Source organism: Solanum dulcamara, chromosome 3, assembly GCF_947179165.1.
Source record: "Solanum dulcamara chromosome 3, daSolDulc1.2, whole genome shotgun sequence".
NCBI lineage: Eukaryota > Viridiplantae > Streptophyta > Magnoliopsida > Solanales > Solanaceae > Solanum > Solanum dulcamara.
In genome coordinates, this window is record NC_077239.1 from 10,823,069 (window position 1) to 10,895,157 (window position 72,089).

Below are 72,089 nucleotides of genomic sequence, written 5' to 3' on the forward strand. Positions count from 1 at the left end.
TCGTCTTAGTGGTGTTGGTTGGTGGAGAAGTGGTGTTTGTGGGTGGAGGAGGAGGAGGAGAGGTAGTGTTAAAGGGGATAATTTGGGCGTTGGCTAATGTCAAGATTAGCCCAAATGAAATTAAAAAGGAGAGTTGGAAAGAAAGCAAAGCAACTTGGCTAAGCTGCATGTTTTGTTTTTTTTGAAAGAAAACAAAGGAAATTAAAAATCACATAATGAGCAAAGGGTTTATATTTCATATATAGAACTAAGATGAAAATGACGTTAGATAGTAAGATAGTAGTACAAAATTTCTAGTGGTCACTAATTAACTTGTATAATAGGGGAATTACATGTTTATGAAATACAACTATATCAAAATAGTCACGATCTATAAATCACATACTTGTTACAAAAGTTTGTTCTTGATTCCAGGAAAGAATTTTCAATAAAATTCACATGAACTTGAGAGATTGATAGAAGAATTAGCTAGAGTTCTAGTAGAAGTTTACTTGATCTGTAGACCTAGGAAGAAACCGAGCTCCCCCATCATGCTCATCTCAAATTCACCATTCATGAGTTTGGCAAACTCCCGAATCATCATTTCATTTGTAGATCCAAAGATGATGTCATCCACATATACTTGCACAATTAACAAATCCTTACCAAATTTGTTTTCAGAAAAAGAGTATTGTCGACTTTACCTCTTGTGTACCCCTGTTCTAACAGGAACTTTGATAGTCTTTCATACCAAGATCGTAGAGCTTGTTTCAAGCCGTACAAAGTTTTGTCTAACTTATAGACATGATCAGAAAACTCAGTGCTTTCAAAATCAGGTGATTGTTTCACATATATTTTCTTCTTCAAATATCCATTTAAGAATGCACTCCTTACATCCATTAGAAAGAGAGTGAATTCCTTAAATAATGCAATAAAAGCTATAAGCAATCAAATTTCTTCAAGTCTTGCCACATAAGCAAAAGTCTCATCAAAGTCAACTCCTCTTCTTGCTTGTATTCTTGGACCACCAATCCGCCTTGTTTTTTGTGACTGTTCCATTTTCATCCAACTTGTTTCTAAACACCTACTTTTTGATGATCGGTGCTTTTCCTTCTGGTGTAGGGACAAGATGACACTCCTTACTTCTTTCAAATTGATTAAGTTCCTCTTGCAATGCCAATATCCAATCTTCATCAAGAAGTATCTCCTTCACCTTTTTGGGTTCAACCATTGACAAGAATTCTTTAAATACACACAAGTTATTCAACTCTGATCTGGTCGTAATTCCAGATGTTAAATCACTGAGAACATTGTCAATTGGGTTTGATACTTGATACTTATAACTTTTTACTACCAGGCTTTGAGAGGTTCCAGCAGCACTTGCTTCAGATTGTACAGGGGCAAGATCATCTTCTTGATATGTTGTTCCCCCTGGTGTGCTTTTTGTTTGTTCGGCAATTGGACCAGTTGGTTGAACCTTTTCCTGAGTGTGTTCCTTAGTCTCACTTTCATCGTGTATGTTAGTCTCAAACATAGTACTATTTTCATCAAAAACCCCGTGTACGCGTTCTCAACACAATTTGTTCGTCTGTTCAGTACCATATATGCTTTACTATGTGGAGAATACCCTAAGAAGATTCTCTCATCACTCCTTGCATCAATTTTTCTCAAGTTATCTTTCCTATTATTATGAACAAATCATTTGCATCCAAAAATCCTAAAATGAGAGATATTAGGCTTTCTTCCTTTGAGTAATTCATAGTAGTCTTTTCTAAGATGTCTAGACATACATCTATTCCCAATATAACAAGCAGTACTTATGGCCTCAGCTCAAAGATTTTTTGCAAGATTATCTGCAATCATCACTGTTTTAGTCATATCTACTAAGGTCCTATTTTTCTTTTTTACTACTCTATTTTGTTGAGGAGTTCTTGGAGCAGAAAAATTGTGGTCTATTCCATTTAACGGACACAATTCTAAGAATTTAGAATTTTCAAATTCTGTTCCATGGTCATACTTGATGGAAATTAAGAAAGATCATAGTTTCTTTTATGGTCTCTTGATAAAAATAGAAAAAACATCAAAGGATTCTTCTTTAGAAGCTAAAAATAGTGTCCAAGTAAATCTAGAGTAATCATCAACAATGACAAAAACATACATTTTTCCTTCTCGGCTTTCCACTTTCCTAGGCCCACAAAGATCCGTATGGACCAGGTCCAGAAACTTGCTTGTACTTACCATGTTCTTTGACTTGAAGGATGATCTTACTTTCTTCCCCCTTACACAAGGACCACAAACCTTATAATCTTTGAACTTAGTTTTAGGCAAGCTTATAACCATGTGTCCTTTGATGCGAGTTTGTGTAGTTTCTTTAGACTGGCACGTCCAAGTATTTTGTGCCAAACTAAGGGATCATTATCAATTACACTGAGATACTTCATATGTGAACCTTGCATTCCCATGATGTCAGCTTTGTACACATTTTTGTATCTCTTAGCAATCAGAACAATTTCCTTTGTGTCCATCTTTTTGACCCTACAACATGCAGAAGTGAAAGTTGCCTTATTACCTTTGTCACACAACTGAGAGATACTCCACAGGTTGTGCTTTAGAGTTTAGAGCCCATTTGAATTGTCTTATAAGTTATTTTTATCTTTTTTGAGTGTTTGGATGGCCAACTTAAAGCCATTTTGTGCTTAAAATAAGCCCACAAATATAATTGAGTATGTTTGGCTTAACTTATCTAAAGCAACTTATAAGCTGAAAATAACTTATAAGCCAAGAAAATAAGTTGGCCTACCCCAACTTATTTTTTAGCTTATAAGTTATTTTTAGCTTATAAGCTGCTTAAAATAAGTTAAGCCAAACAGGCTATTAGTCCATCGGCATGGTATACTACTTTCAGTGCTTTCGATTCAGACTTTTCAATCTTTCCAATTTCTATAACAGTGTCTTTTTTTCCATCTGCAAATGATACATTTCCCCATTTGAATGATGTGAGTGAAAGGAATTTTTGTTTATCTCCGATCATGTGTCTTGAGTAAGAACTATTCATACACCAATATCGCTTGCTTCCTTTCACTAACACTTGCAAAATAATTCCAAGGTTAGTCTTAGGAATTCAGACTAGCTTGGGTCATTTCCGATGATAAAAAGGATGAATGAAATTTCTTTTATCCCAACTTGGCAATAGGTTATTATACTTGTTTCTTTTAACAGTTTTAAAGCTATTTTTATTTTTCAATTCAATACTCCTATTTCTCAACCCATTTGCCACTAGACATTCCATGGTTGGATGTCCAAGTTTACCATAGGTATAACATAAATCAGTAGTGGAAGTACCTTCTTTGTAAAATCCTATGCCAACCTATTCATTTAGATTTCTACCACTCAAATGATTTACAATTCTAGACCAATAAGTCCATCGGTTAGCTCTTTTAAGATACATTTCAACCTACATACTTCTTGATTCAGTTTTCTCACCTTTTTTTTCCACAAAAATAGTCAATTTTACACTCTTTTAGGTCAGACTCAATCCTTTTATGAGCTTCACTAATGAATCGCTTTCCTTTTTCACTAATTAACATTTTCAGAACCTCAGATTTTAAGTTCAGAATCAGTTAATCAAGTTTTTCAACTTGTTTCTTTAAGATACAATTTTCTTCATCAACCACAGTTATAATTTTTGAGTTCTATGTACTCAAATTTTTGGTCAGTAAAATCGTTAAATAATTGATCTCATTCACATGTTAATTCTTGAAAATCATTAATTAAGCCATTTATTAATAAAATTAATTTCATTTTTTAAAAAAGATCCAATTTTTCTTTTAATTTCATTAATTAAGCCATTTATTAATAAAATTAATTTCATTTTTGAAAAAAGATCCAATTTTTCTTTTAAGTCCAGACTGCTTACATCAGATGTTTCTTCTTCTTCAAGATCTGAGTCACCAAAAGCCATGAGTGCAGTCTTATCTATCTCTTCAGCATCAGATTCTTCAACTCCCCAAGCAGCCACCATGTCATATTCTTCTTTCTCCTTTTGCCTTGTAGCTTTTTCTTTTAATTTGTTTTCAACTCCTCTTTCTTTTCTCCACTCAATTTCAAACTGGGGACATTGCCTGACATGGTGATTAGCCTTTCCACACTTGTAGCAACCAGACTAATTTTTGTCATCTGACCAATTTTTTATTACCTATTTCTTTCTTATCATTGTCTTTTCTTTTGAAGAACTTCTTAAATTTTTTTGTCAAAAATGTCATTTGTTCTTCATCCAGATCAGAATCTTCACCATTAGTTACTTTAAGGATATTGATCTTTCAGTCATTACTTCCTCCTTTCTTGGATATTCCATGTTCATCTCATAAGTTCTAAAATTTCCTACCATTTCATCAAGTGTCATGATAGAGATGTCCTTAGCTTCTCTTATGGCAGTGACCTTCATATCCCATTTTGCTTTGGAAAGAACTCTCAGAACCTTATCAATTTGTTCCTCAGTAGTGAGAATCTTTCCTAGAGCTCATTAGTTAGAGTGGTGAGCCTAGTAATCATTTTATTAAGGACTCACTCTCCTTCATTCTGAAGGTTTCATATTTAGTGAACAACATGGCCATTCTGAACTTCCTAACTTGACTGGTTCTTTCATAGGCATTGACTAAAGCATCCCATATTTTCTTAGCAATAGTGCATTTTGAAACCTTGTTGTACTCATCTGGCCCTAGTCACATACTAGAATATTTTTGGCCTATGCATTCTTCGTGAGAGTTATCATATCATCAATAGTAAAATCACTCCTTACCTTTGGAAACCTGTGCTACTTTCACAATTTTCATTGGAATGATTGGACCTACTGTTATTCGATCTCATAGTTCATAATCCTCAGCATGCATGAAGTCTTCAATGCGTGCCTTCCACCAGGTGAAGTGAGATCGTTGAAAAGTGGAGGTCTAATTGTTGATTGTCCTTCATTGGGCCCAAGAGGTAATGTAGAATTCATCGTAATCTTTTCTTAGTTGTTAACCTTAGATAAGATTACTTGCTCTAATATCAAAAATGGTCTTTTATTTGAGACCGAGTGATTACTGGCTTTGGTGGTCCAGAAATGGATATCTTGCTTGGTAAATTAGAGGTCCAAGAATGGACTAAGTTGTTCTTGCAGGTTGACGTTCAACAATAATTTGCTAAACCAGAGATGTACGAATTTTATGGAAGGGGGGTTTTCCCAGGGTTCTATGTTCTCTACCACTGTTCGAGGGAAATCTTTTTATCTATTGGCTGAGGATATCTCTCAAATATTGGTAATTCTAAATGAAGGTTGGGATTACTATGTCAAGAATGAATGGTCACCTTTAGATAACATGGCTTCGGTGCTTGATATCTCTCAAAAAATTCTCTAGAAATCTAGCACTTTCTCAGCATACGCGAGTTCTGAAGAGGGAAATATCCCATTTCCATCAACTTTACTTTTATGTTGTCCATAAGATGTTGACTAAAGCAGAATTGAGGCTAGATACTCTGACCCAGCCTTATCATTAAGCATATGCAACAATTGCTTGTCCAGGACAAAAATGGTCATGCTCTGTCTTACAGCTTCTGGCTTGCCCAAATCTTTGAAGACTACTCTGTCCCTATGCAAGTCTGGACCCTCCAAACCACAAAGGATGTTTTGGGAAGAGTGAACCATGTCGCCTTGCCTATTTCTATGTGTAGGGCTGACACTCCTCTTCAAAGATTGCCGGTTTCTTTGGATGTTAAGAATGCTAAATTAGATGCTGCTAGAGTGGCTTATGAGAATGATAAGAATGTGCTTGAGATAAATATCACTGAACTGGAGGTCACTCTTGTGAAGGAAAGGGTAGAGCTATTTGTAGGCTGATCAAGTTGATCCCTTCTGTTTCCAATTCCTTTTAGTTCTCACTATGTGTGTTGTGTTGTAGTTTTCTCTTATCGTTTTCAGTTGTCTCCTGCTCTAATGTTTTTGTTGTAGTCTGGATCTACCATAGTAGTTTGTCAAAACACATCTGCTTGCTTAAATGAAATGATCCTCCTTTTTTGTATTAATCTTGCTTTTGTTCGTTTTAATACATTTTTATGTTAATTCTAAGTCAGATTTTGTATCTTGATGATAGCCTCAATGGCCATGAATTGGTTATAAATTTATTTTTGGCAATTTTATTAACAAGTTCATCTTTTCGATGATACCATAAGGGGGGAGAAAGATTGTGCAATATTTATAACCTATCAACTAACTAGTTTCATCTTAGTGTTGTGATGCTTAAATATCTAGATATACAGATGTCATGAATGCACAAACAAAAGTAGCCTGTCATCATCATAAATGAGGAATTTATTGAGTTATGAAGTTTTGATGATTGACAAAGAAAGATGAAACACGTCAATCAGTATGGTTCCAAGGTGCGTCGTCACTAGCGCTAAGATTCAGTATAGCTTAGCAAAATAAATAAAGACAGGAAAGCAAGAATCAAGGAATGGATAAAGGTGAATTTTGGTAAAATCAAGAAAGAAAATATAGAGCGGAATAAATGAGTTGGAGTTCAATTACAACTCAAAAGAATCAAGGAGTTTGAATTAAAGAAGGAGTCTCACTTGAGTAGAACTCTAAGTCAAGAGAGGTTGAGTCAATGGGGAGTTGTAACTGAAGAAGAACTCTATGAAGAGTTGTGCTTAAATAAAGGAGAAGTCATTCAGAATACTCACGCACTTACAAAGAAAAAAGGACAATTGATAGATTGACTTTTCAGAGGTGCTGCTAACTTTGAAGAAATACTTTAAAGAACCTAGTCTTATTAACAGAGTTTATGTTCTAGGAGTTTCTTTCTTTGTGTTTGAGTCTTGATGTATGTTCAGTTAAATAAAGTTATAAACTAAAGTAGGTTGACAGTCTTCAAGTTGAGGGAAACTCGAAGACTTGGGAACATAAACCATGGGAGGTTTGTGTAGTACTCAGGAATTTAGTTTATAATTTCCTAAATTACATAGGATTGTAATCAGTTGTTGCAAAGCTCTTTGAATATAGTGAAGTTGGGAGTAAATCTTGTAGTGGTATAGGTCGTGTTTTTTACAACTTTTTGAGCCGGGTGTTTCTTTGTAAAATATCATGTACTCTATCATTAATATAGTCACTATCATCAATATCGATCTTATCAAGAAGAAAACTTTTAGGCTTGTGGCAATATAGAACTGCTAACTAGGATAAATGGGCTAACTGTGGATATGTTGCAGAAAATAGTTTGATTTTATATCATCCTTCAATTTGAATTAGCAAAAGCGATGTCTCCTTGCATAATATGAATTTCAAACATTCATAATCTGGATGTGAATGAATCGAATGACTTATCCCTCGTGTATAACTGAACCATATCTTTTTATAAATTGTGAAAGACGTTCTACTAGAAGTACTCTTGTCGTTGCTTTGATTCATATTCCCCAAGAAGTGGATTCCGCTTTAATAGCTTCGAATAAATTAAATACATGCATTGAAATACAAAGACTTCTCGTTCCACAACAACGAAAATACTTCTTTACTCTTTTATAAATTAGGAGATTTCTCTTGAAAAAGAAAATGCTCTTATATCCAAATTTTGGTGAAAAAGAATCATTATAAAAGAATCATTAAAAAGGATTATTATTTTATCTAGGTTCCATACATTTTCTACTTTTTCTCCTTCATGTCCCAAAAATTTATTAAAATTATAATAATTAGTATATATGAGCTCATAACTTTAAAATATAATAGATTTAATATAAAAATTCTCATAAAATTTAAATTTTAGATCGACCAATCCATTGATAGGTACCTAATTTTGCAGTGTCATTCTCTGAATTTATAACAGCACATATTGGCTGGCTAAACAGTTTTTGCAGTTTTATATTCCTTTATTGATACAATTTTAGTCTCCAACTTTTTTTGAGAAGAACATATTAATATGACATAAAATATATTTTTAAATATATATAAATAATGTAATTTTCTATCGAAGGGAGTTTGGATAAACCCCTGGCTCTATCTGGCTACGCCCTAAGTGTAATGACTTATATATATATATTCTTTTTTTTCTTTTTTTTTCTTTATCATGTTATGTACATTTGCTCATTCAACATATGAACTGAGTAAAAACATTAGACAGTTACGTGTATATATATATATTTAGTTTATAAGACGTCACTTTGTTCCTGTAACTGGAAAATTTCTACTCATAAGATAGTGACTCTAGGTTTAACATGAATATTCAAAGACAACTGCTTCGTTTTCCAAATAGCTGGTTAAGGCTTCTGTATAAGTTTATTAGGGCATGATATGACATATTGAAAGACTTGTTCAAATTCAAATAGAAAGCTTGAGAAATTAAATTAAAGATATCTGATGTACGATTTAGGGTGTGTTTTGAACGAAGAAACCCACAAGAAATATTTTCTTGAAAAATAACTTTTTTTAAAAATAAGTAAATTACTTTTTTTGTTTAGTATACATATACAAAATATTATCCAAATAATATATATATATATATATATATATATATATATATATATATATATATATATATATATAATCAGCAAATACTATGGCATGGGAGGTGGGGGGGGGGGGGGGGGGTAAAGTGTGAGGATGATAAGGGTGGAAATAGAGTGTTAAAGGATGGAGAGAAGACATTAAGTATGGAGCGTCACTTATAGAACTTATTTCTCTACTCCCATAAAAAAGTGATTTTTTTTCATTTTTAAGAAAAAAAAATTCTTAAAAAGATAATGGAGAAGAACAGTTGCAAATTAAAGATTTTATATATAGGTTTCCACATACTTGAATACAAACTACACCACACATTCCACTTATACACATACATCAATTAATACATTACCCAACTAGTTATATATTATGAATGTAACACTACTTTCTCTATCAATCAAAGTCTTGGTGGAGCCAAAAATATTACTCCATTCGTTTTATTTTACTTTGTTCTTATATTAAAAATAAATTATTTTTTTCTTATTCATTTTAGTGTATCAAAATAAATTTATTTTCTTTTAATATAATACAGTCCTTATCATTAATTAAATAACTACATGAAATAATAATAGTAGTCAAATTTAAATTTTAAAAGCATAATTGATAAGATTAATTTGATAAAATAAACACTTAATAAATGTTATTTTAAGGGAAGTATTAAATCAATATATATAGGCCGAATGAAATGAAAAGGGAGGAAGTCTAATAGTTTTTCCTGTTTACATATTTAATTGCAGAAGTTGTAGTTGTAAGATGTGAAATTGTTTACAAAAGTTGCAGCATTATTTTGTTCACTAATGACAACTAGGAGTATTTAATTAGCATTACTCCTTTTTCCAATATTTCTTGACATTTTCCACTTACGATGACGAAATGAATTGATTTTATATTAGACCATATTCTAGCATATTTTCTTTGAAGAATGCTCTCTAGCTTTAGTGCCAACTATAACTATGGATACGCTAATGAAGGAAACTCCTCAAAATATGTAACACCCCAAAAAATTTTACATCAAGATCCGAACCATTTTTCATATGCGTATAGGATCGAACTCAACGACTTCTAGTTGTATATATGAGTTAACATCAATTACTAAGTATTTAGAGTGTATTAGATGTGGTTTATTGTCATAAGGGATCCCTAACACCAAGCCAAGTCTAAAGAATTTTCATCGGCTAAGTTTACGTATGAGTTCGAAATAGGGTGAACTTCAAACGACCATATATCCTATTATATAAGGAATTAGGTGTTCTATGACCATCAAATTAAAGTTCTTTGAGTCCTCTTTCCAACGCAACCAAGTTTTCCTCATTCCGAGTTCAGAGTCAAAAGTTATGACCATTTTACTATAGACTATCACTGCAGAAATTTCAGGCCTGGCGCTGCAGTGGCGCCCGGTGCCACTATAGCGCCCGAAACTAGCCTATGTAATTTGTCTCTTGGCGCGACGTGCCACAATCGTGGCAGCAGGGTTTTGAGCCCGTTTTCCAAATTTTAGGGGCACTTTAGTCTTTTCTTGTATTTTAGCCAAAGTGAGGTCGTTTTGGAGACTAAATTGACCCTATCTAAAGATCCTAAACCTTCTAAATCTCTTATTTCTCACAATTAGACTAAAACACTAAATCCTCTCCTTTCAAACTCTCCCAAGAGCTCCAAGGCAAAGTTAGGGTTTCCAATTCAAGGTTCTTCAAGTCTCCATTACTCTCAAGCTTGCATTTGGGATTTGTTCTCCAAGGTATGTGGGTTTTCATTCATGGGTTCTTCCACCCATGGAGCCTAAATATTTTCTCAACTTTGTATATAAATTTTAAAAGATGAAATCTTATGGTTTTTTACATAATGGTTCTAAATGCATAGATTATGGTATATTTAAGTTTATTTACTCCTATTGATATATATGTCTATTGACTCTTAATTTCAAGTGATGAGAAATTTTAGGGATTTTCATACAATGATTCCAAATGTATAGATTCTTGAATATTTGAAGTTTTTGCCTATATTGACTTACGTTGATTCTTATTTACATGAAATGGATGGTTTATCAAGGTACTTATATGAAGGTTTGAAAGGTAGTTTTCAAGTGCATATGGTGGGTTGTTTTTAAGATTTTTGATTTGATGCATTCAGATCACTCTCATGCATACAAGTATTCTTTAAATGTATTTGAAATTTATATGAAATCAACTCACCTAGTCTTCTTATGTTGAAATGAAGCTGAATTGAAAGTCTGACTCCAAATGAAAGTTTATAAAGCAAATGCCTATGTTTAAGGGAGTCTTGTAAAATGATTGAATGGTTGATGAAAGACCTTCTTAGCCAAAGTAAGGTTTTAATGTGAAAGGACAATTCTCACATTAAATCAAATAAAATGTTTAAGGTTATGATATGACATGTATGACATCCCTATAGGCCGTCAATGCTTTTGAACATTTTTCCAAAATGGGAGGTCCGATTAGCATGGTACCCAGAAAGCCATCACTGATTGTAGACCTAATTTTCTTATAAATCAAGGTTCATTAGTAGAACGGTAAATAGGGCATGATAATCATGATGATATTATAAACTAAAGGTTTTAATAAGTTATTCCACCGATGATGATTTGATGTCTAAAGTTATAGAATGCTTATGTTATTATGATATATAAATGTTATTCCTAGGAATTTGACCTAGCACCGAATGTAGCATATAGATGGGGACTCGACCTAAGGGGTTCTTAAGTAAAGTCTCATGTTGCATTAACTATGTGCCACCATAAGAGCCCTTGTCGGCTAGGCCTTTGTAGCCACCAAATATTAAATAATTGAATGTAATCTGAATGAAGTTCTACCTGGCAAGTAGTCTCCCCGTGCCAATATAGGAGCTTATGTTGGATTCTATGTAATAGCTCGCATGGTCTTAAATGTTGGTTATGGTCACTTCCCCACAAAATGAATATTTTAAAGTTTTATATGATGATGTCTAATTCATACATTCACTTATGCATATTGCTTACTTACGTTCTTCATTTCATAGCATACTCACATACTTAGTACATTCAAAGTACTAACGCATACTTTTGTGTTATATCCCGTATTTTATACGGTTGGATATTTCAAGGTAGCTGTTGTAAGGTTAAGGGAATGACCATCTTCCAAAATTTATTTTAATATACAAGTTGGCTATGAACATTATTAGTGTAGAAATATTGAGAAAGGCTAAGGGCAAAAAGGAAAATTTCACAAAGTGTTCAAGAATGTTCTTGAAGGAACCAAAGTGTACATGGCAAGACAATTAAGTCATCTTTATTTTGAAAGAAAATTCTAGAAAAATGGAGAAGGGGGTCATAAGAATACGGAAGGAATTGGAGGCCAAGTAGTGAGTCGTAGGACTCGCCTTACTTGCGTAAGTTATTATCTTGGATATGTCACATACGTAAGCTCCCAACTTGGAAATCTCACATAAATAAGCTACTTGAGTACGTACTAAGCTTACGTAGTAAGGGTTACATAGGTTCGTAAAAGAAGACAAAATTACGAGCCCACGAGGGAAAAAGAGAGTGACACATGGCAGCATGAGAGAGTGGCACGTGGAAGCATCTGGAGAAAGAGGGGGTGGGCCCCACATGCCACATGGCAGCCCATGATTGGAGGAAGGGAGGTGTTGGACCAATGAGGGCTTGACATGTGTCACCACTTAGGGCTTGACATGTGTCACCATTTAGGGATTGACACGTGTCCCACCCTAAAAGTAGCCTATATATGTGTCCCTTGACTCATCAAGTCCATACTACTATAGAAATTTCAAGATAGAGAGAGAAAATTCAAGAGCAAACCCTAGGAAACTAGAGAAACTAGTGGCGGCCAAGAGGAAAAAAATTGAGTTTTCCGATTTTGTTCCGTGAATTAATTATCTAGGGTATACCATGATGTTATGAAGGTATTAGTAATGAATATTTATGATTTGGAGCAGCACCAAAAAGTCACCAAACAGTCCCAAAGTTCTAGCCGCTCTAGGAGAGCTTCTGAGGCAAGTTTCGATAAGTTTGACGAGTTTTGGGCAAGGTAAGGGTTTTTCTTTCAAGTTGGAGTTTATTATGTTGTTATGAGGTGTATTACATGTCCTAAATATGGATGGAAGTATAGAAATTATATAAGGATGCTTGACGTTAGAAACAAACTAAATTAAAGTCGTAGTAGCTAAATCGAAGTCGCGTAGTGTGTTGTCGTTGTGGCGCTGCGGGTGAAGATGGTTGGATTGTATGTTGCAGGGCTTTAAAGTGTTTTAAAAAGGGTGTGTGTGCTTCTGGTTTCAGCCACACGACCCCCCGTTTGGTATGGTTAAGGATTTTACAAAATAAAGGTTAAAAACTCTACTTTTGTATCATAAATTTTGAGCTAGTTATTTGGAGTTGTATTGTGGGATATTGAAGTAAATTAATGATATATGTGCTGCCGGTTGTTGTTGTTGGATGTTTTTTAATATTGTGGCCGAGTTGAAATCTCGGGGATGGTGTATTTACAGGGGAAGTGCTGCCAAAATTTTGATAGACAAAATGTTAGTTTAGGATGAGAATCTTGGATATCTACATCTAATGTTTGCATTCGTTAACATTCTTATAGATTTTTGGGAAGGCCAAGAGTTAAGTGGAATTGACTAAGGAAGCGGACAAGGTATGTAAGGCTTACCCTCTTTTTTCAAGGCATGATCCCAATGTTATGGGTTCATGAGTGCTTCCATATTTTCTTTATTTTCAAAAGCTAGGTGTCAATGGTCCCAAGGAAATGACTACCTTTCCTATAACCCGTCAATATTTTCCAAAATGTCTATAGTTTTCCAAAACAAAGTTTACAGTATTACAAGCTATTATGACAATAACGATGGATATGTTTTACAACAACATTGATGATGTCGAGGATGAGAATATGTCTATGATGGCTATGATAAGAATGACTTCATGTCTGAAAGGTGCTTTATATGACTCTCGTCTTGATTTTTGAATAATAGTCTCATCTTATAGCAATTGTTCCTTCTAGGTGAGACAAAGCGACCATGGTTAGTCCATAAAATTATCGGAGGTTACCGACCTTCTGTCACTCCAATAGATACATAACTTTCGTTGGGCTCTCATGCATGCTGTCTATATGTATATGTATATGTATATGTATATGGGGGATATGGGGAAGGGCCATATGTTGCGCTATAGACACATTGCCACCTGGTCAGTTGGCGTAATTTTCATCCTGGATGCGGGACATATGTGAGCGATATGACATGTTCTATTTTTTATGTATATGAAAAAGAAATGTTTTTAAAGGAAAAGACAAGCATGCATGGCATCCGTCCTAAAAGGGCACTCATATGTACAGGTTACTCTCTTATCTCACTATATGTTCTATGATTCTATGATATGGTTGTTCATACCTTATGTTCTTTATTATGTTGATTTTTATGCCTTACATACTCGGTACATTACTCGTACTGACCCCCTTTTCTCTGGGGGCTGCGTTTCATGCCGCGCAGATACACCCAGACGAGTAGAAGCTATTATAGAAGATGTTGCAGTGGGGTTAGCAACTCCACTTGTTCTTGGAGTGTTGTCGAGTCAGAGTATATGCGCTATGATGTTTCATTCGAAGTTAGAGACTTTGCAGATAGAGTCGTGGGTATAGAGTATCAGCTTTATAAGCGGCGTCATCAGCCGATATGTTATTATGTCGTATGTCACGAGTTTTATGGGATGATGGATTTTGAAGAGCAAGATTCGAAAAGCTTAGCTATGTTTTTCATTTCTTTTTGATGTAAAAGTCTAAAGAGATTAGGTATGTAATATGAGGCAGCGAATTTGCTCGGCTCCGAGCATGGGGTCGTGTGCCTATCACACCCTATTAAGATTGGGGTGTGACATTTTGCCTACATGATATCACTATGTAGGAACCGACGTCGTTCCTCGACCTCCTCCACGTGGCTAGATCAAATTAGTTTGAAGATTGCTTGTGGTGAGTCCCCATGATTTGGGAACAACATACCTTTTATTCTAAGCTTATGTTATGTAGAACATTAAGACTTTTATTAAGGCATTTCTTGACACTTATTTTGAGGGTGAGCTAGGGACATGTCTTAGCCCCTGCCAAGTATTTAATGTAGAAGGTATGGTTGGACATAGAAAAAGATATTATGTTGTCTTTGATTCTTATTAAATGTGAAGCCCCTTACTTTGTGTTCGTTGTAGGTGGCTAGACACCAATCCCGCACTTTTCCATACACCCAACTTAACGTTACTACCACTAATAACAGGGGAGACATCTCCACTGATGCAAATCACGCTACTCTCACTGTTGCTACACCAAATATCCTTCTGAATGGGGAATAATGAACCAAAGTACAATTCAAATCGCACTCCAGGAAGTCATCCACACATTCTGCCATGGCCAGACCACACAAGTTGTGGACTAACTCACCAGGTAAATCAGCGCAATCACCAAGTAACACGTCAATGACAATACCACACGCTGCCATACCAGGTAAGTTACCTGACTTGTCTAAAGTTTCTACAGTAAAACCTAATGTTTTTTCAATGGGTAATGCCCAAAGTAACCCAGGTCACTTAAAAATTACTAATCCTTTTGATTTACTAGCTACAAGACATAACTCTTCCAATACTCTTGACGAGCCCAACACGATTCCTCAAGTGTTAGGCCAGAAAAATATTTTTTCAACTCAATAGAAATTGGGTAAATCACCTACATGTACAGTATTCAAAAAATATTTATCATATAGAGCAACATAATTATTTTAAATATATATAGCAAATTGTTTGAATTAAATTAATTCTCCCGTTATTTTCTCTTTCCCTATTTTTCTCCAAATTTGCTACATCAATATTCTCTCCAATCTTCTCACCCATAATTTTCTCCAAAATTAGGGCAATACTTAGCTTCATAGCTTCTCAACCCCAACTTTCTACAATATTTGTACTCCAATTTTGGAATTAAGTGATGTGTATTCGGTGAAATCTCACTTCTTAGAAGAAAACTTTTTATTCTCCATAGCCAAAAAGAGGAAGAAGCAAACATGAGCAACAAATAGTACGATATTCAACAATATTCGTGCGAAATTTTCTCCAAAATTTTTCATTTTTATTACTGATTTTCATTTTTTTTATTGCAGCGATTACTTGTTCAAACTATTGTTAATCGGTGATTTTTCTGTCGGCAAATCCTGTCTTCTTCTCAGATTCGCCGTATGTTCATATATTTAAGTTTGATCTCCTATGTTTACAGTTTAATTCAAGTTTAATGTGTGTGTAATTCCTTTGTTGTTCAACTTTAATTCATTTTTGTGGCCTACAGATCACTAAAGATTGATTTTGTTAGCTACATATTTCATTCGTGTCTAATACCCTTTTAATTCAAGTTTAATTCATTATTGTGGCTTACAGAGAAGGCTAGTTTCATTAGCTACAGGTTTCAGTCGTCTCTAATTCTCTTTTAATTCAAGTTTAATGTGAGTTTAATTCCTTTGTTGTTCAACTTTAATTCATTTTTGTGGCCTACATATCACTGATTGCTGGTTTTGTTAGATACATGTTTCGTTCGTGTCTAATTCTCTTCTAATTCAAGTTTAATTCATTTTTGTGGCTTACAGAGAAGGCTGGTTTCATTAGCTACAGGTTTCAGTCATCTCTAATTCTCTTTCAATTTAAGTTTAATGTGAGTTTAATTCCTTTGTTGTTCAACTTTAATTCATTTTTGTGGCCTACAAATCACTGAAGGTTGGTTTCATTAGATACATATTTCATTCGTGTCTAATTCTCTTTTAATTCAAGTTTAATGTGTGTGTAATATCTTTGTTGTTCAAGTTTAATTAATATATTGTGGAGAGGCAGGCCACTTTGCTAGGGAATGCACTAGCCAATCTGTGAACTAATCATGTATATGATCTTTCTCTTTTTTTTATCCATCCTCTAAGTACTTATTTTCTTTGCAGTGACATGTTTTCCAATTGTTATTTGATTAGCTATATGATTAGTTAAGTTTTTTGTTGATGAATTTATATACAAGTATATAAAAAAGCTGAAGGTTCAATTCCTGCACTTCAAGAAAATCTTTTAAGCTTATAATAAATATGATACTATATACAATACACAGAGACACTCATATATTTGTGCTTCATGGGAAAAACTTGAGAATTCACATGATGCATGATACTGATTAAGTTGAGTGACTTCAGTTGTGAGCCTGATAATAAGTTTGTCCTACTATATTTCCCTTTATTTGGAATCTTTGTGATCTCTGCTTGTGTTTATATTTCTATTTTTCTTATTTATTTGTCGAGAATATACTACTTTCTTGGTCAAAGTAACAACGACAACGACATAGCCAAACAGAACACTGGTTTAATTTCCAAATCATCATTTTCATTGGCATCTTCAAAAAAATATGCAGGAGAAAAACATGGCTAATCTGGCTATGCTACTTTATTTCAATGGCCGATGAGATTCTAGCAACAAGTATATTAATTACTTGGCAGATGGTGTGTTGATAAATACCGATTCAACATTTTCTAGCCTCATTTCTGTGATTGCTGCTCAATTGTGAATAGATACATCAACAAGTAAAGTTGAAATCAGATATAAAATTGATGAAAGGTCTCCTCCAATTCAAATTCATAATGATATGGGAGTAAAAGTGTATATTGAAACAAAAAAGGAACATAGAGATATGTTAAAATACCCTTTATGTGTCACAACCACTGAATCAGTCAACTTGGAGAGTGATTCCACCTTAATTCCACTATTATGTTCAGACACTTCAGAAGACGTGAGGATTACATACAATTCATACTTTTCTAATGCATTTAGTGGTATTGGTGATGCGCTAGAGTTAATTGGCTATGGATCATGTGAGGAAGTTGATGAGCAAGAAAAAATACAAGCAGGCATCATTATTAACCCCAATCAATCTTTTTTTGAGAAAGATCAAGTTTACAAAAATAAATATGTCATTACCAGTGCACTAAAAAGACATTCCATTCTTAAACACTTCGAATTCAAGACATTGAGATCAAGCTCAACATGGTAAGACTCAAATTCAAGTTAGTTTATACTATTGATTGTCTATTAATAAAAAAAATTCAACAGCTATTCAATACAATGCCTCGGAGAAAACTGTGGTTGGAATTTATGCACTTCAAGCGTGAATAAATCTCAAATGTTCGCTATTAGAGATTTTGAAAGTGAACACACGTGTTTTTTGCTATATAATTCATTATCGGAAAGACAAGCAACAAAGACAGTTGTTGGGAGTATTATTGTTTCCAAATATATTGATCTAGATATCAACTACACACCAAGAGATATACAAAATGACATGTTATAGGAATATGGTATGCGGCTCACATATATGCAAGCTTGGAGAGCTAAAGAAAAAGCTCTTGAATTAGTCCGAGGTGATCCAGCTCAATCATATGCAAAGTTTCCAAACTACTTTCACATACTAGAGGCAACTTACCCTAGTTCTTATATAAGATTGCACAAATTAGAGGATGACCATTTCCTATATGCATTTGTAGCTCTGTTTACATCGATAAAAGGATGGGAGTATTGTAGACCAATTGTAGTTGTTGATGGAACTTTTCTTAAAGGAGCATACAAAGGAACAATGCTAACAGTTAATGCCGTAGATGCAGCAGGTGAGACTTTTCGAATACAATACTAATGCTTCTATAAATGAAATTCTAATTTGTATTAAAAGTATGCACAATGTATTAAAAGTGTATTACACATGAAACAAAAATATATTAAAAATATATTAAACATTATACCTGATGCAGGGAGTATACTACCTCTTGCTTATGTCATTGTTGATTTAGAGAATGATGCATCTTGGAGGTGATTTTTTGAACAATTCAGAGAGGCATTTGGTCAAAGATCAGAGATGTGTATCGTTTCGGATAGGCATGCAAGCATTATTAAGGCAACTTCAACTGTCTATGATGAAATACCTCATTTCGCATGTATATGACACTTGTTGCAAAACATAATGAAAAACTTCAGAAAGAGTCAGCAAAAGGTAACGGAATTATTCTATTCTATGGCAAAAATATACACCACGGTAGAATTTAATCAATATATGGAAATTATTGAGAAGATAGACAAGAGGATTAAAGACTACTTGCTGAACATTGGATACAACAAATGGTCACGTGTTCATGTTCAGGTAAATAGGACTTGGATGATGATATCAAACATTACAGAATCAGTCAATTCAAGAACAAGACATGTCAAAGTTCTTACAGTCTTGCACCTCCTAGAATTCATGAGACAAATTGTTTAAAAATGGAATAACGATAATAGGTCAAAGGCAATATTTTCAAGAATTTACCTTGGGAAAAAGTATGAAAAAATTCTATAATGTAACAAAACTGTATCAGAGAAATTAAGAGTATGGTATCTGTAAATTTCTTTTGCTAATATTTTTTTTTCTGATTCACATGTATGGTATCTGTAAATTTCTTTTTGCTAAAAAATTTTCTTCTGATTAACATGTAACATCTCTCTTGCTTATATTTCTTCTTATTTTTCATAGGTTAGGGAGACAAATGAATATGTATATACAGTACTTGATGACATTACACGATTCACGATATGTCTTCAACAACGTACATGCACATGTGGAAGATTTCAATTGGATGAGCTGCCATGTCCACATGCTTTGGCTATTTTAACAACAAAACACACTGATTATGAAAAATATTGCTCTGATTACTACACAAGAGGGAATTTATTGTTGACATACTAGTTTCACTTGAATCCCCTCCCAAATGAAAACACCTGAAATATACCATCACACGTTCTTGAAGAGGTTATACTTTCACCACTTGGAAAGAGACTTCCTGGGAGGCCAAAATATAAAAGACACAAAAATTGAGAGAAGATGGATTCAAAAAATCAAAAATAACATGCAGCTATTGTGGACAACAAGGTCACAATAGGAAGACTTGCAAGAATGTTAGGCCTTTGGATTAAGAATAAAGAATGACATTTGAAATAAAGAATAAACTCTATTTGTTTTAGGGCATTAGTTTGCTACAAGAATTCATTTTTTAGTTCAAGTTTAATTCATTTTTTGTGGTCTATAGATCACTGAAGGCTTTTTCATTAGCTATAATTTTCATTCGTGTCTAATTCTCTTCTAATTCAATTTTAGTGTGTATGTAATTCATTTTTAGTTCAAGTCTAATTCATTTTTGTGTTATGTGGATTACTGGAGGCTTTTTCAATAGCTACATTTTCCATTCTTTTCTAATTTTCTTCCAATTCAACTTTAGTGTGTATGTAATTCATTTTTGTGTTTCTATAGATCACTGAAGGCTTTTTCATTAGCCACACTTTTTATTCGTGTCTAATTCTATTCTAATTCAACTTTAATATATATGTAATTTATTTTTTATTCAAGTTTAATTCATTTTTCATTTAAGTTTTATTCATAATGCAGGTTTTAGTTTGATAACACTACTAAAACACATCACTGAAGGATTTTTCATTAGCTATAATTTTTCTTCGTGTGTAATTCTCTTCTAATTCAACTTTAGTGTGTATGTAATTCATTTTTAGTTCAAGTCTAATTCATTTTTGTGTTCTATGGATTATTGGAGGCTTTTCCAATAGCTACATTTTCCATTCTCTTCTAATTCAACTTTAGTGTGTATGTAATTCATTTTTGTGTTTCTATAGATCACTAAAGGCTTTTTCATTAGCCACACTATTCATTCGTGTCTAATTCTATTCTAATTCAACTTTAATATATATGTAATTTATTTTTTATTCAAGTTCAATTCATTTTTCATTCAAGTTTAATTCATAATGCAGGTTTCAGTTTGATAACATTATCGAAACACTTTAACATTAATATAGCTATGTATTGCATTATATAAAAAGAAGAAGATATATTTTACATGAACAAAAAACTATATTAAAAGTGTATTTTATATGTACAAAAATCATCTTAAAAAAGATAGCACAAAACAATCTTCAAAACCTAACTAATACATCAGCTATAAACTATTTTTAGACAACATAGTTTTTATAGATATTTTAACTAATATAACTACATTTATTTATTTATGTGGTCTTTCGTCTTCACTTTGAAGGTTACTCTTTTGCTTCTTAACTGCATATTCCCATAGTAGAGCACCAAACCTCTTTCGGAGACTGTCTGCACTTAGTTGTTGATTTGCAATATCCTGGCCATTGCTCACTAACTCCGCAAATACAACCACAAAAACTCCACAGTCCCTACAAAATTTAAAACATAAAATTATTATAAAAATAATATTGAGTTTAATAAGACCAATACAAAAGATAGTATTTATTTGATAAACAATTAAACTTACAATGAATTTTTTTATTGTCTTGGAATTCCTTCAGTTATGAACTTACATTCAATGAGCTCAAACTCATTTTTTCCATTGTATTTAGGTGATTTCTTCAATTCAAGACGCTTATCATAAGACTTGACCGCACTCAAGTAATATGGTAAAACCGATGAAATCATGCCAGCAACATTTTGAGTCAGAAAATTCACCCCCCCCTTTAGCCGGAAATGAATCATACACCTTCAAACACCTTTCAATAATATCAAACACAACAAAAATTCAATGATAACCCTCTTTAATATTTACTGAAAAAGAGAACATAATCCACTTTGTCCCATGGGGTGCTTGCCAACAAATGGCGTCCGCATATATACTCAGCAATAGCATCTGAAGTTTTGATTCCAAATTTCTTCTTATTTTCATTAGCTTCATAAAGTTGAAAATAAGATTGAGCAATCTTTGTCTTGAATAGACAATCAGTAGTTGTAAATCGAATATTATTGTTGGTTTCATACTTCCCCTTCTTTCTAATATAATAAAAATGACATCAAGATGCTGCAAAAGATTTTAAATGATGTCAAGTGTCAGCTAATACTTCAAATCTGTAGTAAGTGTCAGTCAATTCAGTGAGCTCATTAAAGCTTGTCCAAAAAAATGGGAGAAGAAGTTGATTCAGAAAAATGAGAGTGTTCAACTGGAGTTTACATAACTAATCTCATCATTTCATGCTTGACTAGAATGTGCCAATTTGAAAAAACCATTCTTTTGCTTGTAAATTGCAAACACCTAATTCAAATGCTGGTTTGAGGACATTAACAAAATCTAGATACGGTTTCTTTTCCTTTTAAAGCATAAAAAATGAAATTTTCAGTCAGTTAACTCATTTAAACTAAAGAAATTTTCTGACATATAAAATAATAAACATAAATAAATTACCTCTTTTTTGTACCCGTATAAAGCCACAAAGTGAATGAATCTATCAAATTAGATTCATCATCTACTCCAATTACAAGTGAAAAGGGATGTTTTATCTCAGATATTTGATGTGGTACACATAAAGTCCCTCCAAATATAAAATATTGTATATAAGGAGATTTAATTGACTTTCCTGAAAATTCTTTCCTTGCACACTTTCTCGGTGTCGCCTTTAGTTTTCATCAACAGCTGCTTTCTTTTTCTTTTTGATTTCCTCAATAGTGGCTACCTTTTTCTTTTTGTTTTTCTCCACAATGACTTTTTTTCTTAGATATGATGCTTCTGCCTTACGGATCTGGGAAAGATCTTCAGCACACAACATGAAGTCATCAAGCGTTTGAGGAGTTTTTTGACAACCCTTTGCCGCATCGGCATCAGTAGACGCACCACAATCTAGTTCACCTTTGTTAACAACACTACTATTAGGTTGCGCCTCAACTGAATTAAGATCAGCAGCCTCTTCTCCTATATACAAAATAAATCTTTTAGTAATGCATTAAGGGAGGAGCAGGTAGAGTAATTAGAGATCAAAGAGGTTTATTTGAACTTTCAAAATAAAACTAATACCATTTATATCAGTAACAACCTCAGATAAAACTTGTTCAATAGCAATTCCTACAACATCTTCATCTGTACATAACATGTACAATTTAAACAAAGTTGAATGAAAGTATATGAAATATATATTATATTTGTATTAAACCCTTCATTACCAATTTTGCTTTCAGAATTCCCAACAGTAGCAAATTTAACGGAAGCTTTAAACACTTGAGATTTTTCATGCTGAGCTGATTCCACAACTTGAGTGTCATGCCCTGTTGACACATGTATTGATGCATCAACACAAGAAGAAAATATTGTGTGTAATTAAAATATATTACAAGAAAAACATGTGAATAAAAGTTTGGGGAAAAGTGGGAAACTAATCAATTTTGGCAGATAATGTTCTATGTTGCTCGGACTCTTCAAAAATACAGTTAGGTGCATGTCGGATCCTCCAAGAATTGCATTTTTAGAAGACCCAACATGGGTGAGACAATATTTTTGGAGAATATAAGCAAAATAGGCCATTTTTGGTTCCTTGAGGAGAGTAAGGGAGAAGGAAGATTGAAAAAGCTAAATGGACAATTACCCAGCTATCCTGCTATTATTACAATTTCCTAATTTATTTCACTACCAAACTTGGGAAATGGATGACACCTATCCACTTTTACTTCCAGTCCTCTTTATCCTAAGTTACACATAGAATTCGATAAGTATAAGCATTTCCATTATCATGGAAACAGAGAATTTTTAACATATTAAAAATCTCCAACTTCAAACAACAAGCTCTGTTACAATGAAAAATCTCCTCCATCTCATTTACATCCAATTTCTCTATTCAAGATACTTTAACCAAATTTATGGAGTGAAACGGAAGACGATTAACTAGACACTACATTAGAGTATGGAAATCACTAAATCTAAACTATATATGACAGTGCTAGTCAATGTCACTTGAAAACTATAGCACACAAACAATTTTAGTTTGGTAAAAGAACTCATTCACATTAGCACAGAGAATACAAGCACGCAATCCACTATTCAGCTCCGCAATGCCTATGATTATGAATAGTAACAATAGCAGCTAAATCATAAACAACAACAACATACCCTGTGTATGGGGAAGGTAGAGTCTTCACAGACCTTACCCCTATTTTGGGAGGTAGAGTCAACTTTAGTGTGTATGTAATTCATTTTTATGTTTCTATAGATCACTGAAGGCTTTTTCATTATCCACACTTTTCATTCGTGTCTAATTCTATTCTAATTCAACTTTAATATGTATGTAATATATTTTTCATTCAAGTTTAATTCATTTTTCATTCAAGTTTAATTCATAATGCAGGTTTCAGTTTGATAACACTACTGAAACACATCACTGAATGCTTTTTCATTAGCTATAATTTTCATTTGTGTCTAATTCATAAAAATGTAACTCCTCTACATTAGCACAGAGAATACAAGCACACAGTTCACTATTCAGTTCCAAGGTCTATGATTATGAATAGTAGCACTAGCAGCTAAAACCATGCAGCAAATTATAGTCATAGTCAAAGTTCACCATTCTGTTAAGTGAAAACACGTGAAAAAAATAATCTTTACCTCAATTGTAAAGTAAATACAAAACACATCAAGCAAAAGGCAAAAAAAGAGCAAAGACTCACGAGCTACCACCAGCAAAAATGAAGCTAACCCAATTCAAGAACTCCTCTACATTAGCACAGAGAATACAAGCACACAATTCACTATTCAGTTCCAAGGTCTATGATTATGAATAGTAACACTAGCAGCTAAAACCATGCAGCAAATTGTATTCATAGTCAAAGTTCACCATTCTTCTAAGTGAAAATATGTGAATAAAAAATTCAAGCTTAAACTACAACTTAGATAAGTAAAAACTATAAACAGTAAATAAACTTAAGTCCCTGCCACCAAGCAAAACAAGATAATATAGATGTATTTAAAGCATAAAAGAACCTCCATTGAAGTCTAATCCACCCGAAAATATTTCACCAGCCTTTTTGTTAGATGATTCCCTGATTTTTTTGAGTAAAAGAACTATTGATGTCTCTCTTAGCAAACAACAAAGATATATCCTTCAATAATTGTTTGTTGGAATTCATCACAAATTCTTTCATTTGAATAGATTGTAAGTCTATCTTCTCTTCAAGAGATTTGTGATTTTCATTCGCCTAGTATATAATCAAATATAACACAATTATTAGAATAACAGTTTTGAAAAAGATAAAGCCTAAAGGCAAGTTAGCTTATACCTTTACAAGTTCTTTTCTCAACTCTATAACCTCCCTGGTCAACATATCTAGACTATGCTTTGATCCTTTCAACTCCAATTTGAAGATTTCAGAATGGTAATCACGAGGTTCAAGAAGCCTCAATTTAGATACCTCATCTTCACTCGCCACTATATTCTGAAATTAAAATACAGAAACAAATAGATGTATTAACTTGAGTTGAAATAATATATATATGTGTCATAAATTGTATTAATTTTGTATAAATACCTTGTATTTCGTAGGCATGAAGATGTCATTTTCAATATTCTTTTGCCAAGGACTTTCAGCAACTGTTTTCCACCTCAAAATTCTTGGAGTAGAATCAGAAATTCGAAAAGCTAAATCTTCATCGACTCTATAACAACATTCAAATATCCAAATTTGAAGGGCAAAAGGCAATCCACCTAATCTATAGTACTAATTGGTTGAATTAAGCTTGTGCCTCACATTATCAAGCAACTTCTTGTAGACATCTAAACCCCACGGGTAAGAATTGAATTGTCCACTTTTCACAAGGTAGAAATCCCTATTACTAATTTGGTATTCATTGTTCTCATATGAGAACAAAAAATCATTAATAAAGAACAAAACAGCTAGTGAAATGGCAGAATCATCATCTATGAAGTTTTTTGATAAAAACAACACGCGTAGATGATTCTTTTGAATAGTAATTTGTTTAGGGAAATAATTGCTCAACAACCGACAAAGAGAATCTGGAACATTAACAGAGCAACCATCACTAACACAATTTAAGCCTGTAATTAACCAAAATTTCCTAAGCTCAAAAAACAGCATCTTCTCATTTAATTCAACAGCAAACACATCATTTGGTGTGTGTTTTAACTCCCTGTTCATAAGGCAATGAATAAGTTGGAGTTGTGTGGTCACTTTCGGAAGGTCAAGAAAGTAACCAAAATAAGTATTCCTAAACAACTCGAGTTGTTTTTTAGATAAAGAAAGTTTTATTTTCTTAATCACGTCATGATTAGTATATGACGACCACCTACTTGAAGAATACAAAACATCTGAATGTCTCCAGAATTTATGATCCTGCATATAAATAATATCAATCTATCACTATAGATAATTATATCTTAATATGAACCCTCAAATAGGACTTAAAAGATATGTGAGATTTCAAGGAAAGAAGAGTAGCTTTATCAGTGCTAATATTAGCTAGTGAAGAAGAATGGTAATGAAGCATAATGAAAACTGCAAGAGAAAACAGAAGATTGCGAATTCTACCCATGACTGTTTTTATATTGGAATGTCTTTTATATGACAATAATTGATAATACAAAGCATGATCTTAGAAGATCTATTTATTGATATCAAATCTGCCTTTGGTCTTAAGCTCAACAATAAGATAAGATAGATACCAAAGATTAAGAGATTATGAATCTAACATAAGAAGTGATTTCAAATTAGAGAAACTGCACTCGACAATAAATCAGAATTTTATCAAACTACACTTGATTTAAAGTGAACATACAGAGATACTGTAGAGTGTAGATATATAAAAAGGAGCTAGTCATGCAATAATTATACATCTAAAGATTTCTTCAGCAATCAAGGAAAAAGGAAAAGAAACAGACATGGCTCCGATGTAAAATAAAAGCAAATCAAATATTTCATTTAAAAATGAACTACTGTCAATGTGTACTCCTCAAGTTTCAAGGAAAACACATCATCACAAATATACTAAACTTTAATTATTGCTTTGCTTTTTGCAAAAAAAGGGGATATTACTGTTTTATTTTCACTCCTCTTTTAATAATGAAAGACTCTTGAAAGCAGTCTTATCTTAGATTAAATTATTCTCATTGAAAAACTAATAGTTGTGAGGGAGAATAAGCTTGAAGAATCATATGGTAAAGAAATCTGCTTTGGATTTATTTTTGCCTGCAGTTTTTGTTGGTCTACATGTGGCTAGTTCTAAAAATATTAGATTTATGGGAGGATGATGAATGAGATTATTGATTGTTCCAATAAGTAGAAAGATGCTAACATAGGTTGCATATTAGAATTAAAGATTACCGTCTCTAATTCTCTTCTAATTCAACTTTAATATGTATGTAATACACATTTTAGTTCAAAGTTTAATTAATTTTTGTGGTGTACAAATCACTGAAAACTTTTTTCATTAGCTATATGTTTCATTCGTCTCTAATTTCCTTCTAATTCAATTTTAATGTGTATAATACACATTTTTATTCAAGTATAATTCATTTTTGTGGTGTACAGATAACCGAAAACCTTTTTCAATTAACTACAGATTTCATTCATCTCTTATTCTCTTCTAATTCAACTTTAATGTATGTGTAATACATTTTAGTTCAAAGTTTAATTCATTTATATTTATTTATTTATTTTTAAAAATTACAAAACAAAAGATCTAACAATTCATGGCAAAACTCCAACAATCACTGATATAATAAACATGAGCAAATAAATTTAGACTATAATAAAAGTATCAAATATACAAAAAAAATTCAACATCTAGCACTCAAGTTCAAAACAATAACAAACTAAGAAAATACACATAAACAGATTGAAAATGCTATCAGTTAAATAATGTGTTTGTAGAATGACATACCGGATATAAACTCTCCGGTAGAACCGTATTTTTGCACAATCGATTTCGAATTTTTGGATTTTCTCCTGAGCAACTGTAGGTTTCACTTTTTTGACTGAAATTGAGGAGGTAAATCCTCAAAATCATCATCACTGTCAACAAATTTCTTAGATGCCGATGCAACATCAACTCGTTTTCTTTTTGATTTAGATTTAGAACTCAATTCATTGATTTTTTTCTTACTTCTACCGCCTTTTTTTCTTCACATGCAATGCTTGAAAATTTTAATTAACCTCACCACCAGCTTCTTCTGGAGATTGATTTGCAGAAATTCTCAAACTAAAAGTTGGACCGACATTCACTTCACCACTGCCGGTTGAATCAACAATTCGAATTCGTGGACTTCTTCTAGGAGTTTTCTGACCTTTCATTACAATTGTGCACCTAAAACTTATAAATTCCGTCTGAAATAAACAAGAAAATGAAGGAATAAGGGAAGAATGAAGAAAAGATGAAGGAATAAGAGAGAGATGCAAAAACTGAAGAAAAACCTTAGAGAGAGAAACAACGCCCTTTCCTCTTTCTCAAATAAAAAAGATATATAATATCTTCTTTAATTAAAATATTATTATTAATTGTTAAAAATAATAATAAAATAAAAATATATTTAAAAATAATAAATATTTTTTAAAACACATTCAATTAAGTAATTTTTCCATAGAAATTCACGACCCAATCGATAAGCCCAGTCCAATAACTACCACTCCTCCGCAAAATAGGATCTCACAAAGCCAAGTGAAAACTCTACATTCTGTATCTTTGGATATATGTTGCACGCTGGAAGGTGCCACGCAACTACCACCTATCCATTCCTCCAATAAGATGATAACACATTACAGGGAAGCTACAACACCTACACCTACTCTATTAGCTGGTCCGTTGTTAGAACAACCAGGCCCAAAGGAAAACCCCACTACAACAATTCCTAATTTATCAGGCCCATCACAAGTCCAAACCCAAGACAAGTTACCTCAGACTCCATCAAATCCACCGCCAATTTCCACCACTACAAATTCTGAAAATCCAAATCCATCATTACCTATATTATCATCACAGCAAAATTTTGAAACAAAATCTTCACCAAAAAGTACGTACACTGATGTATCGACCACTCTATCATCGTCCTCTTTTCCATCCAAGTCCTGTGACTAAAACTCAAACTCCACCATCAAACATCATGAATCCTTTTCCAAATCAGTATCCTCTGATTTACAACTCCCAAACACCACCCTTTTCCAAATCAGTATCCTCTGATTTACAACTTCCAAACACCACCTAATCAAATTCCACCTCAGTCTTAGATGGAAGTTTCTCTGCAGAACCATGCTCTTATCTGTACAATGGTGGTGAACGACCAAGAAATTCTGATAAAAATTCAGAATCTGTTGCACATTGCTCAAATAGTCACAGAGGGGATGAGCATCACAATGAACCTTTACAATCAGAATTTATGGATGACTCCTCAATTCCGCTTGATGAACTCGACAACAATGTCCAACCAACAATTCCAGCCACCTCTGATGGCGCATACCTATCCGGAGATTCCCTTCTATCCTCCATACATATCAACAGCCCCTTGGATACACCCGGATTGGAACATGCAAGGACCAACTCACCATGTGGAACCACCAAATCCACCAAACGCACCAGTTGGTCCTTTGGAACCACTGACCCCCTCCTCCCCTTCCACAAACAACAACCCTCCCTGGCTCCCAGTCCAAACGAACAAGACATGTTCTCTCCCAACGAAATAGCGGTTATGATGGTTCAAATGAGAGAAACATGCACGAAATTGCTGTGGTTGGGGAATTGTCATATCTGCATCCTCAAAGAGGAGTATGAAAAAAAAACTACTTTTAAGCTATCCCATGGAGTTGAAAAAATACTTAATCAAGCTGAGGCCAACAATCAATCGGGAGGAAGGGAAATTTGTGATGATCATAACTCGAACTCTTCGAGCAGCTGCTTAGGGCCCTCAGGGGAATCAGGTTAATTCTGCCACTTCTAATACTAGTGACACTATGAATTTTGTAATCTGGAATTGTAGGGGCTATCAATCACCTGACTTTAGAAGGATTTTTTGCAATATGCATAATTACTATAAACTAACTCTTGTGATACTAGTGGCAACTCACTTAACTGATCCCGCACCTCTTCGAGATGATTTTGAATTTACCAATCTGGTTGAATCGGAGGCTGAAGGGAACTCGGGAGGTATGGTGATAATTAGGAAAAATGACTTTTGTTCTTAATTCTTTCAATATTTCGGAAGGACATAAGTTTGGAAAATACCTTGGATTTCCCATTTTGACTTCAACTCTTACTAGACAGGACTTCCAATTCATCTTGGATAACTTTAAGAATAGATTGGCCGGTTGGAAAACTAATTTCCTAAACATCGCGGGGAGATCTACTCTTATTCGATCTATACCTTAAATACTATCCCTAACCATATCATGCAAATCATGAAGATTCCAAAAAGTCTCATCCATCATTTAGAGAGTTATCAACGTCATTTTCTTTGGGGGTCTACAATTACCAAACGCAAAATTCACTTGATAAACTGGAACCAAGTGACAAGTCCACTCCAACAAGGTGGTCTTGGCATTCAAAAACTATGCCAAAAAATCATGCTCTTCTTGCAAGCACTGCTTGGCACCTATTCAAAAATCCCAACAAACTTCGGGCATCTCTTCTTTTACAAAAAAATATACCTTTGTTTTGGGGACCAAAGATACCTCGTTCAACGATTTGGAAACATCTTTTTCTAGGGTGAAATTCTTGTCAATCCGGTAGAGTTTGGAAAATTTATAATGGCTAGCATATTAATCTCTGGAACCAACCTTGGATGGCACCGAATATTCTTCTTCGACAACTCATCCAGGGCCCCCTCAACAAAGGAGAGGAAGAAACTACTATCTCCTTAATTCTAACTAATAACTCTTGGTCCTTTTCACCTTTATCTTTTGTACTTCCGAGCTATATTCGTAGACAAATTATTGCAACTTACTTACCTCTTTATCTGAAGGATCATGATCGATTAACCTGGGGTCGTACTTCTAATGGTAAGTTCACTGTTAAATCATGCTACTCTTCATTGGAGGAGAAGCAACTCACAAATCTCAATTTCAACTGGATCTGGCAGTTAAGCATTCCTCCTAAAATCAAGACTTTTCTTTGATTGTGTGCACACAATAGACTTCCCACAAATCAATATCTACATCAAATTCAAATTCTTCCTTCAAATACATGTAAAGTGTGCATATTAGGTGAGCTTGAATCCATTCATCATCTTTTTTTCCGTTGTTCGAATGCTGTTAATTGCTGGACTGATTTGAAAATAAACCACAATCTCTCACATACTGATTTCGATATCAATGATCCCCATATTTTCCTCAAACATCTCTTCACTAAGATTGCTCACACACATTACAATGATATGCCTACATCACTCATAATTTCTTTTACTCTATGGCATATTTGGAAATCTCGAAATGATAACCTTTTTTCTCACAGACATTCCCAACCAACGCCTCTGTAATTCATAACTTGGCATTAGAATACTACCATCTAGGGACCAACTGCTACAACAAAACTACTCCTATGACTATCACTCTGGCTTGGATTCCTCCACCAATAGGTTTCGTTAAGCTAAACACTGATGGTGCTTTCAATCCTAAGAACCAAACTCAAGGAATTGGTGGTGTCATTTGTGATGTTGCAGGAAATTGGATAATAGGCTTTGCAGGTGAAGTGAATGCAAATACACCACTGGAAACAGAAGTAGTGGCACTGCTACGTGGACTAGAACTCGCAATAGCTCATAATTTCACTTCACTACAAATAAATATAGATGCACAACAGCTTCTTCAACTTATTCAAACCACTTCTAACACCCACATGTCGATTCTTAATGATTGCAGGCACCTCCTCAGCCACCTGAATGATCCACTACTTACTCATGTGTACAGGGAGCAAAATGCAGTGGCTGACAAATTGGCACATTTTGGTTCTTTAATGAATGGTAGAAGCATCAGGATATTTCAACAACCTCCTATTTTTGTAATGGATCTCCTAGAAGCAGATCAAGGAGGGGTTAAAAAATCAAGAACTATAGCCCAAGCTGCATCCTACACAAACAATGAAGTTTCACTGTTCAGTTCACAAGTTTTTTTCTTTGAAAGTTTTTGTAATGTCAGTCATCTAAGTACAACTAATGCTCATCATCCTTCTAGCTCTAAGGATAGAATAGATACTACAGATACTAGTACTCACTCTCTGTATCCCACTGTTGGGAATACTAGCTCCCATGTACTTGTTCTTTGATCTAATATAAGTTAATTTACGTTACCAAAAAAAAAAAAGAAACCATATTCTATTATCATATAACTTAAATATTTTAAACGCTAAATAATATTATTCAGCTTTCAATCATTAAACACTACTTTATAAAATAAGTTACTAGCAATTCATTGCTAGACAGATTCACCTCAAAGTTGTCAGCTAAACTTTTGCTTGCAGTCAAATAATAATGTATTAATATATATATATATATATATATATATATATTGATATGTTGGTATAATCCAATTTCGACAATTAGAAATTTATCTTTTTTAAAGTACTAAGATTTTTTTTTTATACCAGTGGTGATTAGACTGTTCCACCTTCTCCTTCAACGTTAGGTCTAAAGGTGTCAACTGGGCGGGGTCGATCGATTTTTGGTTCAGCTAGATCGGTCCATTAAGGGTTTGGTACCGGTAAGGCCGGACGAGTCCCGAGCCTACATTCTTAATGAAGTGGGCCGGTCTGGTGGAATTTTGGTCCAAATTCGGGTAGACCGGCCCGGTAGGAGACCGGAACGCGGTCCACCGGTCCACCGTCCTGGTTTAGAATTTTTTTTAATTTGAAATATTTTGACCGTTGGGCCATTTTTTCAGAAAATGGCCGTTGGCTAGCCGTTGGGCCACTTTCTGAAAAAGTGGCTCAATTTTCAGATTTATTTTTTAAAAAAGAAAAAAATTCTTAACTTTTTCTATTAATACGTCTAACATTTCATTATTATTTCCTACAACAATCATCTAATTCTCTCTCAATTTCTCAATTCTCTCTTAAAGTGATAACAATATTTTATTATTTTTTGCAATTAACAACATCAAGTGGATGTTTTCAACTTTCAAGTGTTCAACATTTCATCAATTTTACGATTCTTTCTTTGATTCCGGCAATTTGGTATAATCATTCCTTATATTGCTTTTATTTAGTATATTTGTTCTTGAATATTTAAATATTTTATTTTTGTGTTTATAATTTTTATTATTTTGATTTGCATAACGGATAAATTAAAAAAAGTAGGTCAAAGTGTTAAAAATTTGTATCCCGGAGATACTAGTGGTAGTAAGAAAAAAATGTTCCAATAGAGATAGTACAAGTAGATTTTATTCTTGTATGCCTGAAGTACCACCTAGTAAAATTGGAGAAACAGGTGTAGGTGCACATGAGATGAATGAATATGAATATTAAGAAACTTACTTTGTAGAAGAACCAAATGAAGTTGAAGTAAAAGTAGAACAAAATAATTATGAAAATGATGGTAATGATACACCTAGTTTAGTATAACAGTATTTTGAACTAATAATCTCCCTCCACAGCCTGTAAAAGAAAAAACCTAGTTCAGTATAACATTATTTTGAACGAATAGCCGGAACAACTAAAGTTCAATATAAAGTTTGTCAAGCAATTTTTGAGTATAAGACCGGGGATAATAAAGGTGGATAGGTCAATTGATTAGACATCTAGATAATGAGCATATTGGTTGAAGAGAACGAATACAACAACCTGGGTGTTACTGGATCAATTCAAGGTAGATTAAATCCACAGACCGAAAAATTAATTGGGACGTATAATAAAATGAGGGATCATGAAGAATTAGTGAAAATGATAGTTTTGGGTTGTCTACCTTTTTCATTTGCTTCTTCTGATGCTTTTATTCATTATATGCAATCAATTTATAATCTCATGTTTAAAGGTATTCCTAGAAGTACTTGTCGATTAGATATTTTTAGACTTCATGGACAATATGCATACTATTTACGTTGGTTATTAACAAATCTTCCATGTAGAGTTTCTCTTACTTCTGATCTTGGTCGTACTATAAATAAAAATGATTATTTAACTATTACTTATCATTGGATAGATAATGATTTTGTCATGTAAAAACGTATTTTAGCATTTCTATATGATGAAGACAGTAGACATACTGCACATTTAATTTTGATTCTATATTAATGGTTGCAAAATTTTATGGTTTTGAACACAAAGTTTTATGTATTTCTTTTGATAATGCATCTAACAACACCGCCGCTGTTAATTTTTTAAGAACTGAGCTATTTTCCCCTTTAGCGGATATTTTTCATATATATAATTTAATTGTAAAAGATAATCTTTATTTTTTTGAGCCAATAATTGAAAAACTTAGGAATGCAGTTGGCTTTATTCAAAGAAATAATAGAAAGACTAGACTTAGAGAATTTAAAATAAAATGTGAAGAAAATAATCTTAGACCAAGATTAATGCCTGAAGAAAATAATCTTGGTCGTACTATAAATAAAAATGATTATTTAACTATTACTTATCATTGGATAGATAGTGATTTTGTCATGTAAAAACGTATTTTAGCATTTCTATATGATGAAGACAGTAGACATACTGCACATTTAATTTTGATTCTATATTAATGGTTGCAAAATTTTATGGTTTTGAACACAAAGTTTTATGTATTTCTTTTGATAATGCATCTAACAACACCGCTGCTATTGATTTTTTAAGAACTGAGCTATTTTCCCGTTTAGCGGATATTTTTCATATATATAATTTAATTGTAAAAGATAATCTTTATTTTTTTGAGCCAATAATTGAAAAACTTAGGAATGCAGTTGGCTTTATTCAAAGAAATAATAGAAAGACTAGACTTAGAGAATTTAAAATAAAATGTGAAGAAAATAATCTTAGACCAAGATTAATGCGTGAAGAAATTGAGACTAGGTGGAATTCTACTTATGATTTTTTAAAGACTTACAATATTTATAGAGCCCCTATAACTACAACTTTTAATCAATATACATATAAATTTTCCGAAATCATGTTGTAAGAATCTGATTGAATTAAAATTAATGATGTTGTTATTTTCTTAGAAAATTTTTATGCGGCTACTGTTGAATTTTTCGGTGCTTACTATCCTACTTTTTGTAATATTTTAGCTTATAAAGCCGATCTTTCTCTATTGCTTATGAAATATAAACTTAAAGAAGATTACAAAGAAGCTGTAACTGAAATGATTGAAATTTAAAAAAAATATTTTTTTTCTTATTTCTCCTATTTATTTGATTGGTGCTATATCAAATCCGCATATGAAATTTGCTACTATGTCTGAATTTGTTTGCATTATATATAGTTCTTTAGAAATTAAAAATAAAGAAAAACCTAGTATGTTTAAGACAATGAGTGATACAAATGATCATATTCAAGCATTATATAATTATTATGTCACTTTACTTGATAATGTTATCCCTGCTCATACTATTCCTCTATCTCATCCTTCTGATGAACCATCATCTTCTAAAAGACATGCACAAGGTATGCCTGCCCATTGTGTTACTAATTTATCTATTTAGAATAGAATATAGCCTACATCACAAAGATGCATAAATCTAGACGAGCTTAACTATTATTTGAAACAGGGCCCAGAGTCCTATCAAAATAATGTTAGCACACTAGAATGGTGGAAGAACAACCAAAAATAATATTCAATACTATCAACCATTGCTAGGGATGTGCTAAATGTTTTAATGTCAACTGTTGCATCAGAGATCGTATTTAGTCAAGGAAGACAGCAGATCGGAGATAATCGACACTCATTAGGGAGAAATGCCATGAATGTTTTAGTTTGCCTCAGAGATTGGATTAGATCAGAGCGAAGAAATAAAGAAATACCACAAGATTCGGAAGAAGAAGAAGAACTTGAAGAAATAATGTCAATTGGAGATCCTTCGACACAAACTAGTCCAAATTACGGATTGGTTAATTTTGAAAATTATGAGTCGATTCCTGTTAATGTTAGTATAGATGAATTAGAGAAAATTATTTAAAATATGTAGAAATTATAATATATTATAGACAACTAATTGTAAGTTGGTAACTTTGTATGTTTTGAATTTTATCAATTTATTAATAAAGTCAAAGACTCATTGGGTCTTTGTATTTTTTAATTATTATTTTTTATAAATTATGTATGATTCAATTAAATAATTTTATTTACTTTACATAATCATATATTAAAAATTTAATTTGTAGTCACTATAATAATTCAATACTTGAAAAAAATATTATTATAATAGAAAATATATTTGGTACACATTATAAGTATATATAATATAATGTAAGTATATCATTATAATTGATAGTATATTGTGAGTATATTTGGAATACATTGTAGGTATATATAACTTAATGTAAGTATATCATTATAATAGATAGTATATCGTGAGTATATTTGATATATATTGTAAGTATATATATTATAATGTAAGTATATCATTATAATAGATATTATGTTGTGAGTATATTAGCCGTCTCTTGACTCAGTTTCCTTACATTTTCTTTTTGTCAAAAGAAATTATTTTTGCATTCCTTTAGATCATGCTCAAGATTTAAATAAGTTTTACTCATGATATTTTTTCCTTTTACACTTATAGTCAACTTGATAATTTCAGATTTCAAGTTTAAATTTGATGTTTCAAGCATATCAACCTATTTCTTAAGAGAACAGTTTTCTTCATCAGTAGTTGTTTTGCAGTTTGTGAGTTCCATGCACTCAAACTTTTGTTCTGCAAAAGCTCCGAACAACTGATCTCTTTCACTAGTTAATTCTTGAAAGTCATCAATTACACCATTCATTAAGCAGATTAATTTTCTTTTCGAAAAGAGATGCAATTTTTCTTTTAATTCAAGAATACTTACCTCAGATTTTCCTTCCTCATCTTCCAGATCAGACTCACCAATAGACATAAGTGTTGTTTCATCCACCTTATCATTAGATTCTTTAGTTCTTGATCCCAAGCAGCTACCATGGCACACTCTTCTTTTTCCTTTTGTCTTGCAGCCTTTTCTTTTAGTTCTTTTTCAGCTCTTTCTTTCCTCCGTTATACTTCCCATTGAGGAAATTGTCGAACATAATGATCATCCCTTCCACACTTGTAATAGCTGGACTGAGATTTGTCATTGGACCACTTCTTGACACTTTTTTCTTTTTGTCATTCCCTTTTTCTTTCTTGATGAACTTTTTGAGCTGTCTTGCCAAGAATGCAATTTGTTCTTCATCTAACTCAGGCTCTTCATTATCAGACACTTTTAGAGCTAGTGATCTTTCATTAAACGCTTCCTCTTTCTTCAGATCATCAGTATTCATCTCATAGGTTCTCAGATTTCCTACTAATTCATTAAGTGTCATGATGGAAATGTCTTTAGCGTCTCCTATAACAGTCACTTTTACATCCAATTTAGCCTTTGGAAGAATCCTTAGAACTTTGTCAACCTATTCCTCAGTAGTGAGAACCTTTTCCAGAGATGATAACTCATTAATTAAAGTAGTGAGTCTAGTAATCATTTCCAGCAGAGATTCATTTTCCTCCATCTTGAAGGTCTCATATTCTATGAACAACATAGCAACTCTAAATTTCCTAACATGACTGGTTCCCTTATGAGCATTAACCATTGAGTCCCAAATTTGTTTAGTAGTTGTACAATTCTAAATCCTATTATACTCATCGGGTCCTAAACCACATACTAGGATATTTTTGGCCTTAACATTTTTCCTGAGTGTTGTCATATCTTCAGCAGTGAAATCAGACCTTACTTTTGGAACTTGAGCTCCTTCCACATTCTTCATAGAAATAGTTGGTCCCATAGGTATCCTATCCCAGAGTTCATAGTCTTCCACCTGAATGAAATCCTCCATGTGAGCCTTCCACCATCCAAAGTGTGATCCATTGAACATTGGGGGTCAGATAGTTGATTGTCCTTCACTGTTTTCAATAGGTGATGCAAAATTCATCGTGATCTTATCTTAGGTGTTAGCCTTCTATAAGATAACCTGCTCTGATACCAATTGATATTCTACACGACCTATGAATATTGTTGGTTTACATATACCGTAATAAATCAAGTTGCCTAACGTGCTGCATTGATAAGGTAAAAAAAGTAAAGTAAGAACACAAGAGTTAACGTGGAAACACCCTGCTCAAAAGGTGTAAAAACCATGACTTGTTCCCTAAGATGAATTTTCTCCCAACTTCACTAAATGACTACGAGCCTTACCACAAAATGATTACAAACGATGTAACCTAACAAATTAAACCTTATGCTAGCACAACCTCTCAAGGTATGTGTTTCCAAGTCTTCGAGTTGCCCACAACTTGAAGACTATATCCCTAATTCAATTTATAACTCACTGAATTATCAATACATCAAAAACATAGACTCAAAGAAAAATTTCCTAAAACATAAACTCTGTAAAAGAACAGTTTCTTCAATGAGTCACTTCAATGTCCAGCAGCACCTTCTCAAAGTCAATTTGTGTCACGACCCAAGCCTACGGCCTAGACGTGACATGGAGAATGAGGAACCCGAAAGTACCTCAAACAAGCCTCTTAGCATTCTTTTAGACTTTCATAAGTAATGACAATAAATAAACAAACGGAAATCATAATAGAAAATCTTCAACTTACATACGTCCAACAATACCTCTAACTTTTAGATTTAACGGGGCTAAGACAAGTCCCTAGCTCACCCTCAATCTTAATAGAAAGAAATACCATAGTAAGTGTCTAAAGATCTCAACATATCATAATCTAGAAAGATAAAGGAGTATAGTTCTCAGAACATGGGAACTCACCAAAAGTAGTCTTTAAATGAGATCTCAACTAGTCACGTGGAGGAGAACGAGGAGAAGTAATGGTCCCTACATGGTGATATCATGTAGGCAAAATAGTATGTGTTAGTAGTTTGAATGTACTAAGTATGTAAGCATGCATGAACATTGAGGAAACATTAAAACATTTATGTAATATGAAACATAATGCAATGCATGCATAATCAATCATAAAGATATCCTTTAAAACATTCATTTGTGGGAAAATGACCATAACCAACATCTAAGACCATGCAAGCTATTAAATGGAATCCAACATAACCCCCTACGTTGACCGGAGAGACTACTTGCCGGGTAAAACTCCGTCAACTTCATTCATTTCTTTAACTTTAACTTTAAGGGCTTTCATGGATCCATTAGCCTAAGCCTACAAGGGCTCCTATGTTGGCACATAGTTAATGAGATAAGCGGTTGCTACTAGGGTTCCTTTTCCGAATCCCACCTCAATGACCCATTCGGTGCTAAGTCAATGCCACAGAATAGTTTAATACTTCCTAATAGTCATAGCATATAGCTTGAGAATTCAAAACATCATATTCAGTAGAATAGCTGATTAAAACATTTGGTGATTCAAATATGCAAGAATTATCCTTATAGCATAAAGAATTCATCGTTCATAGCATTTCATCATTCTTTTATTTTATAAGACTCCCTTTTTATCATAGACATTACTTTCATAAACATTCATTTGGAGTCAAAGCTTTTAAGTCAAACTTCATTGAAAATATAGTAAAACTAGGCGGGTTCAAATCACTTCAACTTGCAAACATGTATGTAAATAAATATGCATAAATACTTTGAAATCCATTAATTAGAAAACATACTTTAGCCAACCCACCATGAATTTCAAGAACCTTTAAAGAGATAAATAGATAAATTACTTGCAATCCATCAATTCATACATATGAAATCATGTTTCATCAAAATATACCAATAATCATTAGTTTAACCATGATTCATGCTATTAAGAATAAATAAGAATTACCCATAAGAAAATATTGCTTGAAATCAAGAGATTTAATTGAAAGAGTTTTTGGACTACATGGGTGGAAGAAGGCATGGATAAACACCCACATAACTTAGAGTAAAGCTTAAAGAAAATAAACATAATTTATCATATAATTAAAATACTTTAGGCATGAGAGTGGAAGGAATACTCTCATTGAAGCCTTACTTACCTGGAATCCGAAGCATTACTCAGAATCGAAGGACTTAATGAACACTCTTGAATCCTAGATTTTTCTCCTCGCCGGAGCATTTTGTGTACTACCCAAAGTATATGAATCACCGGAATAGTATTTCTACACTAATAAGAACTAAAACTATATTTTAAGAATGAGTAAAAGAGTGTATAGAGAGAAGAGTTGCTTGAGAAAACTTGATGAACAAAATGATGAAATAAGGTGGGTATTTATAGGTGTGAAGGAGGGACCTGACAATAATTAAAATAATTATAAAAAAATCTAAAAATTTAATGGAAGATTATGATATCATGGGTGATGTCAAATGGAGGACTATTGATGTCATGGATAATGTCAAATGAATCTAGATCTTTCCATGGTTGGTGAGATGAACCTTCTTTTAAAGGAATACCCTTTTTCGGTGCTGCGTTTGAATAAGATAACTTCCTCATTAGGATTTGATGTCTCATATGAATTGTTTCTCTAGATGTCTACTTTCATTTTGTTCAAGAATCAACCAATTTGGAGCACCTACAGTGAGATATGATTTTTTTCTACAAACACTACATTACATCACAACACCCTGTCTTACAACAATTAATTTATTTGACCTAAGTAACCTTCGAAACGTAAAATATGGTCTTCACAAAAGTTGTAGATAATGATGTTGGGGTTATTCAAAAATTTGAATCACCTAATTTGGAACATCCTATGAAAAGTTATGCCCAAAATACAGAAACTATATCATTTTCATCGAGAATTGGAACATTATATACAACGTTTTTATGGGGTGCTACAATTTGCCAATTGCCTTTTTGCTATTCTGAGTGCATGAGTTTTCAATGAATCTTCCCTTATATTTAAGCACTGCGCCAACAGAGTTTCATTTCACACGAAACTCTATGTTGAAAACAAACTCTTGTTTCTCTTAAATTCTTCCTATAGTTGGACTCCTCCTTTCACTAGACTTCTCTCATTATCAGTGTTATTAGTCGGACTCAAACTCTTCCCTTTTTGACTTATTCCTTTGAATCACATTTATCCTGTCCTAGATTTTTGTACTTCTGTCTGGATTTATTTCCATATGCCTGAATGAAAGTATTTCTGGATCTTGGCTGCTCTTGACAGTATATCTTAGAAACACGCAGAATGACATGTTTCATCTGTCTATGTTAATCATCAAAACTTCATATTTCAACAACATGTGGATTGTAGACACCCCTATTTATATATCACATTTGATTCAGATTCGAGTCAAGATAATCATCGTGGCGGCTGATCACCTCTAGCGGACGGGCTTATTTCGGTGTGGTGGTGAAATGTTGTGTTCTGGACCACCATTAGTTCCATCTTCTATTTCATTCTTTATTATTATTCAGAGACTTGTGATGTACTTCATACTCAAAAGTTGTATTAGATGCTCTTTATACTTATAACACCATGTTCTATGAAATTCTTTTGTTTCCTGACTTCTCTTTGGAGTCTCGTATGTGAATTATAGTTCAAGTTACACATCAGGTTGGATTTTGAGATGTATGCCATCATGACCTCGATTTTTGGATTGTGACACCTCCCTTCCTAAAAACCTGATTACATATGAGCATAATGGGAGCAGAGTTACCAATCTGAGATTCGCAGAGCTCCCTATTATGCCATCTAAGAAATTTTTAGTATACAATTGGGACACTTTCAAATGATATCAGTCTCGCGAAAGCTCTTATAAATATTTAACCATGTGGATACACTGAAAGGTTTCATTATAGCAAGAAATCTACACCAAATAAAATAGAAAAGAGAATCTGCATTCGAAATTTGAGATGCCTACCCCTGCATCTACAACAACTCAGACCAATGCTCCTAATGCACAGATTTCCAGAGGACATCGCTTCCCCAAATCATAACAAGAGAACATATGAACAAAATGTACCTGACGGATCCCAAAAAGAAACTCAAATGCGATCAAGCCATGTCAAATTTTGATATCTTCACCAATCATAGATGTAATTCTAAAAAAAACAAATAATCACTAATCATCCTCCATGATTGACCCAAAAAAGAACTCCAAAAGCAATCAAGCAGTGCTAAATTTCATACCTTCGCCAATTATTTCTATAATTATCTAGTAGAACATAAATAATCACAGGACTAAATCTCTAACAAAAAATAACACTTATAACTTTTCAACGCCTGAACTCATGCTTGACTACCCAAAAGAGTCCACTAAACCAACTGATCAATTGAAAATAGATAACCTATATCCCAATATGTATAGGAAAATCACATCACAATCCCCACGAAGAAAAACACAAATGTTAGGCTCAGAACAACAATTAGGAACAACCAAAGACAATAGAAATTGTTCCTGTAAGTACTCCCCATTACCATCTTTAAATTGACATTCTTTTGTCAGAACAACAGATGAGACCTTCCAAAATTATCAGACCAACAAATAAGACTTCTAAATTGTTCTTTTTTAGAAATCAGCAAGTGTAATTTTTCTAAGAGCTTGTAACTAGAGGTGCATTACCCATATTCAATAACATCAATCAACTTTCCTTGTGTTCAATTCCTGAATCGTAAATTAAATCAATCTGAAAGTGATGGATAAAGGAACACAAACAAAAGTAACAATACCACAACCTCACGGGTTAAAGCAGCTCTTAGACATTAGCAATCCCCCATAGTCCTTGAAAACTTCATGCTTGGAATCAAAGAACATAAGCATCTCGACAAAATAACCAAAGCTCATACTTTTGTGTAACCCAAAAAAAAGAAGGAAACCATCTTAACATAAGATCTCGCAACTGCAAGCATAGAAAGCAAGGCTTAGTAATGAGTGAAAAGTTTGGACGAACCCCATCTCACCATAAGAAATGATCAGATTCAGACGTGAAGAGCAAGACACACACACACACAAAGAGAGATAACTATCTTATTCTAGAAGCTGACAACCTGCAGGAAAGGAGAACCCAAATGACCTGGAAACAAAATTCAGTATCTAATTGTATTACCACCATGAGCACTACCTATTCATTCCTTTAAGAAAGCCAATCTTTGATAAACAAAAGAAAAACAATGTAGGAATGTTTTATCATGTACATCTGGTAATATTCTACACGACCTAGAATTTCAGTATCTTATCTTTACGTTTACCTTAATGAACCAATTGCCTAATGTGTTTCAACTGAAGAGGTAAAGACAGTAAAGTAAGAACACAATAGTTAACGTGGAAACACCTAGCTCAAAAAGTTTAAAAACCATGACCTGCTTCATAACAGGAATTTACGCCCAACTTCAAATGAAAACAAGCCTTACCACAAACCTTTCAAGGTATGTGTTCCCAAGTCTCCAAGTTGTCCACAACTTGAAGACTATATTTCTATTTCAGCTTATAACTCACTGAACTAACAATACATCAAATCAAAAATACAAGGAAAAACTTCCTAGAACATAAACTTTGTAATAGGACCTGGTTCTTCAATGTGTTACTTCAAGGTTTAGCAGCACCTTCGAAAAGTCAATATGCCAATTGTCTTTTTGTCATGTGAGTGCTTAAGTTTTGTCATGCCTCAAGAGGGTACTCTAAGCGTGGCCGACACTCGAAGACCATCGCTGAATCTAAGCAAATCACTTGGTATGATCACTTATTCAATCACTTAGTGGAAGACTCGATTCAATAGACAATTAACTCAAAAACTCAATCAAACGGGATTATAACTCAAACTCAATCTCAATCTTGACTAAACGAACATGTAGGGCAAGAGGACAAACTCAGTCCAATATTGTGATTAGCCTTACATACCTTAAAAAACCCCAATTAGAACTCTAACATTGAAGAGGAATCCCAAAGGTTCCTTCTTAAACTTTGAAATGAGTTCTTGTCTTCACTAGATATGTGATGAGGATTTGATGTTAGAATATAGTTAAGAATTCACGATTAGACATTGAGAATGTTTAGAAATACTAGAGATACATGGGAGGGACATACCTTGGTTTGGGAGATGGAGGAGAGGAGAGACGTTGAGAGAAAATAAGCTCTAGGTCGTCCAAGATGAAGTTTATAGTGATCCACCGACTTAAATTAATAAATAAGGCAATTTAAAAATCTAGAACCTCAAAATTGGCTTGGCGTGGTGCGCCAATGCTATAGGCTGCATGGAGCGCACAACCACTTAAAAATATAACAAGGCTGCTGGAAAAATAGCCTGGCGCGGTGCGTCCATGCTACTTGGCGTGTGGAGCACACGACCAATATGGAAGTCCTTTAGTAAAACATACATAACGTTTTACTCCGAACTTTAAATGAGGCAAACTTAGTGGCGTTAGAAAGAAAACTCATAGACCTTTAATTAGATCGGTCATAGGCCACCTAATTTATTATATGCTGAGAGATATGATTATTTGAATTTGACTCTTGCATTTTCTTATGCAAAAACTTAACCGGTAGAATGGTTTTGAACTCAACTCATTAATAAAGGTCCCTTATGACCCTAATTCACATCAAATACACTTCAAATACTTAGGATTTGATCCTAACACAGATATACAATTAAAATTATAGGGTTCAGGCCTATATGCATATAAAGAATAGTTCGGGTCTTAGCTTAGAAATTTTTAGGGTGTTACAATATCTCCCCCTTGGGATCATTCATCCTCAAATGATGACCAAGCTAGAAATACACAAGAAACGAATGCAATGCAAGAACTCAAAGACTCAAGCTCAAGAATATCTCACTCTATTACTTATACTCAAGAAGATACTAACTCAAAGATAGGAATGAGAACATTACCTTCAATATCGATACTTGGAGGAACGAATAGACACTGAATCTGAAATAAGAGTAGGCTATAATCTCAAACGCTTTCATCAAGATTCTCCATAACCTTCTGTAAAATATTTTGGGCATGGTTTGTTGGAGACTTCTGACTATGAAGTACCGATAAGGTCTGAATATCTGAGTCAACTGACATGGGTTTATGAAGTATGAACGATTACGATTTGGACAAAAGTTATACACTGTCTGGAGCTATTTGACATGATGCATGGGTACCTCGGGCATTGAATAAGAAGAGAGCTACTATGTATTAAGTGATACGACTGATAACTTTCAAGCTTGGCAACTCTTTTTACCTATACTCTTTTTTCTGAATACTACACTTCAATAGCTGAAACTCATAGCTCCCACCAAAGCGCAAGTCTAACTCCATGCTTTGCAAGGTGCTACACATAAGATGATCATGCTAATCTGAACTACGGGATTCATGTTCTATACCTCTGTAAGGATTTTTCATTAAAGAATACCACTCCTTCTTACTACTCCAATACACTTACTTGAAACCATTAACAAAAAGTCATCAATAGCCTACTATAATCATTCATATAAGGATAACCACACATTCAAGCGTATTATTCTAATCACTTTATTGCTTCTTCGAGGTCAACATCACTTAAGAATTTTCATGTCTACCTTAGTATCTCTACACCCATAATTAAATTAATTCCTACCAAGAGGCACACCTATATACTCTTACCTATCTATTGGACATGACAAAATCTCATTTCGCTCTTCCTCCACGCCTATAACCTTAAATGGAATAAACACATCACAAATATCACAATAAGGAACAATGCCCAATCACTCCCATCTGCCATAACTCAACTACTATTATCAATATCGCTATCAAGACCGAAAGGAAATAATCACCGGAAGGGCTTAGAGCAACGGATCCTAAGTACAATTCATTTAAGATTTCTGATTTGAGAACATTCATGATGTAGCATGATCTCATAGCCTTTTAAGGCCTATAATGAGTTTATGGAACTGAGCTTACTGTAAAACACGAGTGCATATATCATGCCTCATATTATATAAGGCTGGAAATTCTTAGATTCATGGAATAAGATCGGGATCGCTGAAGGAGTTACCACTTCTCACTCTAGGAACTGAGCATGAACATGAATCAACATGAAGTGCATGGGTTTGGTCCATGGGTATGTCTCTCATACACAAGATAGGTGTAGGGTATCACCTCGACTGAAGTATAAGGAATGTAACACTGATTTTAATCCTGTCAACTCATCACTTCTTAAAATTCAAGATCTACTTTGGTTCATCACCTCATCATCTCCTCTTTAGCACAAAAGTCACGATCCGGAGCTTGCAGACTGATTCTCTTCACTAAGGTTTAAGTGCACTAATCTACACGACCAAGGTATCACTAAACACAAGAACACTCAAACTCTTTAGTTATATTATACTAGAAGATACTTTAACTCTTTGGTTATACTATACTCGAAGATACAAAACTGCTACTAGAGCTTCATTCTAAGATACTTCTCTTAACTTCCTTCTACCTTTATAGGCATCTTTCTATAATTGCTGCTCTTATTGGCGTACATAACTGCTTTCTCTAACTCTTATGATCTAACCTCTTCTCTTTAGCCTGCTAACACTCATCTTCTAAGTTCACATATTCCTAACTTAGTTGAAGGAAACATGAACTATAACAAGAGACTCATGATCATCTATATATAACCCCTTTCAAACCAATTATTATGGATACCATAAAAAAACTTACATCCAACCTTGTCCACATTGGCAGCTAAAGGATTCTAACTAGAAACCCAAACCAAATTATAAAATTAGAGCCTCGTACAACTTTATACTTTCTCAGATACATATCTTGAGCCTCATCTTACCAATGACTTAGCTTCAATTCACTATTTTCATCTAAAGGTCACATACACCACACTCATAGTATCACACTTCTTGCAAGTCAATATCTTGATTTGTCACATACGCTATGTCAAGCCTACTAGAGCAAACCTCAAAACTAACACTTATCACTCTCATAATGTTGTTCCTTTTTTTTCAAAATGCTTATCAAAATTTAAGCTTAGGGACTAGTACTAAACACATATATCACACATTTCTCGCATACTATACTAACTTACAACTGTTAGATAAAATTAAGAAACACTTGTCTGCCAAGACCCCATGAAAAGTAATCGATCTTCATATCACAGTTTGTCTAAATATAATTTATCATAACATCTCCTTTCACAAATAAATACTATTTACCCATTCAGTATACCTCCTTGACTAGTTAGGCTCATAACTCCATGGATATCCCGAGGCTCTCCCTTCAAAATCAAAAGCCTAGCTTAGCTCTATCAACTCATAACTACTCCTCCCTTCCATTCAACACCTATACTTGTCTTTACTAACACAATGACACCTCAACATAAAACTTTTCTCTTGGTTCGAGCATACTCTAACTCATCCTAACTAAGAACTTTTCCTCTACCTTCTATCATGAAGGCTATACATTACTCACTACTCTTTACTCAAAACCAAAGGGACTTAACTTAACCCTATTACCTAACTTATAGATACATAAATCTAGTTACATGTCTCAATTAACCACCATTCTCGCTAGTTGGTTTCTACTCCTTGAACTCCATCTTTATAGCTCTGATCATTCTACTAATTATAGCTTATAATGCCTCAAATCACATTCTCTCGAGTGGTAACACTAAGCATTCAGTTTACGCACACTAATGGGCTCCTCTCAAGCCCTTGTGCAGTCTCTTTACTCTCTAAATACCTTATCTGAAAGAAACTCATCAATAAGGATCTGAGATTTACAATTTCAACCACCTTGAGTATAAGGCATATTTAAACGGATTTGAGAACCACTCTATTACATGATTTAGAATTTGAAAGAAGGAAAAATTTTCTTAAATGTCCGCAATCCTTCATTTATAGAAGTGGACCTCTCATAACCATAAATAAGATCCTATAGGCACGACTTCATAGACACCTTAGGACACTTTAACTCTATGATCTGATACCATATTTGTCACGCCCCAAGAGAGTACCCTAAATGTGGTCAGCACTCGAAGACCATCACTGGGGAAAAGTAAACCACTTGGTCTGATCATTAATTCAATCACTCAGCAGAAGACTCGACTCAATAAACAATTAACTCAAGAATTAAATCAAATAGGATTAGAACTCAAAATCAATCTCAATCTTGACTAAATGAACATGTAGGGCATGAGGATGAACAAAGTCCAGCATTGTGATTAGACTTACATACCTTAGACACTCCAATTGAAATATAACTTTGAAGAGGAATCCCAAAAGTTCCTTCTTAAACCTTAAGATGAGTTCTTGTCTTCACTAGATATGAGATGAGGATTTGATGTTAGAATCAGTTAAGAATTCACGATTAGAGATTAAGAATGTTTAGAAATACTAGAGATACTTGGGAGGGACATACCTTGGTTTTAGATATGGAGGAGAGGAGGAAAATTGAGAGAATATAATCCTTAGGTCATCCAAGATGAAGTTTATAGTGACCCACCGACTTAATTAATAAATAAGGCAATTTAAAAATCTAGAACCTCAAAATTGGCTTAGCGCAGTGCGCCAATGCTATGGGCTGCATGGAGTGCACATCCACTTAAAAATATAACAAGGCTGCTGGAAAAATAGTCTGGCGCTGTGCATCCATGCTACTAGGTGTGCGGAGCACACGGCCAATCTAGAAGTCCTTTAGTAAAATATACATAACTTTTTACTTCGAACTCCAAATGAGGCAAAATTGGTGGTGTTAGAAAGAAGACTCATAGACCTTTAATTAGATAGGTAAAAGCCAACTAATTTATCAAATACTGAGAAATTTGATTATGTTAATTTGACTCTTACATTTTCTTATGCAAAAACTTAACAGGTAGAATGGTTTTGAACTCATCTCAGTATAGACTTCCCTTATGACCCTAATTCACATCAAATACACTTCAAATAATTAGAAATTGATCCTAACACACATACAATTAGAATTATCGAGTTTGAGCCTATAAATATATGAAGAATGGTTCGGGTCTTAGCTTAAAAATTTTCAGGGTGTTACAAATCTTCGGAGACACTTTCCTTCTATTTAAACACTACTGCTCCCAGAGTTCCATTTTACCCAAAATCCTTTTTGAAAACAAACTTTTCTATCTAAACAACCTTTCTTTATCTTGAGTTCTACTTTAAGTTGGATTCCTCCTTTCATCAAACTTCTCTGTATTGTAGTTGGACTCAAACTCCTCAACTTTGACTTATTTAGTTTTGCCTTGAACCAAAGATTTTCCCTTTCTTGATATTTGTGCTTCCTTCCTTATTGATTTCATATGCCATACCTGAACATATACTCATTCATATCATTGTTCTTCTGGAACATGTTGACTGACATGTTTCATCTACTATAGTCATTCATCAAAACTCCATGAATCCTAAAATATTCCCCCTTTTTGATGATGATAGAAAATTAGTTGTTGTGCAATCATGAAAAATATTCCTATTGACATAGAAGCATTACAACACTAGGATGAAACAGGTTAGTCAATGGTTTATAAATTTTGCACAACTTATTCTTCCCCCTTATGGCATCATCGAAAAGATGAACTTATAGATGTAAGTGCCAAAGAAATTATCATAGCAAATACAAGGCCTATAAGGCAATCACGAAGACAATCAAAAGCATCACTTATAATCTACACAAAAGAGCATTAAAATGAACAAGAATAGGATAATTTGACAAAGAGAGGATCATTTCATATAACAAGAAGGTACAGTTCCACAAAACAATCAACCATGATCCTAACTATAACAGACACCATCTGAGCAAAACCAAGAGACAAAAAACCAAGACAACCAAAAATTGAAATAAATGAACAAGAAGGGACATTAAGAAAGAGAAGAAATAGATGGAATCAACAGGGTCATCCAATGAATAGTTTCAATATGCTCTGTTCTTTCTTCTGCAGTAGTGGTTTCCAATTCACAAATTCATGCTTCAAGGACCACCTGTTCATTCTTAGAAGCCACCTTAGTAGAGGTCAATTCAGCATCTTTGGCCGTAAGAGCAATTTGCATTCCTTGGAGTGGAGTATTTTCCTTGAGTGTTAAAGTAGAGAAGGTGACCTGGTCCACCCTTCCCAATATATCCTTCGTGGTTTGCAGGGTCCATAATATCACCATAATAGAGTAATCCTCAGAAAAGAGAATCCAGCCAGAAACCATAAGGTAGAGCATGACCATTCTTACCCTTAGTAAGCACTCACTGCATATGTTGAATGATCAAGCTAGGCAAATTTATCTTGATTTCAGTATCTAGAAGTTCCATAATGTCAAGTCAGGATAATCGGCTTCAGTATGCCTTTACTTTCTAGGAATCAATACGTTGTGCATAACATCAAAACACAATTGATGTAAAGTAGATATTTCCCTCTTTTGGACCCGTCGATGCTGAGACAAAGTAGGACGACCAGAGAACTTACTAGAAATTGAGAGTGCAAAGGCTATGTTGTCTAGGGGTGGCCATTCATTTTAACATAGTGATCCCATCCCTCATTAGGAATTTCCTAAATATGAGTAATATCTTCAGCCACCAGATGGATGGATACTCCACGAACCTTAGTGGAAAAAAGGGGTCCCTGAGTAATACCCATGCCATAGACCTCAGTCATCTCAGGTTTCACAAATTGACATTGAACATTACCTTGCAGAAACAACTTCAACTTGCCTTGAAATTCCAATTTGGCCAGAAGAACAGCCATCTTAGGATGCCCAAACCTAGGGATCACCCTTCCGCGAATGAGAGATCGTCTTTGGAAATGAATAAGATTCATAATATTAGGGTCAGTAGTATCAAGAACTTGATTCTGATCATCTGTAGCTTTAGAGTTAGATTCCTTTGATGAAACAGGTTCGGAAACCCATTTTGAAAGACCAGGAAAGTGTTTGAATGGAGGTATGGAAGAAGAAAAAGATGTTTTCCGCTGAGTTATTTTAGGAACTAGAGAGGGTTTAGGAGGTTTAGAAATAATGGTCTTTCAAACTATTGAATTACATACACGGCAAAACAAAAGATCGTGTTGAGAAAGAGAAGGTATTGGAGAAGAGGAATCATGCGAGGGTTTCTTTTTCTTGCTCTGATGGAGAGCTTGTTGCAAATTTTCTTCTTTTTGTCGTTTCCTATTTTGTGTATGAGGAATTATTAAGACACAGAAGGAAGAATAGGTTTGGAGGCATGTTCATCATCAAGAATCTCAATCGGTTCCCTAGAATACTTGTGCAATTTAGACCATACTTTCTTAAAAATGAGACGCACAAGAGGTACATCAACACTCAAAATTGTTTGAAGAGGAATGATGTCTAAACCTGCAGAGTTAGGGTTCTGAGGAAAAGGAGGATACGGGGGAATATCAGAGAACCTATTTTTAAAGGCATTACAAGCTGCAAAATTAGAGAGTTTGAATTAAATAGAAGGGGGAATATTAGATGTCTCAGATGCAATGTCATGCAGGACGAGGGCTAGTGAGAAGTTGATGGGTGATGGGATAATGTGCAACTCTTTCAGGAAAGGACTCTTGAATTTTTGGTAGTTAAAATGGTGAGGGATAAGAACGGAAATGCTAAGATGGTCCATACAAGTCAGTAATCAATGAGAATGTAGTGTAATACACCTTTTTGTAGCAATTTCATGATAACTCTTTCATTATGAATCCTGTTCTCTGGACAAGGTTAATACATAATTATGTTAATCAAGTCAATATTTTGGAATTGGAATTCACAAATACTAGTGTAGAAGTAGATTGAATCAATGTTTAATCATATAAAAAACATTTTCTAACCAATCATCGAAGGGAGTTTATGCAATCTTAATCATCCCCAAGTCTAACCTATTTTTGTCAAACTGTACTCTACTTTGTGCCTTGGTAAATATATCATCAATTTGTTCCTCAGTAGAATAAAACATTATTGTGATATGACCTTTTTTGATATTATCTCGAAGAAAATGATGTCTAATATCAACATGTTTAGTTCTATTATGTTGCACATGATTTTTAGCAATGTTTATGGCACTAGTATTATCACATAAATAGGAGCACAACCAACATCAATACCAAAATCCGACAGTTGTTGTTTGATCCAAAGTAATTGTGCACAATATGAACCAACTGCCACATAAGCCTCTGCAGTAGATAAGGACACCATTCCTATGGTGCTCTTTCTGTCAACTAGATATCCAACATAATCAGCATCTTCATATCCTATAAGATTGAAATTGCTTCCCTTGGAGTACCAAAGTCCTAAATCAGTGGGAGTCTGCTTAATCTGTAACCCTAGAAATAAATTTAGCTCACCCATCATGCTCATCTCAAATTCACCATTCATGAGTCAGGCAAACACTTGAGTCACCAATTCATTTGTAGAACCAAAAATGATGTCATCTACTTATACCTGCACAATTAACAAATTCTTTCCATTTGTTTTTAGAAAGAGTGTTTTGTCAAATTTACCTCTTGTATGTCCATGTTTTAACAAGAACTTTGATAGTCTTTTATACCAAGCTCATGGAGCTTATTTCAAACCATTCAAAGCATTGTCTAATTTATATACATAATCAGGGAACTTAGAGCTTTCAAATACAGGTGTTTGATTCACATATACTTCCTCATTAAGTGTCCATTCAAGAATGCACTATTTACATCAATTTAATGGAGAATGAATTCCTTAAAGGCAACAAATGCTATAAGCAATCGAATGGCTTCAAGCCTTGCTACAGGAGCGAAAATCTCATCATAGTCAATTCCTTTTTCGTGATTGTATCCTTGGACCACCAGTCTTGCCTTATTTCTTGTAACAATTCCCTGTTCATCCAATTTGTTCCCATACCCCAATTTTGTTCCAATCAAGGTTCTTCCTTCTAGAGGAGGAAAAAGATGCTATACCTTGCTTCTTTCAAATTGGTTGAGTTCCTCTTGCATAGTCAGTATCCAGTCTTCATCAAGGAGTGCCTCCTTCACCTTTTAGGTTCAGTCAAGGATAAAAGGACTTTGAATGCATACAAATTCTTCAGACCTAATCTAGTAGTGATTCCAGATGTTAGATCGTAAGGACATTATCAATTGGATGTGATCCTTGATACTTGTAGCTCTTCAAAGACAACCCTTGAGAGGTACCAGTGCTATCAGCAGCAACTTGTTATGTAGTAATAGAAATTTCTTGATTTATTGTCCCCCCTCCCAGTCAGTGTGCTTGTTGTTTCCTTAACAACTGGACTAGGCAACTCAACCTGTTCCTGAGTGTACTCTACAATTTCATTGTCATCCTACATGTTAGTCTCGAAAATAGTACTATTCTCATAAAAAACAACATGCACACTTTCCTCAACACCATTTGTTCTTTTGTATACCCTATACGCTTCACTATGTGAAGAGTACCCTAAGAAGATTCCCTCATCACTCCTTGCATCAAATTTTCCAAAATTATCTTTTCCAATATTATGAATAAAACATCTGTAGCTAAAAGTTTTAAAATGAGAAATATTGGGGTTTCTTACTTTGAGTAATTCATAGGGAGTCTTCTCTATGAGGGAACGAGGCATGCATCTATTCACAATGTAGCAAGCAATGTTTATGGCCTCAGCCCAAAGATATTTTACAAGATTTCCTACAATTATCATTGTTCTAGCCATATCTTCTAAAGTCTTATTTTTTCTTTCAACTACTACATTTTGTTGAGGCATTTTGGTAGCAGAGAAATTATGATCTATACCAATTGTTGAATAGAAATCAAAGAATTCTGCATTTTCAAATTCTGTTCCATGGTCAAACCTTATGGAAATTAAGGAGGTTCCTATTTTCTTTTCCACTTCTTGAAAAAAAACACAAAAAAGCTATCAAAGGAATCTTCCTTAGAAGCCAAAATTAGTGTCCAAGTGAATCTGGAAAAATCATCAACAATGACAAAACCATACCTTTTTCCTACTGTGCTCTTTACCCTCATTGGTCCACATAGATCCATATGAATCAATTCAATACACTTGGTTGTACTTATTTGATTCTTTGGCTTGAAGGATGACCTCCCTTACTTCCCTCATACGAAAGAACCACAAACTTTGTTATATTTGAACTTAATTTTAGGCAATCCTATAATCATGTCCTTTGATGCTAGCTTGATTAATTGAATTTTGTCACGCCCCGAGAGGGTACCCTAGACGTGATCGGCACTCGAAGACCATTGCTGGTCCCCAAGCGAACCACTTGGTTCAATCACACATCCGTTCATATCAATCAACCAGCGGAAAGTTTAAAATAAAGAAATAATCTAGTGGGCAATCCAAATCAACGATCTAACTCAAGAAAGAAAGGTCGTGGTCCAACAAATCAAACTCCAATCTTTGTCATTAGAAATAGTTTGACAAGAATAATTCAAGGAAAGAAAATACTCAATCGACCCATCACTATCTAGTCTATGAAGCCTCTATCACTACTATCTAATTGGTGCCAATGACATGTTCATGGCTACCTCAAATCAAAATGGAAAGGGCTAACGCGATGCAAGAATAACATAAGCGGTGTCCTCCAAAGGTAGGGAAGGACTCACCAATACACTGAGTGTGTATAGATCCTCAATGGTGCTTCTATTGACAATCTCTTAAACCTGTCTCTGCATCATGAAATGATGTAGGTCCAAATGGACGTCAGTACATGGAATGTACGAGTATGTAATATGGCAGAATGAAACATACCTCAAGGAAGAATAACGTTGGTTCAAATATCTCAAAATTAGAAAGATAAGAGAGACTCAATCAAAGTGTCATAAGTCTAAAGTAAGAATACATTTTTTTTTTGACAAAGACCAACCATATACCCTACAATCCAAATCCAATTATGTACAATCCGATCCAATCCAATCATATATCATCCGATTTAATCCAATCATATACAATCGGTTCAATCCGATCATATACAATCCGATACAATCCAATCATATACAATTCGATCCAATCCATTTATATACAATCCGATCCAATCCAATCCAATCACGTATCCAATCCAATCCGATCACATACCATCAACTCTAATTCAATCATATATTATCTAATCCAATCCAATCACATATCCAACCCAATCCAATCACATACCCAATCCAATCCAATCTAATCATATGCAATTAACTCAATTCAATAGATATTCAAATTAGAATTATGCAATGTTTTACAATTCAACTCAATCATCTACAATCACAATCAAACCAATCATATCAACCACAATCCATTCAATTGGGAGTTTCTCTAACCAACAACTATCACTATATGAGCGAGTGATAGTATAATAAGCCGACGTTGTTGCCACGTCCATTCATACCTTGCCAGGGTGAGAATGAATCAACAATTATGGATCCATAACCAATCAAGTCCTATCATGTCAGGATAATAAAATGGAAAATATCCAACTTTAACGATTCAATCCCATGGGAAGCATCCGACTTTAACGGTTTAATCCTCTCCTACGTTTGGCGACGTAGTTTATTAGTTTGAGTATGGACTATACTCTTACCCAATTCGGTGCTCGATTTCCTCCCAAGACTCAATATGCTCATATTTATCAAGTGAGTAAAATACTCAAAATACTCATTTAGTCTCATTGGACTCTTTCAAATCAACTCATTTTGTCTCATTGAACTCTTTTCAAATCTCAAATCAAATTTGGCCTCATTGGACCTTCTTTCAAATCGACTCATCTCAAATCATCAAACTGTTCTCTTTAAAATTGATACAATCTCAACTCAATCTCAAAAATCGACATTTTAAAGTAAAAATGCTCAACTCATTTATACTCAAAATATTCATGTTCAAAAATAATTAAAAGACTTCTCAAACTCAACTCATGCTTAAACCCTTTTTAAATCATAGATGAAAATAATCATTCTTTAAACTCAAAAATAGTGTATAAATAGTTTATGCAAAAATGTTCACAAATCATTTATTTAAAACTCCTTCTCAAAAGATCATTCATTTTCAAAATGTTCATAAGACTCGAATCAAATCAAATTATGCAAATAACATATCACATAATCACATTAGACTCCAATCCACTTCACCTCAAGCATCATCATCAACATACCTTTTCATCAATTATTCTACATATGTTTAAAGATAACCATCACTCACATCATCATCAAACATCACCATTTACATCATTATCAAACATCATTATTCACATCAATATCAGCATCATCATTCACACCATCATCAAACATCTTGCTCTAAAATATCCTTATTTAATTCTATATTCTATTTATAGAAACAAAAGTGACATTCTAGCTCTACCAATGTTTTATTTCTTTTTATGCCATTCACATTCATAACTATCCCAATTCTCATATAACTCAAAATCAATTTCATCAAACTCAAGTAAAAGAATACCTCATTTCACTATAAAAATAATATTGTTTTTATTATACATAAAACCATCAATCTCATCCTCAAGATAAATTATGACCAAAATGAAATCTCATCTTGGGTTCATGTGAATGAATACATGAATCCATACTCTCAACAAAGTCAGCTCAAGAACATCATTAACATATTTTAGTAATATTCTATAATTTTAGGAAATTTCAAGAAAAACTTTCATAGAAGGTTTAAATCTTTCACAACTTCTATCCAACACATCTATGGGCATATGAAAGAACTCAATCCATATTTTAGGTTAGCCTTACATACCTTGCTTGAAGATCATCTCACCGGAAACCAAGACTTGACTTTGGAGAGGCAAAAGTCTGAAAAATATGATCCAAAATATTCCAAGTGAGGGTATATATGTTTAGGGAAAAAGTCCAAGTTTCCCCTCTTCGAAATCTGGAAAACTGGGCAAAAATTCTGCTGGTGCTATAGTGGCGCGTCGCGCCACTGTAATAGGCTTAAAACCCTGCACATCTAATAGTGGTGCATCGCGCCAAGGACCAAACTACTGAGGCTGTTTTCTGGTGCTATAGTGGCGCCGGGCGCCACTGGAGCGCCAAGCCTAAATTCCTGCACTGGTCGCCCAGGCCTGAAATTTCTGCAGTACTAGTCTGTAGTAAAATGGTCATAACTTTTGACTCCGAACTCCAAAAATTAAAATCTTGATGGTGTTAGAAATAAAACTCAAAGACCTTTAATTTTATATGTAATGGGACACCCAGTTCATTATATTCAAGGAGATATGGTCGTTGGAAGTTGACCCCTATACGAACTCATTCAGAAACTTAGTCGAGACTAATTCTATAGACTCGACTTGGTGTTAGAGATGTCTTATGACCTTAAAACACATATAATACCTTTAAAATACTTAGGAATTAATCTTAACTCATATATAAAATTATAAGTCCTTCGGTTCAAGTCTATATACACGTGAAGAAATGTTCGAGTCTTTGCGAAAAAAATTCTGAGGTGTTACAGATTTAGACCGGCATGTCCAAGTCTTCTATGCCAAAGTAAGGGGTCATTAGTGATTACACTGAGGCATTTCAATTTTGATCATGACATTCCTATGATATCATCCTTGTACACATTCTTGTATCTTTTTGCAGTCAGAATGATCTCCTTTGTGTCCAGCCTTTTGACCTTGCAACCTGCAGAAGTAATACTTACCTTGTTTCCTTTGTCACACATCTGAGAGATGCTTAGCAAATTATTTTTTAGAGCATCTACATGATAAACTTCTTCCAAGGCTTTTGCTTCAGATTTCCCAATCTTGCCAACTCCTACCACTGTTCCTTTTTTTTCCATCTCCAAAGGACACATTCCCTCCTTTGTATGCAGTGAGTGAGAGGAATTCTGCTTCCTTTCACTCTTATTTGCAAAACATATTCAAGAGTTAGTTTTAGGAACCCAGACTAGCTTGGGTCCTTTCCTATGATTGAAAGGATGAATAAGATTTCCTTTTGCCCAACTTGGCAACATGTTGTTGTTCCTGTTTCTTTGAACAATTTTGAAGCTGTTTTTGTTTGCTAATTCAGTAGTCTTATTTATAAATCTGTTAGCAGCTGGACACTCAGTGGTTGGATGCCCAAGATCCATTTTTAGTTTAGACCCTTTTTGATTCAGGTTTCTTACTTTTGTTTTTCATAGAAGAAATTAATTTTGTATTCTTTCAAATCATGCTCAAGTTTTTGATCAGTTTCACTCAGGATTCTTTTTCGCTTTTCATTAATAAATATCTTAAGAAGTGTAGATTTTAAGTTCAAGTTTGATGCATCAATTTTATCAACCTGTTTCTTTAGAGAACAATTTTCTTCATCAGTAGCTATTTTGCCATTTTTGAGCTCCATGCCTTAAACTTTTGATCTGAAATGGCTTTGAACAACTTATCTCTTTCACAATTTAATTTTTGAAAATCATCAACTATGCCGTTCATTAAGTAAATTAATTTTCTTGTTGAAAAGAGATGCAATTTTTCTTTTAAATCAAGAATGTTTGCCTCAGATTTTCCTTCCTCTTTTTCAAGATCAGAGTCTCCTACAACCATGAGAGTTGTTTCATCTACATCTTCATTAGATTCTTCAGTTCCTGATCCCCAAGTAGCTACCATGGCACATTCTTCCTTTTCCTGTTGTCTTGCAACCTTTTCTTTTAACTCCTTTTCAGCTTTTTATTTATTCCATTCTATTTCCCATTGAGGACAATCCCGGACATGATGATCAACCTTTCCACACTTCTAACAGCCAAACTGAGATTATCATTGGACCATTTCTTGTTACTTGCTTCTCTATTTTGATGCCCTTTTCCTTTCCTAAAGAACTTCTTAAAATTCTTTGCCAAGAATGCCATTTGTTCTTCATCTACTTTTAGAGCTAGTGATCTTTCATTAAAAGCTTCCTCTTTCCCCAGATCATCCATATTCATCTCATAGGTTTCGAGATTTCCTACCAGTTCATCTAGTTTGATACTTGAGATGTCTTTAGCTCCTCTTATGGCAGTTACTTTTACATCCCATTTGGCCTTTAGAAGGATCCTAAAAACTTTTTCAACTTGTTCCTCAATAGTGAAAACTTTTTTTAGAGATGAAAACTCATTGCTTAGAGTGGTGAGTCTTGTAATCTTTTTTAGTAAGGGTTTATTTTCCTTCATCGTCTTGAAGGTTTCATAAATAGTGAACAGCATAGCAACTCTGAATTTCCTGACTTGGCTAGTTCCTTCATGAGCATTGACCAATAAATTCCAAATTTGTTTAGCAGTGTTATAGTTTGAGATCCTATTGTACTCATCAGGTCCTAATCCACATGCTAGAATGTTTTTGGCCTCGACATTTTTCCTGAGAGCTATCAGATCATCAACGGTGAAATCAACTCTTACCTTTGGAACTTGAGATCCTTCCACGGTCTTCATTAGAATAGTTTGTCCCATAGTTATCCTATCCCAAAGTTCATAGAATATTTCTTGAATAAAATCCTCCATGCGTGCCTTCCACCATCCAAAATGTGACTCATTGAAAATTGAGGGTCAGATAGTTGATTGTCCTTCATTGTGCCTGATAGGTGGTGCAGAATTCATTGTGATCTTATCTTAGGTTTTAGCCTTCTATAAGATAACCTACTCTGATACCAATTGATATTATCAGTAACTTATCTTTATGTTTACATTAATGAACCAAGTTTTCTAATGTGTTTCAATTGAAGAGGTAATGATAGTAAGTAAGAACACAATAGTTAACTTGGAAACACCCAACTCAAAATGTGTAAAAACCATGGCCTGTTCCACAATAGGAATTAAAATGCAAATGATCCTTACAACAAAAGAGATTACACAAACTATGTAACCTTAGGAATAACAAGTTAAACCTTATGCTAGCACAAACGTTCCAAGGTATGTGTTCCCAAGTCTTTGAGTTGTCCACAACTTGAAGACTATTTCTATTTCAGTTTATAACTCACTGATCTAACAATACATCAAATCAAAAACACAAGGAAAAACTTTCTAGAACATGAACTTTGTAATAGGACTAGGTTCTTCAATGAGTTACTTCAATGTTCAACAACACCTTCGAAAATCAATATGCAGATTGCCTTTTTGCTATGTGAGTGATTAAGTCTTCAGAGACTCTTTACTTCTATTTAAACACTACCGCTCTTAAAGTTTATTTCACCCAAACTCTTTGTTGAAAATAAACTCTTCCATCTAAACAACCTCTATTGCTCCTGAGTTCTACTTTTAGTTGAATTCCTCCTTTTATCAGACTTCTTTCTTTACTGGTATGGTTGTTGGACTAGAACTCCTCAACTTTGACTTATTTAGTTTCACCTTGAACCATAATGGTTATCCATTTCTAAATTTCTGCAATTCTATTTTTATTGATTTCATACACTAGACCCGAACATATACTCATTCATTTCTTTGTTCGTCTGGAACATGCTGACTCACATGTTTCATCTTCTATCATCATTCACCAAAACTCCATGAATCCTATGGGAAAAAAAATCCAACATTGTTATCTCTATAGATTCCAGAATGATAAATACGCCAGTTGAAATAAAAGAGCCTCTGAAATCGGATAACCATAAACAACATTATTAACTCAAGAATTAAAGGTGGCCAACTAATAATCTTCATATGACAGAAGTCTTGGTAAAACATCAAATATGAAGACTTGCAAATAAAAGTAAAAAGAAATCTACACCAAAAAAAAAGAAACTCTCTTTGCTCCATCCTCTACACAAAAGAAAATAGTCTTGATTTACGTTCATTCTCTAGTTGCTTATTTATGGCACCTCCAAAGTGGCAATGTCATCTTGTTAAAATTAACAAAATTCTATATAGTCTTAATGTAGCAACTTGGTAGGTGAAAGTTAAGTGAAAGTTTGGTAAACTTTGACATCTTGACAAAATGTGATGTCATGGATGATATCAAGAACAAGAATTTATTTCTATAAATAGGTAGATTTTAATTCATTTGAAACACACCTCAAAAATATTTCTCTCCTGTCTTTTCATGTTCTACGGCATTCGTAAAATACATTAGAAAAGTAGAGAATTGATAGAACAATTCTATTAGTTGTATTTGGGATCTCTCTCCTTTCTTTGTTAATATAAAAGCAGTGGTTCTCTGGTGGATATATGATCATTTTGGTTCAAACCACATTATATCAGAGCTAAGGTTCTGTTTGAGTGTGCTCTGTGGTTGCAACATAGTCTGAATTTTCACATCAGAAAATAATTACTTTTGTTTTATGTACTTCTAAATACTTTGTAGTAGAAGAGGAAGAACAAGTAAAAATGAGTTCTATGAAGTTTGAAATTGATAGATTTAGTCAGTGCAACAACTTCAATATTTGGAAAATCCAGATGATGGCGTTACTGTGGACGGAAGGTTCAATCCACGCTATTAACGGAAAGTACCCCGATAACACATCGATTTCCAATAAGTAAAAGATTGAAGGAGATGCATTGAGTGTAATCTAACTATCTCTTGCACCTAAAGTGCTCTGTGAAGTGAGTACAAGTACCGATGAGACAACCAAACAGTTATGGGATAGGGTGGCAGGGCTTTACCAGGACCGATCGGTTACAACAAGGATGTTGTTACAACTGCGTCTTCACACATTTAATATGGAGTCAAGTACTTTGTTGCAAGTCCATCTAGATGCATTCAATAAACTTTTGATGGACTTATAGATTGTCGGAATTAAGAAGGATGAGAAGACACTTGCATCTACTTTACTATTTTCATTGACTTCAAAATATAGTGATATTGAGAATTCAATGATGTATAACAAGATGCCTATCACTCTTGAGCAAGTGAGGCAAGCACTTAACTCTTGTGATGTGCGGAGGCATTTTGAAAGAGACAAAGATGATGAAGCTAATGGGCTCTTTATAAGAGGTCGTACTAGACAACAGGGAAGGAGCAAATCAAAGCACAGATCAAACTCTCATGTGAACAAAAAGAATGCGGAGTGTTGGGGCTTTCACAAAAAGGGACACTTTGAACGAGATTGTCCCATGTCAAGTTCCAAATAAAAGGTGAGTGCATCCATTGTTGAGTAGGTACATTATTATGATGATGAATATGCACTAACAACATCATGCAACAGTGGAGTCTATGACAGTAAATAGGTGTTAGACTCTAGTTGTACTCTATGTATGACATTCCTAAGAGATTGGTTCAGCAGCTATGAGAAAAGTGGAGGAATTGTAGTAATGGGCAATAATGTAACTAGTAAAATAGTTGGAATTGGTTTAATTCAGGTTCGCTGCCATGATGGAATCATGAGGACTATTACAGAAGTCCGACATGTTTCTAATCTGAAGAAGAATTTGATATCTCTGGGTACTCTAGATAATCAAGGCTACAAGTATATGAGAGAGGGAGGTACAATAAAGGTGGCTAAAGGTTCTTTAGTCATGCTGAAGGCCAAGCTGGAGGATGGTCTCTACACGCTAGCAGGAAGTACCATTATTGGGTCTGTTAGTGCATATACAGTGCAACAGTTATCATATGATGACAAGGTAAGATTATGGCATATGAGACTGGGCAATATGAGCGCACGAGGACTAGAGATATTTAGCAAACATAACCTTTTGAACATTGAGAAGATCAACACACTTGAATTTTATGAGGATTGCGTCCTAGGAAAGTAGAAGAAGGTCAGTTTCAGCACTAGCAAGCACAAGACGGGAACAATGCTAGACTACATCTATTCAGATTTATAGAGTCCCTCTCAGATTCCAACGAAGGGAGGAAAGAGGTACCTTCTCACATTCATTGACAATTTTTCACGAAAGGTTTGGGTGCATTTATTGAAGGCAAAAAGTGATGCTTTTGAAGAATTTAAAGAATTATCACACCCTGAGAGGGTACCCTAGGCTTGGCCGGCACTCAGAAACTATATCTGACCTCCGAGAGAACCATTGGTCTCATCACTCATTCGTTCATCAGCAAAAGACTTAAGTGAAAATAAGAATTCTTATGTGGGCTCACCTTCATCAACATCAAATGAAAGAAATAATCCTTAGCAGAAGTAGTTTCAAAGGAGAACTACTCCAATTACATTATCAAACTCTGTTTACGAAGCCTCTAACACTATTAGATGGTGCCAATGACATGTCCACGGCTACCTCAAAAGAAACATAATACTCAACAAAAATAAAAGGGTAAGGAGTTCCTCCGAATAGAAGAAAGACTCAACAAATAGATGAAAAGTAATGATCTTCAATGATGCGGCTGTTAAGGATCTCTAACACCTGTATCCGCATCATAAAATGATGCAGCTCGATTGAAGTCAGTATGTGAAATGTACGAGTATGTAAAATGATAGGAAAGTAAGGACAAATATCAACAAACTCCTTTCAGGAAAACTCAGTTCAGAACTCAACATCATCTCAACATTAATATATGAAATACAAATTTAAAAATAATAATAATAAACAATGCTTACTTAGTTGGGAGTTTCTCTAACTGACAACCATCATTTATAAGCTAGTGATGATACAACGAAGCTATATCGTTGCCACACCCATCCAATACCTTGCCAGGGTAAAGGACATCACCATATTGGATCCAATCATCAAAGTCTTCTTTTTTGGGACATAAGAGGTATAACCTCCATCCTACGCTGGCTACGTAGTTTGGGTTTGAGTCAATTAAACTCTTACCCAACTCAGTGGTCAATACTACTCCCAAAATATGTGCTTATATTAACAACATCATCTAGTCTTATTTGAATTTTATTCAAAACATTAAACTTATCTCATTACCTCTTCGTCAATCATTACACTTCAAAACATCATTTATATCTCATCAAAACATCTTGCTCAAAACATCATTTAATCAAATTCATTTGATTAAACTCAATTCTTTTTCTCTTTCAAAACTCAATAAAATACATATATAGTATTAATCCAATCACTATTTTTGTCAATGAATATTAAAAGCCAATATCCTTACTCAAACACGCGTAAATAAATTCATGAATATCAAATCAATTAGGGTTCATGGGAAAGTAACCACGAACAATAATTCAAATATTATGAGAGATAAAAACAATAATAATCTCAATGCATAAATATATCTAACTCAATAGAAAAAGAATTAATTTATTTACTATTCAAGATTTGACTAAACTCAATTATAACTCAATTACAATAAATTTAGATATTGGGCGCATGGACGAACTCAATCCAATGCTATGAATAACCTTACATACCTGAAATCCGAAGCTTTACTCCGAATTGGAACACTCTTGAACCCCTAGCCTTTTTTCCTTGCTGGAGCATTTTGTGTACTACCTGGAGTATAAGAATCACTAGAATAGTATTTCTATACTACTAAAACTAAAACTATATTTGAGAATGAGTAAAGATGTGTATAGAGAGAAGAGTTGCTTGATAAAGCTTGATGAATAAAATGAGGAAATAATGTGGGTATTTATAGGTATGGAGGAGGGACCTAACAATAAATAAAAATAGTTACAAAGACTGATGTCATGGGTGATGTCAAATGGTTCTAGATCTTTCCATGGTAGGTGAGATGAGCTCTCTTTTAACGGAATACCCTTTTTGGGAGTTGCGTTTGAATAAGATAAATTCCTCATTAGGATTTAGTGTCTTCATAAGAATTGTATATCTAGAAGTCTAGTTTTATTTCATTCAAGAATTAACCAATTTAGAGAATCTTATCGTGAGAGATGGTTTTTTTCTTTTACAAACGCTCCATTTCATCACAACATCATATCTTGCAAAAATTAATTTATTTGACCTACCTATCCTCCGAATCTTGATATATGGTACCATGAAAGTTGTAGGTAATATCATTAGGGTTATTCAAAAATTTTAATCACCTAATTTAGGCTATTATATCAAACGTTATGTCTAAAATACAGAAGCAGTATTATTTTCGTCGAGAATTGAAATATCATATACAACGTTTTAGGGGTGTTACAGGAAGGAATACTCTCATTGAAGTCTTCCACACCTTAGAGTAAAGCTTAAATAAAATAAATATAATTTGTATAATAAAAAAACTTTAGGAATGAGAGAACATAATGATAATCAAAATACTTTAGGCATGAGAGAACATAATATAATCAAATTACTTTAGTTATGAGAGAATATAATTATAATCAAAATACTTTAGACATGAGAAAACATAATTATAATCAAAATACTTTAATATATTTTCATGCCCTCATATAAGGACCTCTGATAAATCAACAATTCAATGCATTTAAGAGCCAACATGACTAATATAAGATAGGTAATTTAAACTTCAAATATTTAATAATCTATGAATTTGGAATCATGCTATGAAAACCCATAAAGTTTCATGCTTCAATTAAATAAAAAACTTTGATAATTCAGTTGGGCTTCATGAATGAAAGGATCCATCAATAAATACCCGCATACAACCTTTTAAAAGGTGTTACAATATCTCCCCCTTGGGATCATTCATCCTCGAATGAAGATGAAACTAGGAGACATCAAGAACGAATATCATCAAGACATCAATTTTTGAAAAACTCCGATACTCAAATGGTCAATGACCCAAATTCAAGAATACATATCAACTCAGAGGTAGAAGTAAGGAATATTTCCTTGAACATCATCATCGGAAGGCACAAATAGATAAGGATATTTAGCCTTCATATCTTCTTCAGCTTCCCATGTAGCCTCTTCAACAAATTGATTTTGCCATAGGACTTTGACATATGCCACTTCCTTAGTTCTTAATTTGTGAACCTAATGATCAAGAATCTGAATCAGAATATCTTCATAACTTATACTCTCTTTCACCCCAATGCTCTCAGTCGGTATAACTACTGAAGGATTTCCCAAACACTTCTTAAGCATAGAGATGTGAAACACGGGATGAATAGCAGCTAATTCTAGGGGCAACTCCAATTCATAGGCTACGTTACCAACCCTCCTCATAATTTGATAAGGACCAGTGTAGCGGGGACTAAGCTTCCCTTTCTCTCCAAATCTCATCACACCCTTCATGGGTGAAACTTTCAAGTATACCCAATCATACACTTCGAATTCCAAATCTCTCCTCCTAACATGAGTGTAGGATTTCTGGCGACTCTGAGCAGTCCTCAACCTCTCTTGGATGGTTTTCACCTTCTCCATAGCTTGGTGAACCAAGTATGGTCCAATCAACTGAGCTTCACCAACTTTGAACCAACTAATTGGCGATCTACATCTTCTCCCATACAGAGCCTCACAAAGATCCATTTGAATACTCGGATGGAAACTATTATTGTATACAAACTCAATAAGAGGTAAATGATCATCCCAATTACCTTTGAAGTCAATGATACAGGCTCTTAACATATCCTCCAAAGTCTGTATCATACGCTCTGCCTGGCCGTCTGTCTGCGGATGAAAAGCACTACTAAGGTTCACTCTTAAACCCAAACCCTTCTGAAATGACTTCCAAAATTGAGCAGTGAATTAAGATCCTCTATCTGAGATGATAGACAAAGGAACTCCATGCTATCTAATAATCTCTCTAAGATACATTTTCACATAATCCTCTGTGGTGTCCGTAGTCTTAACCGATAAGAAATGAGCCGATTTGGTCATCCTATCCATAATCACCCAAATAGAGTCATATCGTTTGTGGGTTCACGATAAACCGGTAATGAAGTCCATGTTGATCATCTCCCACTTCTATTTCGGGATCTCTATATTTTGAGCCAATCCACAAGGCCTTTGGTGCTTAACTTTAACTTATTGGCAGTTCGGGCATTTGGACATAAACTTTGCTATATACTTCATCATTCCACTCCACCAGAATACTTCTCTTAAGTTATGGTACATCTTTTTATCGAACTTGGATGGATGGAATACCTGGAATTATGGGCTTTTGCCATGATTCTCTGTCTAATGAAATGAACACTTGTAACACATAATCTTCTTTGATATCTCAACACTCCATCTCCCACTTTGGCAAAAGCCATTAACTTCTGCGAATAACCTGCTAAGAGCATCGGCAACTATGTTTCCTTTACCTGGGTGGTAGAGAATGCTCATGTCATAATCCTTGAGAAACTATCTCCCTTGCCTCAAGTTTAGCTTCTTCTGGCTGAATACATACTGCAAGCTCTTATGGTCTTTGAATACATCCACATGTACACCATAAAGATAGTGATGCCAAATCTTAAGAGCAAATACTATAGCTACCAACTCAAGGTCTTCAGTGGGGTAGTTCCTCTCATGAGTCTTAAGTTTTCTGGAGCTATAGGCAATGACCTTACCTTTCTGCATCAACACAAATCCCAACCTAACTCTAGAAGCATCACAATAGATTACAAAACCATCCTTCCCTCGGGTAGGGACAATACTGGAGCAGTAGTCAATATAGTTTTCAATTCTTGAATGTTTTTTTCACAACCATCATACCATTGAAAATTAACTTTTTTCAGATTCAATTTAGTCAATGGTGAGGATATAGATGAAAATCCCTCAACAAACCTCCTGTAGTAACCAGCTAAACCTAAGAAACTCCTTATGTCAGTTGGAGAGGTGGTCTGAGCCAGTTCTTAACTGCCTTAATCTTTTGAGTATTAACTAGAATTCCATCACAAAATATAATATGGCCTAGGAATGCTAAAAACTCAACCCAAAACTTACACTTCAAAAAATTAGCATACAACTCCTTCTCTTTGAGAGTTTGAAGGATAATCCTAAGGTGGTTAGCATTCTCACTCTCACTTCTAGACTAGACCAAAATATCATCGATGAAGACAATCACAAATGTATCTAGGTATGGCTTGAATACCCGGTTCATGACATCCATAAAAGATGTAAGAGCATTTGTCAATACAAAGGATATAACAAGAAACTCAAAATCATCTATCCTAGGGAGAGGATATTTTTTGTTTATGGTGACCTTGTTCAGTTGTCAATAATCAATGAACATTCTAAGGGACCTATCTTTCTTTCGCACGAATAGGACAAGAGCGCCCAAAGTGAGACACTTGGCCTAATAAATCACTTATCTAGGAGGTTTTTCAGCTATTGTTTCAACTCTTTCAACTCAGCAGGAGCCATTTTATTAAGAGTAATGGAGATAGGTTTTATATAAGGAAGGACATTAATACCAAAGTCTATCTCTCTATCAGGATGGATTCTGGGTAGATCCTCAAGAAAGACTTTGGGAAACTCACTCACAATGGGAACTGACTCAAGATATGGGTCCTGATCATTAATATTTTTGACTCGGACTATATGATATATGCATCCCTTAGAGATTAACTTTCTGACCTTAAGGTAGGAAATAAATTTACTCTTAGGTACTATAGAACTCCCCTTCCACTCTAAGATAGGCTTATTTGGAAATTAAAACATGACAATTCGGGTCCTACAGTCAACTGAGGCATAACAAGCATAAAGCTAGTCCATGCCAAGAATCACATCAAAATCAACCATGTCCAACTCAACTAACTCAACCATGGAATCCTTGTGATATATTGATACAGTACAATCTCTATAGACCCTCTCAGCTAAGATAGACTCACCAACAGGAGTAGATACGCTGAAAGGCTCAAGAAGACACTTAGGAAGGATTTCAAATTTACTAGACAAATAAGGAGTCACCAAAGATAATATAGCACCTGGATAAAGTAATGCATACATATCAAAAGAAAGGACTCAGATCATACCAGTAACAACATCGGGTGTATTTTATTAGTATTGGAAACTACCCATAGCATACAGATAGTTTGTTCTTCTGCCTGCACTTGAAGCTACACCTCTCTGATTACCTCTATTCTGCAGAGCTGTAGAAGAAAACTGAGCTATAATATTTCCATCTCCCTATCTCTTTGAAGGATGCTCATTCTGGAAATGATATGTCTTTCCAAATCCGTAACAAGCATTGGTGCCCACACGACACTCTCCCAAATGGAGTTCCCACATCTAGCACATAGTGACTTTCTTCTAGAACCTTAAGCCATATTTAATTGGGACTGAGAACTATGAGCTCGGAAGTTCTGGTGACTCAGCGGCCTCTAGTAATACCTTGTATTAGGTGTAAAAGCACTTGTTAAGGAAGGTGGATAATTAGAAGATCTCTTCTGAAAGAAGAACTTGTTACTCTTGTCTTGCTTCTGCTCGTTCTCATGCCCAGCAGACTTAGCCTTCTTGCTTAGATGTTCCTCTCTGTCGTTTTTCTTGTCATCCTCAACCAGTTGAGCATACATCATTAATCTAGAAAAATCCATGTCAGAAATCATTAACATTGCCTTACATTCTTTCTTTACATGTTTGGCTAGGCGAGAGACAAACTTTCTCATCTTAGCCCTCATGTGAAGAATCATTTATGGGGCATATTTGAAAAATTGAATAAACTTCAGACTATACTCCTTCACATTCATACTCTCCTGCTTGAGGTTCTATAACTCCTCAACTTTTGCTTTCCATAGCTCTTGGGAAAGAAGTGATCAAGGAATGCTCTCTCAAAATAATCCCAAATAGCAGGCTCTACATCCTAACCTCTACTTTCTTCCCACTGGTTATACCAGACATTTGCCACATCCTTGAGCTGATAAGATACCAACCCAACCCCCTCGATCTCCATAGCATGCATCGCTTTTAGTATCCTCTATATCTCATCAATGATATTTTGAGGGTCCTCATCAACCTTGGAACCCATGAAGACCGGCTGATTCATTCTCAGAAAATCTCTAATCCTCGTGGCAGCAAACGACTTTTGATAACTAAAGCTAGGAATTGGTGAACTCTGGCTACCATTTTAGTCAACCACCAACTGAGTGAGCATAGCAATCGCTCCTCATAAATCTTTCTGTGAAGTAGGAGCGGTTTGAACCATAGGTATTTGGGGTACCTCAGTAGACCTTGCAGGTCGGCCCCTAGTTTTTGGTGAAGGCATCTCTGACTGTGGAACCTCAGTGCTGGCAGTGTTCCTCTGACTGGTTGTAAGCTTAGGAGGTATGGTCTGCAATGTATAAATGCAAGAATTAGAAAAAAAGTTTTATAGAGTTAAACTCTATCGCACACACTCGGATTATGAAAGAAATAAAATAATTCCTAATATCCTATAGCCTCCTGATTATAAGTGTGGTGCACAACACACTCATAAGCAAGAATCTACTAGACACGGCTTCATAGACACCCTAGGACTCTTGAAATTTGTGCTCTGATACCAAGTTTGTCAGAACCCGAGAGGGTATCCTAGGTGTGGTCGGCACTCAGAAACCATCTCTGGCCTCCAAGAGAACCTGTAACACCCCCCAAAAAATTTTCCCCTAAGATTCGAACCCTTCTTTTATTCGTATAGGGTTGGACTAAATTATTGTAAAGTAAAATGCATGAGTTAGGATGAGTCTCTAAGAAATAGAAAAGTGTTAGAGGTGATGTGGGGTCAAAAAGGACCCCTAGGACCAAGCTAAGTCTAAAAGATTTGTCGTGGTTAAGTTTTAGGATGAGTTCATATAAGGGGTCGACTTCTAACGACCCTATCTTTTGAAAGATGACAATCTGGGTGGCCACGACCTATTAAATTAAAGGTCATCGAGTCTTCTTTCCAATGCCACCAATAATGTAATTTTTGGAGTTCAGAGTCAAAAGATATGACGATCCTAAGATGAACTAGCACGGCAGGAATTTGAAGCCTGGGTTGCAATTGTTGGAAATCCGGGCTAGGCACCGCTGTGGCACGATGTGCCACTATCGCGTCAGGAACAAGCCTCAGTAGTTTGGTCCCTGGTGCGGCACGCCACTAGGAGATGTGTAGGGTTTTCAAGCCTATTTTTCAAAACCCAGAAAACTTGGGCTTGGCATTGTAAGGGCTCGACACGCCACAAAATAGCCTCAGTAGTTTGGTCCTTGGCGCGATGCGCCACTATCAGATGTGCAGGTTTTAAGCCTAAATTCGGCTTGGTGCTGTAAGGGCGCGATGCGCCACTATCGCGCCAAGAGTGTTTTTGGCCTATTTTCCAGATTTTTGGAGAAAGGGCAATTTGGGTATTTTCCCCAAATTATATATACACAGCCTTAGAACGTTTTGGACCATTATTTTCAGCTCTTCTCTCTCTCTAAAATCCCTAGAAATCCCTCTCTTCTTCTTCAATCCTTCTCCAACAAAGATTTCATTCAAGAGCTTCAAGAAATTCAAGCTTTTCATTGAAGACCCAACAACAAGGTTTCTTCAAAATCTTCAATAAGGTATGTAAAGCTATTCAAAACATGGGTTGAGTCCATCCATATTCCCTACATCTTCTTTTGATTTATTGTCCATAAGAATGAAATTTATTGATAGAGTTAGGTGCAATAGGTCCTTTTCATCTATTACCCTAATTTCTATTGTGATGATGTTGTGGAGTCAAGAAAGTGATGTGCTTCATGTTGTTATGAGTTGATTGAGATGAGGTGTCGATCATATATTGTTAATTTCTTAACTATGTTGATTTTGATAAAGAAATGTTAATTTTCTTAAATATGTTATTTATCTTAAATTGTTGATTTAAAACCTTGGAGTTGGGATGAGTCCCAAAAGATTTGTTAAATGAATAGAGAGATGATGGGATAGGTTTGTATGTTGTTATAAATGCATATTTAATGTACTCTTCAAATATAGAATTGGGATTGACCGAATAGTTTGATTGGGAGAGGTTTGATTGTGATAGAGTTGATGAGTTGACAATGTTGTAAATGAGACTTGTCGATATGATTTTATTGAGTTGATTGGATGGAGTTTATGAGAATTGAGTCTTGGGAGGATTATCAAGCACCGAATTGGATAAGAGTATAGTCCATATTCGAACCCAATAACTACGTCGCCAAACGTAGGAGGGGATTGAACTGTTAAAGTCGGATGCTTCCCCAAATTTATTGTCCTGACATTATAGGACTTGGTTGGATTAGATCCATGATTGGTTGATTCGTTCATTCCCTGGCAACGTATGAACGGACGTGTCAACAACGTCGGTTTGTTGTACTGTCACTGGCTCATAAGTGATGGTTGTCGGATAAGAGAAACTTCTATATAGGTCTCAATAGTATTCTGAGTCAGATTGAGTTGAATTGTGTGTGATTGGTCCTGTCTAATTCATATTCTTATTTAGACTTAGGAAACTTGATTGAGTTGTTATTTCTCTTGAGTTGAGATTCCGAGTTAATTTGATTCGGTCCTTTTTGACGTTATTTCATTCGGCTATTTTACATACTCGTACATTCCATGTACTGACGCCATTTTGGCCTGCATTATTTTATGATGCAGAAACAGGTACTAGAGATCATCAACTGGCGCACCGTTGAAGATCCACACACTCCCAGCTAGTTGGTGAGTCTTCCTAATTTCCGGAGGATGTTGAGTTTCTTGTATAGTTTTGTGTTGTTTCCTTTGTTTTGATTGTTGGTAGTCATGGGATTGTCATTGGCACCTCCTAGATTGTTGATAGAGGCTTCATAGACCCGAGCGGAGAAATGTTGAATTGTTTTTTTGAGTAGTTTTCCTATAACTGTTTTGTTGACTTGATAGTTATTTGGCCTTTGGCCCTAAATTATGAATAGTACTTCATTAATTGAGTCTTCTGTTGAGAGAATATGTTTGAATGAATGTGTGACTGGACCAGGTGGTTGGCTTGGAGGCTAGAAATGGTTTTCGAGTGCCATCTACGCCTAGGGTACCCTCCCGGGGCGTGACAAATATGGTATCAGAGCACAGAGTTCAAGAGTCCTAGGGAGTCTATGAAGCCGTGTCTAGTAGAGTCTTGCTTATGGGTGTGTTGTGTACCATACTTATTATCAAGAGGCTATAAGACATTAA

The 72,089-nt window shown here is 34.4% G+C and overlaps 1 protein-coding gene and 2 pseudogenes across 1 annotated transcript in view; all 3 read right to left on the reverse strand.

The window, feature by feature from the left end:
• Positions 1-177, reverse strand: part of LOC129882397 (wall-associated receptor kinase 2-like) — a 3,529-nt gene extending 3,352 nt beyond the window's left edge. Inside the window, exon 1 of the mRNA XM_055956670.1 lies at positions 1-177. This exon is cut by the window's left edge and continues 325 nt beyond it. Coding sequence (XP_055812645.1) covers positions 1-169 — 169 coding nt within the window. The 5' untranslated portion in view covers positions 170-177.
• Positions 178-20,599: 20,422 nt separating this feature from the next.
• On the reverse strand, positions 20,600-23,939 carry LOC129883437 (uncharacterized; annotated as a pseudogene).
• Positions 23,940-24,642: 703 nt separating this feature from the next.
• Positions 24,643-27,675, reverse strand: LOC129883438 (uncharacterized; annotated as a pseudogene).
• Between the last annotated feature and the right edge of the window lie 44,414 nt (positions 27,676-72,089).